The 72,089-nt window shown below is 42.1% G+C and overlaps 1 protein-coding gene across 1 annotated transcript; it reads right to left on the bottom strand.

The window, feature by feature from the left end:
• Positions 1 to 29,257: 29,257 nt before the first annotated feature.
• On the bottom strand, positions 29,258 to 65,745 carry LOC126473424 (ion transport peptide). The gene is made up of 3 exons (XM_050100462.1): positions 65,560 to 65,745; positions 32,331 to 32,614; positions 29,258 to 30,774 (listed from the first exon to the last, which is right to left on the bottom strand). The coding sequence occupies exons 2-3, from the start codon at positions 32,612 to 32,614 to the stop codon at positions 30,666 to 30,668; spliced, it is 393 nt and encodes a 130-aa protein (XP_049956419.1). The 5' UTR covers positions 65,560 to 65,745; the 3' UTR covers positions 29,258 to 30,665.
• Between the last annotated feature and the right edge of the window lie 6,344 nt (positions 65,746 to 72,089).

Here is a 72,089-nt window from a genome sequence, read left to right as displayed (position 1 = left end):
GGTCTATTCCATACTTTCATATACTGGTAAAAACTCAAAAACTGTAATAAATGGATGTAGCTCTTTCTTTTCCTGGACCCTTCATTTTCGTAATAGTTTATGGCTAAATAATTAAAATTAAAGGCAGACGGAACACATCTGATAATCTTTTCTTGATATTGATCTGGAACGTTTTATTGTACACCAGTCAACTTTCATGTTTTCTTGTTTTCCTCCAATAGACAAATTGTAGAACACTGTTCAACTGTTCTGTAAGCTACCGGATACTTTATACAGCATAGAATTAATTGGTACAGAGTACAGCAGGGCATGTTGCAGATATTCTTCCACAGTATCAAACGTACCATCCATTCTGTAGTTATAAATCGTAGTATCCAGTGTGGTAATACCAAGTTCTTTAGCTAAGGAAGATGGGGAAACTTTCTTGTACACCTATATCAGGGCACTTAAGTAAATAAGATGGATCCAGTACCTCTATTCACTCATGGTCTTTTTATTATACATGCGTATTTGCTATAGATCTTTATTTTACAATAGGAGCTTATCCACGTTAAATTGTTTATTCCAGTTGTCTTATCGTTGTTGACAACCACATTCTTGTTTTCCATGTTAATCTTCTTGCACATATAAGCCTCTATTTCCATATGATTTTGCTTAAAAAGTGTGGTTACATTGTGACTAAATGTGGTGGTCTCAATATAATGCATTTATCAAGAGCGAAACGTTTTGCTCAGCTTAATACTGATGGAATAGCTGCATTTAATGACCATTGTTTTGTTGAAGTAGTGCGCTTAAAGTTCTATACAGAAATTCTGATAGAATATGGGGAAGGGCCAGTGGCGTTTATTTCAGGTGACAAAACAGTGAAGTTTTGGTGACATTACAGAGCCTGTGTTGTGACTGGTTGAGAGAAACAAATCGAGCAGCCACCGTCTTGATCTATGTCTACATCGATACTCCGCAAGCTACCTTGCAGTGTGTGGTGAAGGGTACTTTGTGTACCAGAGACACTTCCCCCATTTTCTGTTCCAGTCGCAAATGGTTCATGGGAAGAATGATTGACGGTAAGACTCCATGTGGGCTCGAATCTATAATTTAATAATTTTATCTCCACGGTCTTTTCATCAGTTGTACATGGCAGGAAGCAATATATGTGTTGATTCCTCTAGGAACATACACTGTATGAACTTTAACAGCAAACCATACCATGATACAGAAAGCTTATCTTGCAACTTCTAGTGCTGGAGTTGCTTGATCATCTGCAAGTCACTTCCATGCTTTTAAATGAACCTATAAAAGAAACATGCTATTGTTGTTTGGCTTTTCTCTATTTCCTCTATCAGTCCTATCTGATACAGATACCATACTGACGAGCAGTGTTCCAGTATTGATCGAACGAGGATTTTATAAGCTGCCTCCTTTGTTGACAGGCTACATTTGCTGAGAAAATCTCAGTCAGGCGTCTACCTTTCCTGCGATTATATTTATGTGGTCATTCCACTTAAAATCACTCTATATACGTACTCCTAGATGTTTTATGGAAGTAACTTATCAATGATTAGATTGACTATTGACATTATCAGCCTCAGTGAAAGTGCAGGAGAATTATGGGGTCTATTGAATGGGATGAACTGTCTACTAAGCAGAGAATTATAATTGAGAGTAAAAAACCAAATAAAGACGAGTATAGGGCTGTGGGTATTCTGTCCAAATGGGAATATTTTTTCCCTATGTAAACAAACTGACCACTTGGGTGTGCACTTGTAGAGAAACAAAATGGTCACCAGATGCTTTTATCCTTATGTAAACAAACCGCTTACTCTTACTTTTGTTTACAGAAGTGTTACGTAATCACCAAATGCTTTTAGCCTACTCTTAAAAACCTTGATTTATGGTCCAGAGTGTCGGGCTCACTTAACCCACTCGTGTAATACATCATTCCTATTGGTCCTCCTCCCCACCACTACCATCGTCACCTCTCTTCGGGTACCCAGCAATAACAAATTCAGATGATATTCGCAATTTCCAGCAGAGTATCGTGTCTAATGGTATTTTGTGCAACATATGACATTATTTACGGTTTTGGGGCTGTTCGACACAATTCTGTCATTTTTTTCTTACTTTCCAAGACGATGCACATAAATATGGGACCTTAGAAGTTTGACAACTACCACTACTGTGAATCCGCTGCAACGATACCAACGTATGACACTTTAGTGCCAATTTGTTACAATTTTGCCAGTTTTCTCCCACTTTTTAAGAAGGTACATGTAATTACAAGAATATAATTGTTTAACGATGCAATATTTAAAAAAATTACACAGGCTCTCCGATAATATAGTGTTTAACAATTAGCATAATGCAACAGAGACACCTCTGCTACATTTTTCCACGATAAGTAATATCCCCGCGTTATTAGCGTGTGACATTTCTACCAGGTCGCGTAAGATTACTATGGAATTGTAAATAACTGCAGGAAATACGAGTAGACATGTATATACACACATAACACATTGCTAAAATAGGCCGGCCGGTGTGGCCAAGCGGTTAAAGGCGCTACAGTCTGGAACAGCGTGGCCGCTACGGTCGCAGGTTCGAATCCTGCCTCGGGCATGGATGTTTGTGATGTCCTTAGGTTAGTTAGGTTTAAGTAGTTCTAAGTTCTAGGGGACAGATGACCTTAGAAGTTAAGTCCCATAGTGCTCAGAGCCATTTGAACCATTTTGCTAAAATAGTAGCGACAGTACATACTTCCTCGCTTTAACAGTTACTGCATATGTGATCACACTGTACCGTCCTGGGAGTAGTAGGAATGAATAAGAGCAATAATTACTTTTATCTTTAAAACATACAAAAAATGCGACAGAATCTCTCCCACAATGTATTCAAAGTGCGCCTGTCCGCACGTTTCCAAGCGCAGCCTATTTAGAGAGACAAGACGTCCCCACATTCTGCCTTCATCGACTGAGGGCTAGCTTGCCACTGTAGCACACGTCGATGTATGGCAGTGGCACCACACATGGATAAACAGATTAAGAGCAGAAGCTCAATAGTGACTGGAGGGGATTTTCTCTGCCCGGGGACTAGGTGTTTGTGTTGTCCTGATCATTTCATCATCATCATCATCTTCATTCGTGATAGTGGCTAGATTGTATTGGGCAAAAATTTGGACTGTGTAAAAATTGGGAATTTGTACGGGCGCCGATGACAACATCATCATCGTCATACTGTCTTGACAGGACGCAGAGCCCTCTGCCCCATACCTTACCAAAGCAAAGCTCAGTCTTGCAGCCAAGCCTCTATGAGATTCTTCCGTGCATATCGTGATTAATAGAGTGACGATGGTTTTGACCGCTTCTATGTGTAATTCTCTTGAAAAAATTATCTTTTCTCCGCACATCTAATGTGCAGTATATATTACACAGATAAATAGAGCTGCAGAACAATTGTATCACTTTATCTTGGCAGAGCGCATTCGATACCAATTGGCTAAAATCTGTATGCTAACCCACAGATGTGTAATACAGATGTAATCCATTCAAAGGCCTTAGCAACACATTGGTATTCAATTTACACCAAATACAACATCAGTTCTACGTGACACAAAGCCTTTATAGATTTTTATAGGTGTACGACTTCAAATGTTTACTAATCCACTTCCTGTTACGGCTTGGCAATTGTAGTGTTTTTCCCTCATTCCAACTGAATAGTCATTGACAAATGTATCAAACAAGAACTGAGATTAGAATTATAGTAGGTGGCTCTCTTTGTTTTTAAGTTTTACCACTCATCTACATCTACATCATACTCCGCAAGCCACCTAATGGTGTGTGGAGGAGGGTACTTTCGGTACTACTATCTGATCGCTCCAACCCTGTTCCACCCGCGAATAGTGCGTGGGAAGAATGATTGTCGGTAAGCCTCTGTATTGGCTATAATTTCTCGATTTTTCTTTTCGTGGTCAGTGCGCGGGATGTATGTGGCGGAAGTAAGAGGGACACTCCAAAAGAAATGCACACTATTTTTGTAAAAATACAGTTTTCATTCTACATGTGTGAATGCCTACCCCCATGAACCATGGACCTTGCCGTTGGTGGGGAGGCTTGCGTGCATCAGTGATACAGATGGCCGTACCGTAGGTGCAACCACAACAGAGGGGTATCTGTTGAGAGGCCAGACAAACGTGTGGTTCCTGAAGAGGGGCAGCAGCCTTTTCAGTAGTTGCAGGGGCAACAGTCTGGATGATTGACTGATCTGGCCTTGCAACACTAACCAAAGCGGCCTTGCTGTGCTGGTACTGCGAACGGGTGAAAGCAAGGGGAAACTACAGCCGTAATTTTTCCCGAGGGCATGCGGCTTTACTGTGTGGTTAAATGATGATGGCGTCCTCTTGGGTAAAATATTCCGGAGGTAAAATAGTCCCCCATTCGGATCTCCGGGCGGGGACTACTCATGAGGACGTCGTTATCAGGAGAAAGAAAGCTGGTGTTCTACGGATCGGAGCGTGGAATGTCAGATCCCTTTATCGGGCAGGTAGGTTAGAAAATTTAAAAAGGGAAATGGATAGGTTGAAGTTAGATATAGTGGGAATTAGTGAAGTTCGGTGGCAGAACAAGACTTTTGGTCAGGTGAATACAGGGTTATAAATACAAAATCAAATAGGGGTAATGCAGGAGTAGGTTTAATAATGAATAAAAAAATAGGAATGCGGGTAAGCTACTACAAACAGCATAGTGAACGCATTATTGTGGCCAAGATAGACACGAAGCCCATGCCTACTACAGTAGTACAAGTTTATTAGCCAACTAGCTCTGCAGATGATGAAGAAATTGATGAAATGTATGATGAGATAAAAGAAATTATTCAGGTAGTGAAGGGAGACGAAAATTTAATAGTCATGGGTGACTGGAATTCGAGAGTAGGAAAAGGGAGAGAAGGAAACATAGTGGGTGAATATGGATTGGGGGAGAGAAATGAAAGAGAAAGCCGTCTGGCAGAATTTTGCACAGGGCATAACTTAATCATAGCTAACACTTGGTTCAAGAATCATAAAAGAAGGTTGTATACATGGAAGAATCCTGGAGATACTAGCGGGTATCAGATAGATTACATAATGGTAAGACAGAGCATGAAAGGGAAGCAGTGGTTGGGAAAGGAGTGAGACAGGGTTGTAGCCTGTCCCCGATGTTATTCAATCTGTATATTGAGCAAGCAGTAAAGGAAACAAAAGAAAAATTCGGAGTAGGTATTAAAGTCCATGGAGAAGAAATAAAAGCGTTTGGGTTCGCCGATGACATTGTAATTCTATCAGAGACTGCAAAGGACTTGGAAGAGCAGTTGAATGGAATGGACAGTGTCTTGAAAGGAGGATATAAGATGAACATCAACAAAAGCAAAACGAAGATAGTGGAAAGTAGTCGAATTAAGTCGGGTGATGCTGAGGGAATTAGATTAGGAAATGAGACACTCAAAGTACTAAAGGAGTTTTGCTATTTGGGGAGCAAAGTAACTGATGATGGTCGAAGTAGAGAGGATATAAAATGTAGACGCAATGGCAAGAAAAGCGTTTTTGAAGAAGAGAAATTTGTTAACATCGAGTATAGATTTAAGTGTCAGAAAGTCGTTTCTGAAAGTATTTGTATGGAGTATAGCCATGTATGGAAATGAAACATGGACGATAAATAGTTTGGACAAGAAGAGAATAGAAGGTTTCGAAATGTGGTGCTACAGAAGAATGCTGAAGATTAGATGGGTAGATCACATAACTAATGAGGAGGTATTGAATAGAATTGGGGAGAAGAGGAGTTGGTGGCACAACTTGACAAGAAGAAGAGACCGGTTGGTAGGACACGTTCTGAGGCATCAAGGCATCACAAATTTAGCATTGGAGGGCAGTGTGGAGGGTAAAAATCGTAGAGAGAGACCAAGAGATGAATAAACTAAGCAGATTCAGAAGGATGTAGGTTGCAGTAAGTACTGGGAGATGAAGAAGCTTGCACAGGATAGAGTAGCACGGAGAGCTGCATCAAACCAATCTCAGGACTTAAGAGAACAACAACAACATGTGTGAGAGTTTTACAGTGTGTAGATACATCCTTCCCGCTTGTTTTCAAACTTAGTTCAACCTGTTCCCGTGAGTGGCGCCATCACAGCATGTCTTCAAGATGGCTGCTACACTTTCGTCAGAAGCAACGTGCTGTCATAGAATTCCTGTGCTGTGAAAACGAGACAGTGGGAAACATCCACAAGAGGTTGAAAAAGGTGTATGGTGATGTTGCTGTCGATCGCAGTACAGTTAGTCGGTGCGCAAGCAGGTTATGTGATGAAAGCGGGCACGTCAATATTGAGGATTGTCCTCGCAGCGGCAGGCTTCGTGCTGCACACACTCCATAGAATGTGCAGAGAGTTAACGAATTGGTGACTGCTGACGGACGCATCACATTGAACGAATTGTCACGCTACATTGGGATAGGGGAAGGAAGTGTTTGCAGAATACTTAAAGTGTTGGCGTTAAAAAAGGTGTGTGCCAGGTGGGTTCCCAGGATGTTGACAGTGGTTCACAAAGAAACAAGAAAAACGGTATGCAGCGAACTTTTGAAACAGTACGAGAATGGTGGAGATGAATTTCTTGGAAGAATTGTGACAGGTGATGAAACATGGCTCCATCATTTTTCACCAGAGACGAAGATGCAATGAATGGAGTGGCATCATGCAAATTCACCCAATTTAAAAAAAAATTCAAAACCACACCTTCTGCTGGAAAAGTTATGGCTACAGTGTTTCTCGATTCCGAAGGGCTCTTGCTTGTGGACATCATGCCAGGTGGAACCACCAAAAATTCTGATGCATATTTTTCGACACTGAAGAAACTTCAAGCTCGACTGAGTCGTGTTCGACCACGTCGGCAAAAGCAGGATATTTTGCTGTTGCACGACATTGCACGGCCACATGTCAGTCAAAAAACCATGGAAGCGATCAGAAAACTCGGATGGACAACACTGACACATCTGCCTTACAGTCCTGACCTGGCTCTAAGACTCTCTTCGTGGAACAAGGTTTGAAGCTGATGACTCCCTTGTGCACGCTGCCAAGCAGTGGCTCCAACAGGTTGGTCCAGAATTTTACCGTGCGGGTATACAGGCGTAAGGCAATTGAGAGGGATGGAAATTATGTGGAGAAATGAAAATATTGTTCCTAAAGGATGTATCTACACACTGTAAAACTTTCAAATATGTAGAATAAAAGTGTGCATTTCTATTGGAGTGAGCCTCGTAATATGTTGTTTGACACATTCTCGAAAGTGCTGTCCCGAAATTTCAATAGTAAATCTCTGCTCCGTAATGCACAACGTCTCTCTTGTAACGTGTGCCAGTGGAGTTTGTTTAGCATCTCCCTGAAGCTCTCTCGCCAGCTAAACGATTCCGTGACGAAACACGCTGCTCCCCGTTGGATCTTCTCTATCTCCTCTATCAGCCCTACCTGATAGGGATCCCAGATTGATGAACAATACTCAAGAAACGGGCGAACAAGCACCTTATAAGCCACTTCCTTCGTGGATGAGTTACATTTCCTTAAGAGTCTTCCGATGAATCTTAGTCTTGTGTCTGCTTTTCCCACTATGTGTTTTATATGATCATTCCACTTAAGGTCGCTCTGGATAGTTATACCTAGCTATTTTACTGCAGAAGCTATCTCCAGCTGTTTGTCATCAATAGTATAGCTGTACAGTAGTGGATTTCTTTTCCTGTTTATGCGCAATATGCTACATTTATTTACGTTCAGGGTCAACTGCCAGAGTCTGCACTATTCATCAATTCTCTGCAGGTCGTTCTGCAAATTGTTACTATCTTATGGCTTTGCTACTTCTGTATAAACATTTGCGTCATCTGCGAATAGCGTTAAAGAGCATCCGACGCTTTCTACTAGTTCATTTAGATTTATTGTGAACAGCAACGGTCCTATCACACTTGCATGTTGTACTCCGGATATTACCTTTACACCTGTCGATTTAGTTCCGTTAAGAGCGACGTGTTGAGTTCTATCTGCAAGAAAGTCTGGAGTCCAATCGCAAGTCTGCTCCGATGCTCCGTAAGCTCGTATTTTAACGGAAATGCGGGACGGTGTCAGACGCCCTACTGAAATTGAGGAACACTGCAGCAGCCTAAGCGCCGTTGCCCACTGCCCTGTGGATCTCATGGAGGAACAGAGCGAGCTGAGTTTCGCAGGAACTCTATTTGCGGAATCCGTGTTGATTTTTATAGAGGAGCTGTTCATTTTCCAAGAACGTCTTAATTCTTGAGCACAATACATGATCCATAATTCTACAGCAGACTGACGTCAACGATTAGGTCTATAATTTTGTGGATCCGTCTTATGGCCTTTCTTAGTAACGGGAATGACTTGGGCATTTTTCCAGTCGTTAGGTACCTTTCGTTGCTCAAGCGATCGACGATAAATTACTGCTAGAAGGGGAGCATGTTCTTTTCGCATAATCTTTATAGAATCTTAAAGGTATCTCTTCCGGTCCTGAAGCCTTTCCACTACTAAACGATTGTAGCTGCTTTTCAGTTCCGCGGTCAGTTATCTCAATATCTGCCATTTCGACGTTCGCACGACGATTGAAAGGAGGGGCTGTGTTACGATCTTCCGCGGTGAAACAACTTCGGGAGACCGAATTCAGTATTCGGTCTTCTCTCTGTTATCTTCCGTTTCGGTGCCGGTGTGGTCACTGAGAGAATAGATAGATGATTTTGACCCACTTACTGATTTTACATACGACCAAAATCTCTTAGGGTTTTTACTCAGTTCGGTTGACAACGTCTTACTTTCTAAATCATTGACCGCTTCTCTCATTGCTCTCCTTACGCTCATTTTCGCTTCCTTCAGCTTTTGGTTGTCAGCTAAGTTTTTACTTCTTTTGAATCTGAGATGAAGTGCTCTTTGTTTACGTAGCACTTTTCTAACACGGCTATTAAACCATGGTGAATCCTTCCCATCCCTTAAAACCTTACTCGGAAAATACTTGTCTAGAGCATATTGAACGATGCCTATGATTTATTACCATTTGTTCTCCACATCTTCGTCCTCATCACAGAATATTTGATGCTGACTGCTGAGATATCCTGAAATTTGTGTCCTATTACCCTTGCTGAGCAAATATATCTTTCTCTTTTCTTAACATTCCTTGTAGGAGCCATCGTCATAGAAGCTGTCACAGCCTTATGATCACTGATACCTTCCTCTACGTTAACTGATTCAATAAGTGCAGGTCTGCTTGTTGCTAAGAGATCCAAACGTTACCCTCATGAGTTGATTCTCTAACCACCTGCTCAAGGTAATTTTCGGACAAAACATCCAGAACAATGCCACATGATTCCCTGTCTCTGGCACCAGTTTGGATGGCATAACACTCCCAGTCTATACCTACTGCAGCGATCAGAGATACAGACGCTTTCCCCCTAAGAGTAAAATGTTACTAAAGTATCCTCAGCATGACACATGTTCTTCTGTACCTCTATAGCAGCGATTTTTGTGTTGGCTGTAATACATTTAAACGAGAAATGATTGCTTTGCACATGACTTTGTGGTAGATCACTGCATGCAGTCAGGGATGCTCTGGCTTCGAACACTGCCATGTGTAATTCATCTTCTCTCAACACACCTTAAATGCAGTGTGTATTAAACAAGGTTCCCCAGTATAGAGCTCCACAATACTTTGAAGATGCAGGCCCCCAATTACTCTAGTATGATATTTGTTTAATCCATATGTATTAATGGAGGCATTAAAATCTGCCCCAAAATCCATGGTATGTATATACAAATGGATCGAAAAGTGGATTTAACAACAAGATATGTAATGATTTAGGACAGTGTTCATTTTTCTCAATTGCTATTCGAGAGTGGAGTGGCTTTAATATAAGATTTAGGGTAGAGGTAGCATTTTTTCTCTTCCAACTACCGCAGGGATCTGGAAGTAATTTATTTAATAAGAATGTGTCTTAGGTTGTTAGATACATCACCTCATTTTCTTAAGATAAGTGGAATAACAGTACAGTGATTATGGAACAGTTTATGGTGCCTTTTTATAAAGGCTTTTGGAGTAGCAATATGTACAGTCCATTTTCAAGCAAATATGTTTTTTGTAATATTCTCGACAGCAAATCTTACTAAAAACAGGTCATCTACACACGCCATGTCAGCCTCATTTTAAAGTGCTGTAGCATGGTACCACCGTTCCTCATATTTTTGCAGTCAACAGGTGTTCTGCAAACACACTGTACTTCGATACCTAGTATTTCCTGAACTCGAAATGTGATTTGCCTATTGCATCCCCAACCTCCAATTTCATGATTTTGAAATTTGACATGCTTATTGTCACCAGCATTTTTCTTCATGCAATTCCTACATCATCTTGAGTTGGCAATCATCCAACAGTGTCTCTATCGTCATTTTCTCCAGGGTGATAATCTCATTCCACAGTTATGATTTCTGCATGAGTGCGAAGAACCACCTTATATTAGAAAAATTCATTTACACTTGATTGTAGATCCTAAGGTCAGGAACGTCTGACAGAAGGTTTAGGGTAGGGGTCTATATCTTCTCCAACATGAACAGTGCAAATATACGCAGTGCTATTTATTTTAGAAACAAACTCAGCATTTACACACTAAGTTGTAGTGTTAAGACGTCTAGATGACATGCAGCTGGGATTTGTAGCTGCTCGCCTGCTATACAGAAATCGATGTGTCATTTCCTCAGGTATCCACAGCTTTTTTACCCAGACCATACTAGTGTATATATAGAAAGACCAGTTGTAAAACACCTGAGAACCACATTACTATGTGTATCAGAGAGTGAATTAAGAGCAACATCCATACTCCACCAATGTGGAGACTGTAGTTGTTAGAAACACATGTAATTCCTTGTAGCAGATATTTCATGAGAAATGTGTACAGGTAAGTAATATATCACCCACATCATACTCATCAGATTTTCAGCAGTAAAACCCTCTCGTAGTGACCAACACAAAGGAGTCTGTCTACCAATTTTCTACGATTGTACAATTGCATGTGTACCACTATTTGTTGAATTTGCTATTAGCCTAACCGACTAAGGGTCACAGGCTGATAATTAAAACCCAAAAAATCGGCTAAATAAGTGTTTCTTGTAAGCCATTTCTTCTTTAGTGGATGAATTGCACTTCCACATATGATCATTCTACATTAGCTTAGTTTGAAATGTTACCCCTAGATAATATATCGTTGATACTGTTCCCATCAACACTGTACTCGAACAGTAATGGACCATTTCGCCCATTCATATGCAATAGCTACATTTCCATTCATCCAGGTCCCTTTAGAAATCATCCACTGTCCCTATAATTCGCTTCAACTTTTAGAGTTGCTATCCTCTTACAGACATACGCATCATCCACGACCTTTTTTTCTATTCAATACACCTTGATACAGCTTAGCAGAGTGTACAAGTTGCAACTGGCGTGCTTTTACCAACGTTGTAAAGCACATTTGTTAATGGATAATTCGAAATAGTGTAAAACAGGTGGGTTTTTTCGAAGGTAGCATTAAGATCATGGTATAATCGTACTAAGAGTAGACCTGTTTATGTATAACTTGTTTTAATACACTCATCTCTCATGTCCAAAGCAGGACGTAGACTAGTGTGTGTGTACTGCCATACGACACAGTAATAGTACTGTGTTTTATTACAAGCACATTTATATCATGTGGGAAAACTACTAAAGAAAGACTGCAAACAGTATGCTTGCCATTGTGTGCATACTGTCTCTCATTGCCCAGTGGTGCCATATACATTTTTGAACTGCTATAGAACATTCAGTTTACAGTTGTGATTCTATGGATGTGTTTTTATACCTGAAATCTTTAATAGGAAGTGGTTTATGTCTATTCTACACATTGGTTCTTGTTATTAAGACCTATGGAATACATTGTTTCTGGGAGTAAATCATAATTCGCCAGTATGTATACCTGACAGTATTACGGTGAAAAATATGTTAAATTTAGTGGCTTGGCTTCCCTGTACTTCTGGAACTACTGTAGTCATTGACGTGAAACTTTTACACGACATTAAACTGTATATTTCGAGTCAACAGAGCTACAATGATTGCATTTCAGCCACTGATTTTGGAAATACAATTTTTTAATTACTCAGTTAAAAATTTGTGTACTTTTTTGGTACTTTATCCTAAATGAAGGATATAAGGTGAACATCAACAAAAGCAAAACGAGGATAGTGGAATGTAGTCGAATTAAGTCGGGTGATGCTGAGGGAATTAGATTAGGAAATGAAACACTTAACGTAGTAAACGAGTTTTGCTATTTGGGGAGCAAAATAACTGATGATGGTCGAAGTAGAGAGGATATAAAATGTAGACTGGCAATGGCAAGGAAAGCGTTTCTGAAGAAGGGAAAATTGTTAACATCGAGTACAGATTTAAGTGTCAGGAAGTCATTTCTGAAAGTATTTGTATGGAGTGTAGCCATGTATGGAAGTGAAATATGGACGATAAATAGTTTGGACAAGAAGAGAATAGAAGCTTTCGAAATGTGGTGCTACAGAAGAATGCTGAAGATTAGATGGGTAGATCACATAACTAATGAGGAAGTATTGAATAGGATTGGGGAGAAGAGAAGTTTGTGGCACAACTTGACCAGAAGAAGGGATCGGTTGGTAGGACATGTTCTGAGGCATCAAGGGATCACCAATTTAGTATTGGAGGGCAGCTTGGAGGGTAAAAATCGTAGAGGGAGACCAAGAGATGAATACACTAAGCAGATTCAGAAGGATGTAGGTTGCAGTAGGTAATGGGAGATGAAGAAGCTTGCACAGGATAGAGTAGCATGGAGAGCTGCATCAAACCAATCTCAGGACTGAAGACCACAACAACATCACATCCTAAATGATTTTAATTATACATAACATTATGTTCTTCTTTTAGTTCAGTAGACTCAGGATATGTATGCTATTACTCCCTGATAATCTGAGTACCCAATTCGAAATGGTTTCTGAGATTTAGGGAAAAATTCAACAGAAAATGTAAATTTTCAGGAACGCCTTTCAAAGTTTCAAAAGACTGTAACTCACTTACTACACTCATGCTCATAAGTTAAGGATAATGCTGATACATGGTGAAACAACGCTCTGGTGGACGGTTTGCGGGCTTAAATCACCTCAGGGTATGACCATGCGCAGAGATATGTTGGTGGATGCAAGACTACGGTGCAGCGAGTATGTGTGCAGTCGTTTTCAGACGTGCTAATGGTGACTGTGTGTAGAAAATGGCTCAAAGAACATATTGATGTAGAATACTAGGGCGACTGGAGGCTGGTCAAACACAGCAGGTCATAGCACGGGCCCTCCGTGTTCCACAAAGTGTGATCTCAAGATTATGGCAACGATTCCAGTAGACAGTAAACGTGTCCAGGCGCTACAGTACGGGACGTCCACAATGTACAACACCACAAGAAGACCGATATCTCACCATCAGTGCCCGCAGACGGCCATGGAGTACTGCAGGTAGCCTTGCTCAGGACTTTACCGCAGCCACTGGAACAGTTGTCTCCAGTCACACAGTCTACAGACGACTGAACAGACATGGTTTATTCGCCCAGAGACCTGCAAGGTGCATACCTCTGAGACCTGATCGCAGGAGAGCCAGTAAAGCCTGGTGTCAGGAACACAGTACATGGTCATTGGAACAGTGGTCCCAGGTTATGTTCGCGGACGAGTCCAGGTATTGTCTGAACAGTGATTCTCGCCGGGTTGTCATGTGGCGTGAACCAGGAACCAGATGCCAACCACCTAATGTCTTCGAAAGGGACCTGTATGGAGGTCGTTGTTTGATGGTGTGGGGTGGGATTATGATTGGTGCATGTACACCCCTGCATGTCTTTGACAGAGGAACTGTAACAGGTCAGGTGTACCGGGACGTCATTTTGCACCAATATGTCCGCCTTTTCAGGGGTTCAGTGGGTCCCATCTTCCTTCTGATGGATGATAACGCACGGCCCCACCGAGCTGCTATCTTGGAGGAGTACCTTGAAACTGAAGATATCAGGCGAATGGAGCGGCCTGCCTGTTCTCCAGACCTAAACCCCATCGAGCACGTCTGGGATGCTCTTGGTCGCCGCATCGCTGCACGTCGTCAAACCCCTACGACACTTCAGGAGCTCCGACAGGCACTGGTGCAAGAATGAGAGGCTATATCCCAGCAGCTGCTCGACCACCTGCTTCAGAGTATGCCAACCCATTGTGCGGCCTGTGTACGTGCATGGTGATCATATCCCATATTGACGTCGGGGTAAATGCGCAGTAAACAGTGGTATTTTGTAGCACATGTGTTTCGGGACGGTTTTCTCAACTTATCGCCCATACCGTGGACGTACAGATCTGTGTCGCGCGTGTTCCCTTTCTGTCTATGCTATTAGCGCCAGTTTTGTGTAGTGCAACGTTGTGTGGCACTCAATTATCCTTAATTTATGAGCAGTAGTGTATATGCTTAATTTTTTATTTTTAGTCACTCAGAAGCACTCTGCACCATACTATATACCATCCTCTTGATCTTTTTACACGTTTTTCTTCTTTCCTTCTTTCTGGACTCCTTAGTGGCCAACTTTGCTGCATACTCTGCTTTATCAATGCGAACCTTGTCCATCCGTTCAAATTCACTGATGCAGTTTGCTCCAGGATTAATTTCCATATGCTGTAGCACTTTCACCCTACCGATGTTGCCATCATTAAAAGCAACAACAGCATCACTGCCCCCCCCCCCCCCCACTTTAGTGTCTTCATTTAAACAAAAACATTTTTGGTAAGCGAGTCCATATAAGATTATTGAAAGACTCATTGGGATTTTGAGTCTGACCATGCAGACACTTCTTCAGTAATTCAGGATTTGCCAGGTCTCTGTAAAGAGGTTTTATTATATCCATGGCTGCTGCTGGGATGGAATGTTTATGGCTATATGAACTATTTGAGTATTGGACATTGCGGTACTTGCACCATGAATCATGTCCAGGAGGACAAAGGTGGTGTACTGGTTTTTCATCTATTGAGAGTCTGTGGAAGAAGGTAGCCCATACTACCTGCTTCATTTTCAACAAATCCTCAGTATTATTTCTAATGGCCATTCCAAAATACTGCTGTAGTTCATCAATCATTTCATCTGTCAGCCTGCCTCTTATGGTTTTACCATCAGAAAGTTTCTTGTCTCTCAAAATTTATTTCAACTTCCTCAACCTGGTATCCATCCTCTTCTGGACATGACCACCACATTCCGGTTTTGTGATAATCTTCTCACCATAAGGCTGAGCGGCTACTACACTGTTATATGCTTTTGAGTCTCCATCACCTAAGAACTTAGTGTAACATACTTCCCTTTCATTCACAAATCGACTAAAAATTTCAATAGCTGCAAAGCCTCCGTACCACCACTTATTTCTTCATCATTTCTGTCACAGATATTCCCTTCTTCATTCCCTGAGTTACGCTTATAACAATGTTTGGTTAAAATCTGGAAATCTTTCCAGTACCCACACTAGCAACAGAATTCTTAGAACTGTAGCCGCGCTTCTGCCAAGTGCCATCAAAAGTTACTGGTACGTCAATCATACCATCATTTATTTCAACAGCTTCGTTTGCAGCACCCTTCATTGATTCAAATGCAACGGATTCCACAGCAGCTCCAATAAATCCTGCACACTTGTCGATTTTACGAGGTGGGTGTGGCATATTCATCACGGCACACATTGTTTCTGCTGCAGTGTGTCCTTTGCCAATAGCTCCCAGTCCGTAAAACCACCTAACATTTACTTCAAAATAATTATCTTTACATTTATCAGGATTCCAAAATGAATGAGTATATTTACAACTGGCACAATTAGTGATAAGTTTCCCAGTTAGTCCATTTCATACCTCACTGTCTTCATGTAATCTAACTGGCTCTCCACATATTTTACAACACACACATTTACCTAACACCATTTTAGGATCCGTAAATCTATCAGAATGTAACCTAACCTACCATTTACATCACTTTCGTTTAGGGAAAATTGTGTATGACAACGTTTTATTTTGATCTTCGAAGCAGTAATGGATGTTTCTCTAGATACTGACGAGTTTGCCTGTATTTCATTGTCTGTAACTTCATACGCCGCATGTTATACACAGTATTTCCCTTTATTCGAAAATCTATTACCATGAAACCCACATTTCTTAAAAACACTTTGTTTTGGCGTCGTACTTTACTTTTTGAGAGATTTACCAATCTATTCATCACTTTTCCTCGGAAAAATTTTAGCAATTCGACATACATTACGTGTTTGTACTATGAAACTATATGATACTGTTTTTGACAGTGCTACCAATACAAACACGTAATTTAACCTTTATAACACAGCAATCCACATCCTTCTATATAAAAAGTTACCGATTTTATTAGATCTTGAAATAATGCACGTAAAGATTTTAACATTTTCAACTGGTGTAGATTATATTCAAAAAATAAAATGAAATATTTACCAAGTGAGTTTATTCGGAACTTTGCAAATTGCAAATTTTATAATGAGATAAAAATCCGAAAATGTGAAAAAAAATTCCGTTCTAACTCTCCTTAATATAATACTTCAATATCGCTAGCATTTAATACATTTATAGATATACACATATGTGATATCATCTCCACGTTACACTTAGCACTTACATTGAAAAGCTCATCCAATTTTTGTTACAAATTCCGATCACTTCTAGCATATACAGTGTTTCATTCTAAGTGTATCTAAAAGACATTGTAACATGACATATAGGTGTAGGCAACGAATTGTAATTGCTATGTTACATGTGTTAACGAAATCAAATATTTTTTCTGTGCATTACATCTTGATACATCATAGCAGAGTGTACATGTTGCATCTGACGAGCTATTCCCGACATTGAAAAAGACGTGTGTTAACAAATGATTCGAAAATGTGTAATACAGATCTTTTTTTGAAAAAGAAAATTGAAAGATCATGACGTAATCATAGTAACTATTGCCCTCTCAAAGTACAACTTGTCTCAGTATAGAATCTTGATGTATCACTCTAACAGAAATGCAGCTACATCCTTTGGAGAGCATTTCCTGCTAAATGTACCATAGCATTTCTGACTGTGTATCTCTAATGAAGAATATCCAAAAGATCTACTTATCTCTCATGTCCAAAGTATAATGTAAGCTAGTGTGAGTATTGCCTTACATTGCAGTAGTAGTACTGTGTTTTATTATCTAAACATTTAGAAGATGTGGGAAATCTGCTAAAGAGGGATGCACTATGCTTGCCATTATATGCATACTATTACTCGCTACCTCAGTGGTGCCGTAAGTATTTGTTTCTGCTGCTATATAACAATCAAGTTAGAGCTGTAGTGTTTTTATTTTATTTTTTTAATTCCAGAAATCTTTACTGGGGCGTTGTTTAAATCTCAATAGTTATTTTTCTTAGGACCTATGGAATAACATCGCTTGTAGGAGTCATAATTCTGCACTATCTGTGTTTGTGTTTGGTAGTACTGTGCTGAAAAATACGTTTCTCCTGCTTTAATATCACACTTTCGTACATTTAGATAGCTCTCCACAGAGTCTAACGCGGAATTTCCATTCCGTTTGTGTAAATTGTAGGTCAACCCTTTCAGAGCCACTAGTTACAGTTGCTTACATTTGTTGCAACAGAAATATTTTTCCTCAACGGTAACCTCACGTACACCTCTGCGAATGTTCAGTTTTTACATCATGTGCAACTACCCCCACCTATTAGGCATAATTGTAAAAATATCAACAAGTGAATGTAGCAGTGCGCAGGAGCTTGTGACTGCCGGAATTTACAGAAGTTTTTGGTTCATTATAACTCATTGTATAATTGAATATTATTATTATTATTTTGAATGGTAATTATTGAATTATCAGTATATTTATTACAACAGTGAATATTTCAAAATTAATTATTTTTCCATAAAAATAAGCTTACTGTGCAAAGTATATATTGAAAACGGGCACAAATCTTGAATCTAAAATCATTAAAAAAATCACCTAAAAGCATTAGAACAAAAAATTTTTTTCTGCAAAAAAAGAAAAATTCGGGGCCTGAAACGGTTAAAAACGTTGCCCTTTAGCAGAAATGCTTCTATTAGATGTGTAGCAGGACGCATTTCTGGTGATAACTTCATTCTGTCCTAGGCCTATCATTTGCCATATAAATATTCTTATGTATACTTACAATTGCAGTTCGCCTATGTGAAAAGGCCTTATCATTGTTCTGTGGTTAGCACAGAGGACCTGAATTGACGACGACGACGGTTCAAATCTGCTTCAGACCATCTGATTTAGGCTTTCCATGACAGCTCTAATCGCTCCAGGCAAGTGCTGGAATGGTTCCTTTCAAAGAGCATAGCCGATTTCCTTCCCCATCGCTGAAACAACCTGAGCTTGTGCTCCATCTCTAATGACCTCATTGTCAACGGGACGTTAAGGCCTGATCTTCTTTTCTTATCGCTGTTTACAGTACATTGACATACCACAGGTAGTCTTCTTCTTGCATACACAGAAGCCGTGTTTCCCTGTTAAGTAGTCAAACATAGCTACTCTGTTAAAAGTCTTGTGTTATATCAAAGCCCATAAGCTGATAGTTATCTAGTCGAAGCCATTGCAGTATCCAGGCAGGTGGTCCATTTTAACATCAGCCAATTTCCTATTTATACAGATTTCTTATACTTCCTGAGAATGGTTTCCGCTGCCTGCATACCAATTTCTCCTAATATGCCTCTTGACAGCGCAGTTTTTCTGCTGTATGTGAGAAATCATAGTTTAGTTATGGCACAATGTCTCTCTAATGTCTATTCTTCCTCTCCCCCTCCCCCCCCCCCCCACCCCCACCACCATTAAAGTACGGGGGACCGGGGGATGGACAAAATCATGTGACTACCTGTCATATATACCAAATTTATTTATTGATAAGGAGGAACCACTGGTTTTGAGAACAGCTGCAGTTCTTCGTGGAATAGATTCGTAGAACTTCAGAATAGTTTCCAACGGAATGCTCTCCTATCCTTTTGTCAGAACATCCGCCAATTGTTTCGATGATGTTGTAGCTGGAAATCTGCTCCTCACTCTCTGCTCTAAAACTCCCCACATCGGTTCAGTGATGTTAAGGTCAGGAGATTGCGCTGGCCAGGGAATATGTTTGATGATATTCCGATGCACCACAAACCACGCATGAACCTTTTTGGCAGTGTGTATGGGCACAAACTCGTCTTGGCATATAGCAGTATTTGGCACCAATGTGCTTGTCGTAGTGAGCACATCATTGTCGAGAATGTTGAGATATTCATTCGCTGTAATCCGACAAATGAAATGGGGCCAGCAGAATACCATGGTATCACCGCCCAACTCATAACAGAAGTTCCCCCATGATGGACTGTAGGAAACACTCAGGCCGTATCAGAGGCTTTTTTTGGGTTTCTCCATACATACACCCAGCTGTTTGTAGGAAACCGTATCATATTCTGTCCAGTCATCAAGTGTCCAGGTTTTATGGTCGTGGCACGTCTTCTTTCGTAGCTTTGCTTCGGCCTCCAATATTAAGGCTTTTGAAATTGCAGACTTTCACGAATGTTAGCCTTGTGAAGCTCCCGCCGTAGTGTTATTGTCGACACAGTGTTACTCAAGAGAGTGTTTAGTTGTGCAGTCATTTTTGCCACGGTAGTTTTATGTTGTCTGGTCACAATCCTTTTTAATGCTCGTTGGCCTCTGTCAGTTCACTTCGGATTTCGCCGACTATTCCTCTTCATCAATGCTGTTTTACCATGTTTTGTATGTGCCATCATTTCCGGGGATACTGGCGATCGTGAAGTGTTAAACAGTTCAACTATTTTTGTCACAGCTAGTCCCACTAATGGCGCACCAATAAGTTGCCCTGTTTGAAAGTCTGAGAGATTGCTTGCTTATCTTAAAAATGGTTCAAATGGCTCTGAGGACTATGGGACTTAACATCTGAGGTCATCAGTCCCCTAGAACTTAGAACTACTTAAACCTAACTAACCTAACGGCGTCACACACATCCATGCCCGAGGCAGGAGTCGAACCTGCGACCGTAGCGGTCGCGTGGCTCCAGATAGTAGCGCCTAGAACCGCTGCTTATCTTAACCGTCACTGAACAAAGTATGTAATACACTAAAAGATAACCTCTACGACTTGGCACGTGAGCTGTACACTCCAGCTGTATCATAGTATTTATCTATATGCAGTGATACCTGCTTGTAACAAGATGTATTGTATTGTGTTGTGTTCATATTATTGTGTCTACCCTGTACATATATGTGATGTCATTATTGCTGTGCGTTACTGCCTCCCACCATTGACGGGTATTCCATTAAAACTACAATCTTCTACAACATATACAGCTCCAGCTTCCATCCCTGTGATTTTGAAATGCAATTTGCTTTTGAGCAATAGTCAGTACGCCAGTAGACCAGTGGAATCGAATGTGTAACATAGATTTCCACATAGTTTACAAGTAAATAATTAAAACTATGATCAGATAGAGCATAGTTTATTTTCGTGTCCCTGATTGTCTAGAACGTGTGTTAAGTATAGCAACTGTGTCTCTATATAGAAAGTATGAACTGAATACACGTTTCTCAGGAAAGTATAGTAATACGTGTGATAGAAAATTGTACATGCATTGCATCTTTTAAAACAATAATAATAATTCATTAATTTTTTCATGTGTATAATCTTTTAATATACGCTCCTTTTTCTTCCTCTTTCATCAAAGCTGTTTGTCATACGACAATATTTGTGGAATAATAGTTTTTTATTTATGTTAAATTTAGCATGTTTGTAATCTTGCATGACTGCAGCTATGAAATCGTCCAACTCGGGACCTACATACAGGAAATACCTCTCGCTGTGTCGTTGAATACATTTTACTCATTTTCACTGACATCTACATGTACATACGTAATCCGCAAGCCACCATACGGTGCGTGCCGGACGGTACATCGTAACACTGCTAGTCATTTTCCTCTCTGTTGTACATGCCGAGGGAAAAACGACTGTTTATGTGCCTCTGCACGACCCCTTATTTCTCTTATCTTATGTTCATGGCCCTTGTGCAAACTATACGTCGGCGGTAGTAGGATCGCCTTCCCTCCGGGAATTCCAACTGAACCACCTCCGTAACACTTGCGTGTTGATACTACCTGCTGATAACAAATCTAGCTCTCATCTGTGAATTGCTTCCATGTCTGCCTTGAATCAGACCTGTGAGAGTCCCAAACAGTTGAGCAATACTCAAGAATGGCTTGCACTGGTGCTTTCTCTGTGGTCTCCTTTACACATGAACCACGCTTTCCTAAAACCCTCCCAGTAAACTGAAGTCGATCGTTTTCCTTCCCCACTACAGTCCTTACATGCTGGGTCCATTTCTTATTGCTCTGCAGTGTTACGGCAAGATATTTAATCGACTTGACTGTTTCAAGTAACACATTAATAATGCTGTGTTTGAACGTTATGGGATTGGTTTTAGTACTCATCTGCATTAATTGACATTTTTCCGAATTTAGAACTAGCTGTCGTTCATCACACCACTTAGAAGTTTCTTCTAAGTCATCTTGCATTTTCCTACAGTCACTCAACCACGACACCATGCCGTACATCATCAGCAAACAGCTCACCCCGTCTGTCAAACCATTTATGTATATAAAAAATAATACCGGTTCATACACACTTCCTTGGGCACTCATGACAATACCCTTGTGTCTGATGAACACTCGCCGTCGAGGACAACGCAGTGGGTTCTGTTAAGAAGTCTCAAGCCACTCACATACCTATTCGAATGCTCCTACCTTCGTTAACAGTTTGCAGTAGGGCAATGTGTCAAATGATTTTCGGAAATCTAGGAATATGGAATCTGCCTGTAGTCGTTCATCCATAGTTCGCAGTACATCAGGTAAAAGAAAAGACTCGCGGAGATTCACACGAGCGATGGTTTCTAAAACCGTGCTGATATGTGGACAGAAGTATTCCCGTATCAAGAAACCTTATTATATTAAGAATTGTACAGCAAACCGCTGTTAAGGACATTGGTCTGCAATTTTGGGTCTGTTGTTTTAAGCTGCTTATATATATATGAGGTAACAGCGCATTTTCTAGTCGCTCTAGACTTTGTGCTGGGCGAGAGATTCGTGATAAATTCAACATAACTAAGGAGGCAATGCTGTAGAACATTCTTTATAAAACTGAATTGGAATTCCAACCGACCCTTGCGACTTATTTGGTTTCAACTGTTGCAGTTGCTTCTCTACGTGTTGGATGCCTATTACTAAGCCATCTATACAGGAGTCTGTGCGATAGTCAGATAACAGTATATTTGTACGATCCTCCTGCATGAACAATTTATTAAACGCGAAATTTAAAACTTCTGTTTTCCTTTTGGTATCTTGTATTGCCACAGCAGAGTGGTCAACGACTGATTGGATAGAAGCCTTCGACCCGCTTAGCGATTTTATGTAGAGCCAGAATCTTCCTGGGTTCTCGGCTAGATCCTATGCTAAGGTATGACGGTCGTAGTTGTTTCATGCTTCGCGCATGAATCGTTTATGGACGCACGAATCTCTACTGACTTTTGCCTGTCTTAATTCGTGTTCTCTTTTGAACCGAATGCTTCCTCAGTATTTTCCGAATTTTATTATTAAACTACAGTGGATCTTTTCCGTCCTTAACCCACTTACTTGGCACATACTTCTTCAAAGCGTGATTTACAATCCGTTTAAAGTTTGCTCACAATTTCTCTATTTCCATCATGCTGGGACTAAATGATGCCCTTTCACTGTCTAAGTGGGAAGCTAACAGCTGCTTCGATGTTGTTTATAGCAAAAATACCCTCCTAATCTTCTTGACTGATTTATTGACTTTACTAACCATCATTGCTATGACGACGACCTGAACACAATTCCTATACCTATACTGACATCGTTGATAAGGTGAGGCCTGTTTGTAGCTACAGGATCTAAAATATTTCCATTTATGTGTGGGCTGTTGAACTAGCTGCTCAAGACAGATTTTGGAAAACATATTCAAAAGTACTTCACAAGACTCCATGTCCTTACTGCCTGCAATGAATCCATAAACACATCATTCCATAATCGGTAGATTAAATTTGCATCCAACTTATTTTGCATGATCTGGCTATTTCCGTGCTACTGTGTGTAGGATTTCTATGAACGACTCTAAAACTGTCATGGCGGAATCCGGATGGCCGGTAAAAAGTTCAACAATTAACTTGATTTCACCTAGACCTGTTATACGCTTCCAGTTAACTCCACAGTCACACACAGGGTCGACCACATTAGAGACAATATTTTCGTCGACTGTAATGAACAGTCCACCTCCTATGGCATCGAATATGTCTTTCCAATATACGTTCCATGACTCACTAAATATTTCAGAGTTTTCTGCTTCGGGTTTCAGCCAGATCTCAATCCCGAAAATGATGTGAGCGCGGCAAAGTCCCTGGAGAGCGCTAAATTCAGCAGCTTTGTTACGAATACTTCGACAATTTACTAATAAAATTTTGGCAGTTTAAGTGTCTTTACTCTGAACGCAGTCTGATTTCGCTGTCTTCGTATCGAATGGCGAAAGTTCATCGGAGTACCTCAAACTACTGCCTAGCCTAAAGAAAATAAACCATGTACACTCCGCAAGTACATTGTTACCCAAGTAGCTGCTTCCTTTTTATAGCGCACCCGTGATCTACTAGTGTAGTTCACTATAGAAATCTTAAACATTATCTGTCTCTAAGAATGAAATTAACAAAAACTGCATTGAGTTTTAAAATTTAAACAATCAGATAAGTTGAAGAAAGTATAGATTTAAATACAGAAATGAGGACTAAAACCAAGAATGATTTTGAAAAAGATTTCTACAAATAGGTGAATAATTCAGTATTTGGAAAGACGATGGATAACTTACGAAACAGAGTAGATATTAAATTAGTTTCAGATGGAGAAAAATGTGATAAACTTGTATTAAAGCCAAACTTTAAAAGGAGAGCGATATTTAATGAAAATCTTGTTGCTATCTGTACGAATAAGGCAAAAATCAAATTTATAAACCCATCTATTTAAGCATGAGTATACTTGATTTAACTAAAGAAATGATGTATGATTTTCACTGTAGAACTATGAAACCAAAATATGGAGAAAATATTTGGTTGTGTTGCAAAAATGAAATTGCAGATATGTACCAAAACAGCAGAGGAAAATATGCCTGCTGACTATTAGGACTGTCACACTTTACCTCTGATTGTTGCGGTAGTGAAAATTAAATGAAGGGAAAGTCGTATGACGGAATTTTAATGTCAGTTCCTGCTTTATACTTTCGTCGATGATCAATCTGACAGAATCAGTAAAAAGTACTACAACTGTCAAATCGTAATGCGACGTGAATTTCGTAAATATCTGAAGTCACATACCTCTGGAAAGATGTAAAGGCATTATGTTATGTAGGACTGATGTATTCAGCGTGAATGGAGTACCAATGCACTAGTAAGGCGCTGGAATGGATACATCTGTATTACGCAACTGTGGGTTAGCACACACGTTTTAGCCAATTCGTATCGAGTGTGCCCCATTAAGATAAAGTGATATAATTGCTCGGCAGATCACAATTGTTTGTGATAGGTGCTCTGAAATATCTATCTGTTTAATATGTATTGCACTTTAGGTGTGTTGAGAAAAGGTGATTTTTCAAGAGAATTATTAAAGAAAGTGGTCGTAGCCATCATTACTTGTTTAATCATCAAGGGTCACAAAGAGGCTTGGCTGCAGGACTGGGATTTGGATTGTCAAGGGGTGGGATGTAGGGGTCTGTGTCCAGTTAAGACAATGCAAAGCCTATACTCGTTATCTGTTTATCCATATGTGGCGCCAGTGCCAGATTTCGACATGTGCTGCAGTGGCAAACTGGCCCTCAGTCCATGATGGTAACTTGTTGTGGTATTTCTCTATGTGGATGCATTTGGCGTGGTGCAGACATGCGTACTTGAAATACTTTGTGGGAGAGGTCCTTCCACAATTTTTGCTTGTTTCAAATAAAGAAGTTATTGTTGCCTTCCTTGCTTCCCACTGTGCCCCATGTGGCACAGTGATCATTTATACATTATCTGGTAAAACATGTGCTATCGATTTTACTTTAGTCATGAGTAATGTGTGTGTACTATGTCTCTGCTCGCGTTTCCCTCAGCTGTTTACAATTCCCAGTAATATTATAGTCTGACACTACTCTCAGCCAACCTGTAGTGACATCACACTCTAACAATGCATTGATAATTTCCTTGCAGTGAAAAGAAACATAGCAGGAGCGCATTTTTTGCATTGCATTAATTATTAAACATTAAACTATTCAGATATCAGTGTAGCAGGTTTCAACATTGCACAGTGGCGGTACTTGTTAAATAATAATGATCTCATCTTTTATGTGTGTCTTCTTAAAAAAGTGGTAGAAAATTGACAAATTCGTAACAAATTGCTCCAAAACTGTAAATAGCATAATACATTTACGTACTTCTGCAGAATACCTTTGGGCCTGATACTCTGCTGGAAATTGTAAATATCGCCTGAATTTGCTGCTGCTGCCGTTGATTGAGTGACATAAAAAGCACGAATGGTAGATTGATCCTATGTTACTGGGTAACCAAATAATGTTGGTGGTGGGGTGGCCCATTAATAATGCACTATGTTAGTGAGGAATGGACGGCCGCCATTTTAGGTAGTAAATTACGAGTTAGAACAGAAAAACCTCATTGCAGCTTGTTTAACATGTACAAATATCTCTTATTGTTTTGAAGTGAATCATCAGATGCTAGTTTATTTGCGTACTTTACTGCAATAATCGGGATTGCTGTAGTAAATGAAGTATTCCTCTGCAACAGTAGGCAGCAATATGTTGTATAATGTAGATTATTGTACACTGGGAAATGTATTTTTGCTGAACATTCTGATACATTCACTCATTAATGTTATTTGTAGCTAGTAGCAGAAATCTGCAATTTGTGTGGTCACTGTACAAGAGACAAAAACAATAACCATGTAGACTTTGCGTTCTTGCCTGAATATCTTATGCAAGCAAGATTAACAAACTGCCTGATGGAGACAACTGTTTCATTACAGAATGTAAAATACCCCCCTCCCCCTTTTTTTAAGCAGCTACGTACCTGAGGGAGAATCAGTAGTTTTTCTAACAAAATGGCGTTCTATTAATTGTATGAGGTTTGTGTGTAGCTTCTGCAAGCAGTAGAGTAAAATACTTTAATGACCATAATTTTTTATGTATTATGTCAAATTAGTATCAGATAGCTACTTTCGAATTTTAATTCATACTGTGGTCCATTTCACACCCCAGAAGGTTATCCTTCAGTATACTGAATAATGTGTGAACATATACTACTGTAAAAATGTTCATGAATTCCTATGTTTTCTGTCTTCAGCCAAATGTAATAACCTCATCCCAGATTAGTAAGCATAGCCCCTGATGATCATATCACTTTCATTGACTTTCACAGTTGCTAAGTATTCATTTGGTCTACTAGAACACATCTAAAAGCCTCATTATTTGCTGCCATTCATCAGTCCATCAAATCATCCTCCACAGTTCCACTGACCAATGACGGTGTTGTCTGTAGCACTGTAAGCGATATTCTGCATTCATGTTCATGATAAGCGCCTGTTGTGCAGTTTGTGCAGTAGTTCAAGCATGAAAATGGTATCTGAATGTCTGCCAGCAAATCATTGTATCACTGACCTCTTAAAGTAATATGTCACGATGTACTCTCTAATGCATTGCACTAATGTACTATTATTGTGTGCTTCATACAGTATGCCTTAGATTTTGATAGATCTTGCCAGTTGTAGTTCCCATGTCTGTCAGAGTGACTGCATTAAGTGCATCATTGATCTTTGCACTTGACATTACATCACAAACAGACTAGCTTTGTGAGTGTAGCTTCCGTGAAATCTCTCTAACATAGGACATTGACATGTAGACCCCTACAGTCACTGGAACTGAGCGTTCCTTCTCCTTACAGATATTTCTGGGACACAAAATTTAGTTTTCCTGAACTGGATGCCCATGATAAAGGTTTCTCAGTCCAACAGTTATAAAACTGATCAGTGTTTTAGGTTGCTTGGTATAGTGTGGCTGCATTGTCAGAAAATACCAATCTATAGTCTCGTAGTAGGTCTCAGAAGTTAGTTAGAAACAGTAGGATGTCATGAATGACTGAGTGTATTATTTTCAAAACTGATACATGTATCGCTATTGAAATGTGCAGTGCAGTGTCCACTAGAGTATAACTAACCCACCTATATTAGACTCCTTGCTTTAGAGTTTGTTAGACTGTATTAGTTTGTCTATTTCTGCTCCCTAGACTTGCTGTTACACCTGAAAATAAGAGGAAGTGATTCCCAGCTACACTTTCATTTATTCTTGAGAATTTTATTTTATTTTGCAAGTTCTGTTTTTGTGGAGATATTTTGAAATTTGTACTTAAGTTACAACACTTAATTACAAATCATTCTTAGCATTCAGTAGATTTATCTCTTGGATCTCATGCACTAATCGTTCTTTCTTGTCTGCTCTATTATAATTCAAACTCAACTAAATTTACAGTAAACACAATTCATATTGCTGTATGAATCCAACTTGTAATCCACAGTATCTTTAGCAAAATTGTTCTTCTTATAAATTCTCTCCATGCATTCTGTTTCTCAAGTGTATTCCTGTCATGATGCAATTGCTCAAATTGTTTTATACCAAAAGATACTGATACTACTGAATATAACTATTTGTGTCTAAATCACTTTGTGCACTTAGATCCAAACCCCAGTCTATTACACTATGTCCTGTTCATGATTAAAATGCCTTTGTCAGGAGTAAGTCCAACTGTGACACCAGTAGCTTTGAGTACCTCAGTCCAATGACCAATCAGCGCCTTGAGTGAAACTGATATCTACAAAATCTTGTGTCTGTACTCTCTAGTCGTTTAGAAAAATCAGTAACACTTTCCGTCATGTGTATACACGGTCAGAATGCATGTATGTGAAATTATTTGTCCTAGCACCTTGTTGTTTTTAATACTGTCATATTTTTGCATAGGCCTCTATGCTCTCACCCAAGAAGGGAGTACCTATCGTTGTTAAAACATAGTTCTTTATATTAATTTGAATCCCTGTATTGTGGGAGTAATAGCATACTCTAATACGAAAGTTCCTCTGTCCTCTGACTTACCTTGATAACATTCATTGCTGGTGTGGGGAATGGTCATTAGCCATAAAAATAGCGAAATGTGTAATGAAAATAAAAAAAAAAATATGTTGCCAGATAACTGTCATTCTAGAAAACTGTCACCAGAACTGATTCTTTCGTTTCAATTTCTGGAATGAAATCATGTGTGTATATGAAAAATATATAGCTTCTTCATTCTTTGCTTTATATAAACTTAGAATCTTGTACGGAATTTGAACCAGCTACATGGCATGTTAGAACAGTTGTCTTGTGGGAAAATCTTGGCCTCACTATAAATGCTTAATAGGTGAAACTACACTCTTTGCAGTATTGATGCAAATGATACCTTGTTTGCAGCTGATTATCTAAAATGAACTTAATAACAAATCTTTGAACCAGTTTTGCTAATATCTAGTGTGACATTTTCATTGCTGTCTTTAGACATCCTATAGTTTTTAACATTTCAGAGACGTAGTAAGTATTTCACCTTAAAACATTCACTAATTACATAACAGCAGTACATGATTAAATAAAGGTACTTATGACAGTTGCTGAAAATGTGTTCCATGTTTTTGTGTTATTATTGAACTGGCTGAATTGCTCAATGACAAAATTATCAGTCATGGTATTTTTAGAACACTTATTATATTTGAAAACTGCAAGTAACAATAACTTTGTAAGTGATATTTTACAGCATTAGCATTGCATTATAACCCCTGAAATTTGTAGTTGAAATTCTCCACATCAGACTTTTAAGAAATTGCTCTGGTACAATTTTACTTTCCCAGTCTAATTATCCATTACCCTAGAGCCACTACAGCGCTGTACTTAGTTTTCCTGCACTATAGTCTGAGAGAACCAGTTATGGTTTGGGGAAGGGTAAAGTGTAGAGAAATAAAATTGAAATTAGCTTGAAAATATATATTTCTGGATTCAGTTAATTTTCCCAGACCAAAAATTGACACATGTATTGTTTAGAAAATAGGCTCCAAAATAATTTCCAATTTTCCTTTTAGGTTTAAACAGACATGGTACATAACAAAAGCTTCAACGTAGTATGAAACATATAGGCACACTTTCTGTGGCTCACAAAGATGTTCAGATAAAAGAAGTTGACAGTCAATTGTACAATAAGTTTACAAGGTTATATAAAAATATACACTAAACCCGTACTCTCTTCAAATCATAAAAAATTGTAATAAGTTAACATATACACAAAAGAATCTCTTTCCACATAAAATATGAACGAGTTGTAAAACTAAACTACTTCTGAAATAATTTAAGACACAATGCTAATCTAAAATAAGTATAAACACTCAAGACACACCTACTTGCACACAGGTAAACAAATGCTCCTCATATTCTTACTGACAGTGCTTTGCACTATGTTTGCAAATGTGTCAGAGCAGGAACTAGGCTATACTGCAGAGGTAATGTATACAAGGCAAGGTCTCTTCCTCATTGACACATAAGAATACTGATTATGGAATGATAGTGTGAAATACAAAAAACCAGTTTCCTGGACATATATTTCATTTTTACAAATCTTTTTAATACTGCCACAACACATCAGCTTTTAGCTAATAATTAACAAATCACATGATTTGCAGTATGTAGATGGTTTCATTAAATAATTTAATAAATGCATGATGAATAATACATTATAAGGATTGTGACTACTAAGTGAATGAAGTTCTATATTAAAAATAAATACATTAATACTTTTCAGCATCGTCATGGCATAATGCTTCACAAGATGCCACCAAAACTTCACTGATAGTGCGATGTCAAAGTTGCTCACGTGGTGAACAAAATAAAGACATTATTTAAAATCATATTCAATATTAATTTTCCAACATGAGATGACCATATTAATTCAATATATATGTTAAGCTTTATCACCATTTCTTCTTCGTTCCTGAGTGATATTTCTATAAATTTGTTGAAAAATTTTGGAAATTTTATAACCAGATGATGCTACAACAATATCGAGAAAAACGATAGGTGTGTTACTGTGTGCATTTGCAAATCATTCAGAAACAACTAATAAATAAGTGATTTGAATTATATATGAAAATATGACAGTCTGCATGATGAAATGAAAGTATGATGAAATCTCGTCCAGAACTCTCCATTATGAGCCCACGGATAGTGTACTCACAAAGTAATTAAAACATTAATGATGGCTCAGAGGCCAGTGCATCAACATAAAATCAATCAAACAAAAACAGATCTAACTCTTCCAACATATATTTTCAAAGACTAGAATGTTTCCGTAATTTATCTCCCAGCCTGCAGGGAGCTCTTGTGCAGTCTACTTCTTCCCCAGTATTTCCACCATTTGGTTAAATTTTTCTTCTTCATCAATCAGAAGTAGTGCCTGAAGACAACCTTTGAAGTATGGGCTCTTGAAACAGTCAGATCTGAAAAAGGTAAATCAAGACTTATTTTAGACCAAATTCAGATATTTTTCAGTCAAGTGCAATTTTGCTCATGTGTCAAAACGTTTTATTAGATTCCATGTGTGAGAATTTCAGAAAATTTTCGCTTTGAGATTTTAATTGTATTTTTCAGTGTTATTTAATTTCTGAACCATGTAACTGAATATTTGACATGATTTTATTTCAGGATGATATTAATTATTGTTTCACTTTTCCATTACTGACACCACATTATAGTCTTGATGATGATAAGGTTTATTTTTTAACACACTATCTCATAATGTTAGTGCTGGTTCATAGTACCTCGTAATGTTAGTGCTGGTTCTGTAGATATAAATTAGTAAAAGGTATAGATTTGTAGTGTTTATAGAAGCCTTCAGTATTACTATATAGTTAGTAAGTTATTTAATGAATTTTGATTTTAACTACATTATTTTCAGAAAAAACTATTATTCTAGTTAAAGATTGTTTTAAGTAATTACTATTTAATGTTATTTTTGTAGTTAGAAAACGAAAAAAGGAAAAACAAAACAAAACAAAAAATAAAATACCTAAACCCCTGGCTCTGCCCCATGTATTTGTTTTATCCAAGACTGTATCTTATCCATGTCATCTTGGAGAAGTAGAACATCGATGCATCCTTTGAAGTAGTCAGATGTGAAACAGTCTTTCCTGTAATAATCAGACAAGTTAAGAAACACATATAATTTCAATGCTTTTTTTTTTGCATTTGTGTGTTTTAATTTTGTATTCTGAAGTGCAGTTAAGTATTGATTGTAATTGGAAAAAATATTATTTACACTAAACGAAATTTATTTTTCAACAGATCTCAAATTATTAATTATTTATTGACTGTATGAAAAGATACAATTTCTGTAAAGTTTCATTAAAATATATACTATGAAACAATTAATAACAGAATACTCTGTAAAGAGAAGCATATATAATTTTTAATACAAAATGAAATATATAAATTACAATCAAGAATTTATAGATGTAAGAACTTTATAAACAGAAGCCGGGAGCAATTTCAGAAAAAGATCATCTGCCTTCGAAAACAGTGAAAACAATGTTTGTTGACTTGAAACAAAAGGCACTACATCAGATTCATCAACATTTTCTTTTTAAAACTGAACTATAAATAACTCACTATTAGTATTTGAATTATATATGAGGCATCAGTTACCTGCAGTATAAATGTTAATTTCATATTTCGCCCTATCAGACAGACAACTAGTGTAGGTTATGATAAAGTTTATGCATATTACGTGGAAAGGTCAAAGAAAAGGCATGCCTCATCATCATTGTTATTATTATTTTTAATTTGGACCACGTTTTTTCCTTTTGTGATGACCCCATATTTTGTTCATTACTAAGCAGAAATAAAAACCAGTACTAATTGCATTTCCTGTCATTTATAAGAAACGATTTCAATGCTGACAGAGCAGTCTGAATTTTCTGCTGGATAATTTAGATCGATTTTGCGTGTGTATTTTCTTACAACCAGTTCGAGGCATTCTTGCGTCAGTTCAACCTACCTGCACAGAGAGTGGAGCTGAGGTTCGCGGAATAGGTTGTAGCAATCTTCGCAGATGCGGTCGAGGCGTGCAAAGATGCTCTTGTCGTAAACTCCTTTACACTGGATGTCGAAGAAGGACCTTTTGGCAAGGTGGTGTGGATCCAACGGGCTGGAAGCCGCCGTGGAAACGAGGCTAGCTACGACGAGGACGCAGAGGACGACCCCTGATAACCGCCACTGGAGATGTCGGCATGGAGCCTCTCCCTGCTGCTTCTGCTGCTGCTGCTGCTTCTGGTGGTGCATCTGCAACAATGATATTCCCATGGTCAGTGCTTTTGTTGCTAGACGAAATGCAACAGGTGCCTGGCGTTGGCGACACATAGTGCTGAGCAAAACCAACCACGGATGATTATTTACGACAAACTGCGGGGAAAGGCACTATATTATGGGTGGAATTTCGTAGTGGCCGACGTCAGATACCGTTCTTGAAAAACTATTGTTCAAAAATATTAACTGTCTATGACACCAGCGGTGGGATCAAAGCAAGGACACTTAGAAAGCAACGATAATGTGGATTACTGCACAATTAGTACTTGCTCGATCGCGTGTCTATACACTGTGGTATGGTGAACTCTTGAAAAGAGCTGCAGGGAAATGAAACAACAACAAAGGATACAAAATAGTCATCGGCGTATTTCGGTATAACGGATAGAATCTGCAACGTAGATTCATTCTGCTACCTCATAACTTTCGCAGCCACTCCTTGAACGAATACAGCTGCGAGGCTCTTGTCACGGATTTGGAAATACAAATATCGAACAGATGTTTTTTTCGCACAAGCTGTAGCGATTTTTCCTATTCAGTCACAACAAGAAATCAGAGACGACGAGAGAATCAGTTTGCACACGTCGGTGAATTGCGCGGCGATCCCGGACCGTGATCCTCGGCTACAGCTCTTATCGAGACACTCTGCGACTGGCACGACGACGCGCAGACGAAACGAGCGGAGCTCCTCGCGAGAGGCATGGCGCCCGGCGTGAGATGTTCCCGAGCCCGCGGAACTGCGTGTGCGTTTGCGGAGCGGCGAGCGGAGGCGGCCGGAGACCGCGCCGAGCTGCGCTGACGCACGTGGTGGGACTGGCGCGCCGCTGCGGAGTGCCTGCCCGAGCCCCCGAGCCGGCCGTGGCCCTGTTGGCCGACCGTCGGCTGAGCCCGCAGCGCCGTCATTCCGCCTCGTTAGCCAGAGGATGTGCGCTCGTTAGGGCCGGCCCGACACGGTGCCTCGCGAGTGCCTTCAGCGCCCACTGCCGGGCCAGCGCACCAGATTCCCGACACTTGACGATACCTCAGAAAGGAGCTCACAGTTCCGAGTACTTCTTTCGTGTCTCGGCAGCAGATTAGGTCAAGGCGTACGATTTCCGCTGTTCACATAGCACAGAGAACTTGCCCGCCCAAAGACAATACAGGGCAGTTCAAAAATAATAAAACGATTACAAACAGCTGTAACTACTTAGTGCATTACGATGCATCGATAACAATTACAGAACATGTAAAAGAAAATTCGTTGTTTTTGTGGATACACTACTGGCCATTAAAATTGCTACACCAAGAAGAAATGCAGATGATAAACGGGTATTCATTGGACAAATATATTTCACTAAAACTGACATGTGATTACATTTTCACGCAATTTGGGTGCATAGATCCTGAAAAATCAGTACCCAGAACAACCACCTCTGACCGTAACAACGGCCTTGATACGCCTGGGCATTGAGTCAAACAGAGCTTGGATGGCGTGTACAGGTACAGCTGCCTATGCAGCTCCAACACGACACCACATTTCATCATGGGTAGTGACTGGCGTATTGTGACGAGCCAGTTGCTCGGCCACCATTGACCAGACGTTTTCAGTTGGTGAGAGATCTGGAGAATGTGCTGGCCAGGGCAGCAGTCGAGCATTTTCTGTATCCAGAAAGGCCCGTACAGGACCTGCAACATGGGTCGTGCATTATCCTGCTGAAATGTAGGGTTTCGCAGGGATCGAATGAAGGGTAGAGCCACGGGCCGTAACACATCTGAAATGTAACGTCCACTGTTCAAAGTGCCGTCAATGCGAACAAGAGGTGGCCGAGACGTGTAACCAATGGCACCCCGTACCATCACGCCGGGTGATACGCCAGTATGGCGATGACGAATACACGCTTCCAATGTGCGTTCACCGCGATGTCGCCAAACACGGATGCGACCATCATGATGCTGTAAACAGAGCCTGGATTCATCCGAAAAAATGACGTTTTGCCATTCGTGCACCCAGGTTCGTCGTTGAGTACTCCATCGCAGGCGCTCCTGTCTGTGATGCAGCGTCAAGGGTAACCGCAGCCATGGTCTCCGAGCTCATAATCCATGCTGCTGCAAACGTCGTCGAACTGTTCGTGCGGATGGTTGTTGTCTTGCAAACGTCCCCATCTGTTAACTCAGGGATCGAGACGTGGCTGCACGATCCGTTACAGCCATGCGGATAAGATGCCTGTCATCTCGACTGCTAGTGATAAGAACCCGTTAGGATCCAGCACGGCGTTCCGTATTACCCTCCTGAACCCACCGGTTCCATATGCTGCTAAGTCATTGGATCTCCACCAACGCGAGCAACAGTGTCGCGATACGATAAACCGCAATCGCTATAGGCTACAATCCGACCTTTATCAAAGTCGGAAACGTGATGGTACGCATTTCTCCTCGTTACACGAGGCAACACAACGTTTCACCAGGCAACGCCGGTCAACTGCTGTTTGTGTATGAGAAATCGGTTGGAAACTTTCCTCATGTCAGCTCGTTCTAGATGTCGCCACCGGCGCCAACCTCGTGTGAATGCTCTGAAAAGCTAATCATTTGCATATCACAGCATCTTCTTTCTGTCGGTTAAATTTCGCGACTGTAGCACGTCATCTTCGTGGTGTAGCAATTTTAATGGTCAGTAGTGTACTTTATACACGGAGGTGACAAAAGTCATAGGATAGCGATATGCACATATAGAGGTGGCGATTGTATCGTACACAAGGTATAGAAGGGCAGTGCGTTGGCGGAGATATCATTTATATTTAGGTGATTCATGTGTAAATGTTTGCGACGTCATTACAGCCGCACGACGGGAATTAACAGACTTTGAACGCGGAATGGGAGTTGGAGCTAGACGCATGGGACATTCCATTACGGAAATCGTTAGGAGATTCAGTGTTGTGTTACCCACAGTGTCAGGAGAGAGCCGCGAATACCAAATTTAGCATATTACTTCTCACCAAGGACAACGCACTTACCGACCGAGAGCAGCGTCTTTTGCGCAGAGTTGTTAGTGCTGACAGGCAAGCAACACTGCGTGAAATAACCGCAGAAATCAATGCGAGAAGTACGAAGAACGTTTCCGTTAGGACAGTGCGTCGAAGTTTGTTATTAATGAGCTGTGGCAGCAGATGATCGACGCGAGTGCCTTTGCTAACAGCACGACATCGCCTGCAGCGCCTCTCCTAGGTTCGTGACCGCATCGATTCGACCCTAGACGACTGGAAAACCGTGGCCTGGTCAGATGAGTCCCAATTTCGCTTGATAAGAGCTGATGGTAGGGTTCGACTGTGTCATAGTCCCCACGAAGTCATGGATCCAAGTTGTCAACAAGGCACTGTGCAAACTTTTTCATAATGTGGGACCACAGTCATAATATATTTCTTTAAAGTCAGTACCGCCATTAGACTGTTGTTTATTTACAGTGTTACATTTACACTTACACAATCATGATTTCGGCTTCAAAGTGCCATTATCAAGTGTTTTAAGTGTTATAAATTGCCTAAGATGGCATACTGTCGTATGCCTAAGAGGCTATACATCTGGCAGAGCTTACTGCTTTGCGCCGGCCGGTGTGGCCGTGCGGTTCTAGGCGCTTCAGTCTGGAACCGCGTGACCGCTAGGTCGCAGGTTCGAATCCTGCCTCGGGCATGGATGTGTGTGATGTCCTTAGGTTAGTTAGGTTTCATTAGTTCTAAGTTCTAGGCGACTGATGACCTCAGAAGTTAAGTCGCATAGTGCTCAGAGCTATTTGAACCATTACTGCTTTGCTTCATTACTGAGTACACCATCTTGAGTCAAGATGGCGTGCGCAGAATGAAACAACAGTCTAACGGCGGTACTGACTTTAAAGAAACTGTGCAAACTGGTGGTGGCTGCATGGTGGTGTGGGCTGTGTTTACAGGGAATGGGCTGTTCCTCTGGTCCAACTGAAGCGGTCACTGACTGGAAATGGTTATGTTCAGTTACTTGGAGACCATTTGCAGCCATTCGTGGCCTCCATTTTCCCAAACTACGATGCAATTTTTATGGATAACAATGCGCCATGTTACTAGGACAAAATTGTTCGCAATTGGTTTGAAGGACATTCTGGACAATTCGAGCGAATCATTAGGCCACCCATATCGCCAGACATGAATTCCAATGAACAATTATGTGACATAATCGAGAGGTCAGTCCGTGCACAAAATCCTCCACCGGCAACACTTTCGCGATTACGGACGGCTATAGAGGCAGCATGGCTCACTACTTCAGCAGGGGCTCCCAACGACTTGTTGAGTTCATGCCACGTCGATTTGCTGCACTGTGCCGGGGAAAAGGAGGCTCAACACGGTTGGGAGGTATCCCATGACTTTTGTCATCCCAGTGTATGTCAAGAACGAGGTCCCCTCGGCCCATGAAAACAACACATGACCTCTAGTATTGTAAGAGAAAATCAATAGATCTAATGAGTAGCATACTGAGTACGTTCTTCTTCAATATCCGCGTCTTGGGGAGTTAATGAAATTCGATCGTCGACTCATATCTAATGAGGATGACAGCCTTATGAAGAGTTCGTTTCGTCAACTACGGTTGAGTTGTTTGGGGGAGGAGACCAAACAGCGAGGTCATCGGTCTCATCGGATTATTGAAGGACGGGGAAGGAAGTCGGCCGTGCCCTTTCAAAGGAACCAACCCGGCATTTGCCTGGAGCGATTTAGGGAAATCACGGAAAACCCAAATCAGGATGGCCGGACGTGGGATTGAACCGCCGTCCTCCCGAATGCGAGTCCAGTGTGCTAACCACTGTGCCACCTCGCTCGGTGTCAACTAAGGAATGACCACTTTGAGTAGTTTATTTGTGACATCATTACATACTACGCGAGGAATTTATCCGTGATATCTTTCCAGCGTCACTTTATGTTTAATGTGGTTATCTTGCAACCGAGACGCAGATCCGGCCATCCGCTCGGCTGCTTACGCGTACAACCGGACGCGCAGGTTGGTCTTTCTTGGCCTTTTTTCCGGCTTGCTTCTTTCTGCACGGTCGCCGCGACCACCGGGCAGCTGGCCGAGCACCTGGCCGGCCCGGCCACCCGTGCAAAACGCCCCAGGCGAGCGGCTTACTTTCAAAGGGCGAGCGCCGGGGCTTAATTGTAGCTGTGCGCTCGCTCCGCAAAAATCGCCGCTCGTAATCACGGGCCTCCGACGTTGGCCGCACATGAGAGGCGATCGCCGGCATAATTACAGATCGGCGGAGCCGATGCGATGACTTCATTCGATGCTCGTTTGAGTGGACGGCACTGTGAGTGTGTACGTGTGTGTGTGTGTCTAGCAACTCAGACTGCCTGGCGCTCCTTTACAAAGCCCACCCTACGTGCTTGTTCACACTAATTATATTCCGGTTCCCTTTTGCGGGTACTAGAATATTATCTTCCCGTTCCTGTTCCACCACTTATCCGCGCTGCAAGCCTTCTCTGTCGACTTGCTTATTTAAGCTGGTAATGGTTACCACAGGTTTTATTCCGCACCCTACCTCCCTTCCCTGGCGTCGCCTTTTCTTCCACTCTGCTTCTCTTCGCTTTCGCTGTTAATTACGGGCGGACAGGTTCCCCGGCCGTCCATCACGCTAGTTAGCGGTCTGATACCTGCAGGTGTGTGAGTGCAACCTAAGGAGAAGGCTGCCTGCAGTTAATAGCACCGGAGCTGCCGACAAGTTCTTCCAAATGATCGCCACAAAAACCTTGCCCACATGACAACACAACGCGGAAGGAATTGCGATTACGATGTATTTGTATGTGGAATTATGACTGATTAGTGAAACTGACGGCATTAGAGCGAACAGTTGCTTATTGCCAGACAATGTCCTAAGAATATTGTTTGCACAAAAAATGTTCGCATTATGTTTCTTGATTTATTTTGTTTGACCTCCTCCTTCATTTCTTCAAGGTTTCCGTTCCCTGGAGTATTTTTCGACAATAAAATTTAGATATGATTTTAATGTCCTAAGAGAGGAGAGAAAGAAGCTGAGCATATCTTAGTTACATTTTGAAATTTGTGATCCTGTCCTCGCCCCGTAATACTTCACCACATCAGATACCCATCTGACGGGTTAAACTTTATATCTATTCGGTGTCCAGTTGAGAGTTCAAACGCACGGTCTTTCCATATTACTAATGTTTGTCCGTAACGAAAGATCACGCTAGGCGCTCATCCTTATTATAAGGCTGATAATGTTCATAAATGCCCATAAGTTTTCAGGAGACGGTTGTTGCTGTTTTTATGGGCCTGTAATGCTGTATGACAAATCACTTGCTTCAGTGGATTGGAAATAACCGCCAAACAGTTGCAAAATACAGGTATATTAAACCTTGACGATGATTTCGACAATTTTAAAACTATCTTCTTCAAAAGGTATTGTATGTAGAATCGCGTATTATATATATCCGATGTGGGAGTCGTTTATTCTGCCCATTTAATCACCATTTAAAAACGTGCTTTTAATCTAGCAGCTCTCTACTGTGCGAGTTTGTCTTACAACTTTTTATATTCCACACATTCGATTATGGATCCAACAAAATGTGGTGTCCATCGTCAAATGTGCGGTATTTTGAAAAGTTGTAAGACATAGCCCCGCAGTAGAGAGATACTACTTTTAAATTATTTTAAATGGTGATTAAGTGGATGGCATTCACATGTACTAGACCCAGTCAACTACTCCCCCCACATCGGATATAGATAATATGTGATTCTACGTGCAATACCTTCTGAAGAAGACAGTTTTAAACTGTCGAAACCGTGGTCAAGGTTCAATAAACCTGTATTTTGCAACTGGTTGGCAGCTATTCCCAATCCATTGAAGCTCTTGCATGCTTGCTGAAGCGCAGCTATGTTTAAAATATGACAAACCACTCGCTTTTTGTGATTTGAAATAAAAGCAAGTTCTGATTTGTGTGAGCCAGACACGAATATTGCGTAATCACTGCACCACTGCTCGACCAGAGGGAAAGGCACGCATTATGAAACACATCATTAGCCCCTGGTGCACGGTAGACAGCACGGCCTTCGTCGAGGAAGAGGGAGGACGTTGCAGCGAGTAAGGTAGACGTAGATGAGAGTAGGCAAGCAAAGGGCCTGTGGGCTGGGCAACTGGCTCGTAACAGACCAGACAGCGCGGCGCGGGGACCACATCTGTATTCCTCTCACGTCCGGCTCGCATTTAAAATGTGGTCCAGAGGCCCGGAACAGGTTCCGAGGCGGCCGCCGTTGGTGGTCCGCCAGTCGATACGTTTCGCACTTAATTAACTAACGGCTCTCCTTCCTCCCGCTTCTCCGTCCTTTGTCCGAGGCGGCCGGACGCGAGAACAGGGCGAGCTGATAGTAACGACTCTTCTCTTTCTCATAGATTCTTCATTATTCTTTATTAGGCATTGCCTGCCGGTGACTGGCTCCGACTCCATAGGGGAAGCCACATGCTGTGGTTCTCTCTCTCGTTCACCCTTAGCTTGGAAGTTTGGTGGCGTATTTATGGCGTTGTACCTGTTACTAAGTCCAGTTTTCCAGCTGCGTTCCCTACCATGGACAGTACTAACTTGAGGTAACTTGATCTCCAAGTACGGACAATATGTGAGGGCTATTCGGAAAGTAAGGTCCGATGGGGCATGAGATGGAAACCACCGATGAAGCTTTGCACAGATGTGTTTGGCTGTTTCTCTAGTATACCCGTCGATCACGTCACGTCGCTCTTTTGAGTTCGAAGCGACCAGTGACCATTTAAAGATGCCTAAAAAATAGTGCCTCCCGCCACGTATAAAGGCCTGGTGAGAGATTTCACCTGATGTCACGCAGCCCACGTAACTTCTCGGACTCACTCTGCAGGGGCAATGAAGATGCGCCTGCAGCGTTTTCGATGAGAAGTGTTTCATCAGCTACCATACAACCCGGACTTGACTTCCTCTGAGTTTCATCTCTGCTCACATGAACCGCTGGCTGTGAAGACAACAATTTAGCGCGGAAAGAAGTTGCAGATTAGCGTAGAGAAGTGGCGGAAAGCACAGACGACTGCCTCTGTGACGAGGGTATTGGAAAGTTTGTACAGTGCTACGACAAATGTCTCAATGGGAGCGGTGACTGTGTGGAGGAGTAGCTGGAAGGTGTCGCTAACTGTTACAGATAAAACATTTTTGATTGTGACCGTGGTTTCCATCTCGCGACCGATCGGACAGTAATTTCCGAATAGCCCTCGTAAGTTATAAGTTCTTTTCTAGACAGAGGATGAAATATGCAATAAAAATGTAGCTCTCCGTGCTGTTTCATGCGCCAGATTCAGGTGGTAAAAGCCTGATGGTGATGCCGTTGTCGAAGATACTTTTTCCTGTCCCTCTGATTCGCCATAATAATGGCGTGTAACGAGTGCCTCCAGTCGGGTAGACAGCTCGCCTGGTGCAAGTCTTTCGACTTCGGCGAGTTGCGCGTCGATTGGGATGAAATGATGATGATGATTAGGATAACACAACACTCAGTCCCTGAGCGGAGAAAATCCCCGACCCAGCCGGGAATCGAACCCGGGCCCTTAGGATTGACAGTCCGTCGCGCCGACCACTCAGCTACTGGGGGCGGACTGTGATTCGGTGATTTATGCCTACATCGTTAGACATGTAATTTGAATTGTGCTGTATTCGATCAAGAGAGGTGAACCCGCTTTGGAACAATAGGTTCGTAAAAGTTAAGAGTAACGCTTTGTACTCCTGGAGCAGTCAGCTTGCTCCACGGCTTTTCTTAGTCCACTGCTGTGTGAGATACCTTCACCGATCCTTGTCAGGTTTGAACGAACCCTTTGTCTCCAGTGATATTTCGGTCTATAGTGTGCTGAACCCTTACAGCGAGATCCAAGATAGTCTACAGTGTAGCAACAGAGCAAATATGACTCGGTCATTTTCTTGAACTATTCCGGAATGTAGTGTGAGGATGCGCGATTGCTGGCTCATTACTTAGGGCTAGGGTACTTCCGCAGTTGCCTCGCCACGGTAACAGGATTGTTAAGCGTGCGCGGCTGTGCGCTGCCCAGATGTTGCCGCCACGATCGACTGCTCACCGCGAAATGAGAATGAGCGCCGGACCGTGGACGCTCGCAAAAACCGGCCCCGGCAGCCGCCTGCCGGCGGCGGTCCAGGTGTAATTCTGGCCGGCCACCTGCCGCGTGCCTGCCTGCCTACCTCTTCTGGGAACCAGGCGTCGCACGTATCCACCGGCGTATTTTTTAAAGGGGCCTCGGCCGGCGGACGGCGTAGGTAGGGGCAAGACCGTAAAACCGGTGTAACGTGGAAGCGTGACAGCATAATCTCACGTTTCAGGAACTGTCTTGTCCATCTCGGAGGTACGCTACGCAGTCGTTACTACTGCTGCGATGGAAAACGCTCGAGTGACTCGATCAGTGATAAAAGTCCCGTGGAAACGTGTAGGTTACGCACCGGGGTACACAGTCAGCCATTATCTACGCGCTCCATCCGCGGATGAAACAGAAAAAGGGAAGACTAATAACGGCACGAAGCACACTCCATCAGTCACTGTACAGCGACTTACGAATATTTGGGTAGATGTAGAACTTGTCGCGGATTTGTTTTTTAGTTAATTAATTTATTTATTTTATAGGGAGAAGAGAGTTAGGGTTAATGTCCCGTCGACGATATGTGGAGAAGGAAATAGGTGGTGTCTTTTTCAAAAGAACAATCCCGCTATTCGTCTTAATGGTTTTACGGAACACAAGGAAAATAGCCTGGATGTCCAGAGGGATATCTGAGCCGCGCGTCTTCCAAATGACAGTCCTGCGTCTAAATTATGGTAGCGCCTCACTGCCGAGCGGTTCTAGGCGCTAAGTCTGGAACCGCGCGACCGCTACGGTCGCAGGTTCGAATCCTGGCTCGGACATGGATGTGTGTGATGTCCTTAGATTAGTTAGGTTTGAGTAGTTCTAAGTTCTAGGGGACTGATGACCTCAGAAGCTAAGTCCCATAGTATTCAGAGCCATTTTGAACCAGAATGAGATTTATTGAAAGAAATACCAAGAAATGAAGTTCACCCAGAAATAAAGTAGGTTACAAAATACTTGTTCGTCCGCTTTTTTCTCCTCAGTCTACAATTTATACCAGATACAAAATAAAGAATATCGAAATAAAAGTAGGAATTTTCCCCGAAGGATCGTTTAGTAAGCGAGGAAGCGTCACGGGGATGATCATCCACCTCCAGTGGGAGGCGCATCAAGAGAGGAGTTGTCTATTGCATTGTGTTTTACTATCAAAGCTCAGAGAGCGTTTATTGCTAGAAGAAATAGCTGGGAAGCCCCAAGAGACGGATTGAGCCGACTAAATGGAAAGATTTTTTCCCTACCCTTTTGTGTCCACAGGTACCTTTCCTTCGCGAAGTATGAAAGCTAAGTGTATCTGACTGGAAAAGGTGTGCGTGTGTAGTGTAGTGTCATGTTCGTGTTGAAAATGATGAGAGAAGGGAGAGCGTGAAACACGCTGCCGGCACACAGCCTACTCCTCCCGAAGAGCACAAAGGGCGCCGGAAGGATCACCATCGACAGTGTAGCATCCCCTCACTTCACGAGATACTGCGGAAAAGTTTGGCATTGAATCCAGGACACGTGGCGCAAAGACTGGTGATCAGGGACTCGACGCCACCATCCCTTCTGTCCCTTCTACCGTAAAGGCAAAGGTGAAAATGTCAACAGCGCGTTGTGTAACTGGATATACGATAGGGCTTAACTTCGATGATCTGATGGGAATCAGTGTATCCACCTCGGCACGACCGTTGGTCTTTTCCTATAAGAGTCTGGCAACATATTGCTGTTTCTAAATATAACTCGCGAAAAAAACATTAAAGTAAAATTGGAGGCACCATTCGCGAAACGAGGCAGGACCCTCCGCCATGCAACTTGCGGTGGATTGCTGAGTCTAGAAGCAAATGTAAACAGACAGTCTTAACTCCCTCCACTCAACGCGCGGGAATCGAATAGTACAGGAAATTCTATAATACTGGTACGACGTAACCTCCGCCAACCATTGTGAAGTGGCTTGTAGATCATATACGTAGATATATTCCTGCAGAATATCGGTCCTTTGTTAAATCATCGCCATCACTTACTCGATATACCAGGAAACAGCTCATTTAATTGCGAACAACGCTGTACTCGGTGCAGATATACGATCGTAGCAGGTTCTTAAAACCATCGGATCTTAACGCGTTAAACAGAAAAAATAACTCATCGCGACTGTACAGATCGCAGCGCGAAGGTGTAACGGCGCCTCGGTTTGTGGGACATCCCCGCAGAGAGAGAGCGCGAGCGATGTGCCCTTCCTACAGGCGACTGTAGGCAGGTCCGGGTAACGGCTGCGGGATCGCGGCGCGGCGCAAAGTGAGTCAGCGTTGTGTAATTTCGCACGCGTTTACATGCACAGCTATTCCGGCGGCAGCACGGCGGTGCGAGGGTTTTTGTGCCGCGGCAGCTGCGAGGCCACGGCGGTGAGTCACGGGACGCGGGTTCCGTCGCTTCGTTTCTCAGCCGCGAGGTACTGCAGCCACTTGCACCTCAAGGTTCGGCGGTCGCCGAGCCGCGCCGGAGTCCGCAAGCTGGGTTACGCCTTCCAGCCCCACAAGATGAGTCGCGCGTCGATTTCTATTTCCGAGCTGCGTAATATCTCTGTACAAAGTATCACTGGTCTCTTCGCGGCTTCGACGTTTCGAGACTGTCAACATAGACACCACGTCTGTCTCAGCTTATCCAACTTGCCTATAAGACTTACTAAGATGCGACGGAGGAAGAAAACCAGCTCTACGACTAGCGCCAATACATCGCTCACAAGCCTTAAAATGACTTTCTACTGATCATCGTGTAAAGCAAAGTCCCTTTGTCGAATACCCAGAAACGCCACATCGAGCAAGGACATACTGATGTATCCTCGCTATATTCTCACGTACTTCTCGTATTTAATTTTACTACTACACGATAATATTTACATAACTAAAATCTGCTCGTCAGGATTGACGTCGGGCATCTAAAAAGTTCAAAGACGAGCAGCTCGTTTTGTATTATCACGAAATAAGGGCGAGAGCGCCATGCGAATTGAGGTGGCATGAAACAAAAGAGTTTTCCGCTGCAGCAGGATCATCTCATGAAATTTCAACCACTAACTTTCTCCTCAGATTGTGAAAATATTTTGTTAGTGCCCACCTACATAGGGATAAATGACCATAACAATAAGATACGAGAAATCACAGCTCGCATGGAAAGATTTAAATTCTTTTTTTTGCCGTGGGTTGTTAGAGTGTCGAATGCTAGCCTGAAGGTGGTTTGATGAACCCACTGCCAGGAACTTAACTGCAAATTGCAGAGTAATGATGTAGATGCAGATGGCGATGTTGATGCAGATTGCTTAAATCAGAATAAACCTCACATCAAAAACAGTAAAACAAACCATTGCTGACAGCTACTAGTTCAACTTCAATACAGGATACGAAATTTTCTACTTATACGGTGGTTAATGCTGTTCGACTGTGAGCATCAGTCTCGAAATCGTATCATGATTTATGGTTCCATGCGAGAAGGGGGAAGGGAAACAGAAATCTCTGTCGATAGTTCAGATAACAAGAGACTAGACAAATACGGCACACACAAAGCATTTTAAAAGGCGATGAAAGTTGCTTTTTGTGTACGTAAAGATAACATTGAAGATCTCCGTAGGAGATGTTGACATTTTGTCCACGTTATGGACGCTCAAAAATATATTACCAAGAAAGATTCCCCTGTGTTGACGTATATTCGATACCATGATACTGGTAGTGCCTGCAAGGGAAAATGGTGTTGTCTTTCACTGAAGTTTTAAAATGGCTATGAAGTTTCTACCATACAAGCTGAGAAACCCGGCGTTGCCCGGTCAGAATATATGGCATGGAATTATGTTCACGAAGAATAATGAAAGCCAAGAATAAGCGAAGTAATTGATTAAAACGCGCTAAATTATGAAAAGGATTAAACTAAAGAAGAATAAGCGAAATGTTTATTCGAAAGCATTGTAGTTTTTTTTTTTTAATTTGTGGTAAGTTACTATGGGACCAAACTGCTGAGGTCATCGGTCCCTGAGCTTACATACTACTTAATCTAACCTACGCTAAGGACAACACACACATATGCCCGAGGGAGGACTCGAACCTCCGACGGGGGGAGCCCCGCGAACAACGGCAAGGCGCCCAAGACCACGCGGCCACCCCGCGCGGCAGCGTTGTAGTGTACCGTTCGATTATTCATTTGTAAGTTACGAGTATTTTTATCGTTGTGTCTATAAGGATTTTTTTCTTTGTGTCTCTGTTGATTAAAAACTGATCTATTTGATATAACGCCCCGTTATCAAAGTCTGAATAACGATACACCGCAAGCATCATATTACGTCGGACCAGTGAAGCAATAAACACTTTTTCACATGTACGGCAATTTTCGTAAATCACAGAGTATATAGCTTTTCCTGAGAGTATTTATTGCTCCATATTTCGCGGTTTTTTGTTCGCCACGCACACGCACTGCCACGTACCGCGACCAAACTCCCTTGGTAACGGCATGAGACCAACGGCTATCTACCATCGCAACCACGAGTGGGTGACAGTGGGTGGTCATGGAGAAAAGTCTGTGTCTATGTACGCGCACAAGCCTTTCGTATGTAGATATAGACCGACATTACTCCGAGCACTTTGGCAGGTGCCATAACTCTATTTCGCTCAGTGGAAGAGGAGTCAAAATAAGAGAATACCTGTCTCGGCTTATCCGTAAATACACGATCGTTTCTGAGAAAACGACGACCAGAGTTTTAGAGGTAATTTGTGTACCTTTTAGCGGATAAATCATTCAGTCGAAGTGAAGGCGCAGCGGCTAGCGTCGCGGCTTCACGCTTTTACGCCCCGTGTTCGAAACCCGATTGTTACTTTATTTTTGTTTTTCATTTATCTACCCGTTCCGTAGAAGATCACTACACGAATGTTTTCCCGTGTGTACTAAAATAATGTTGTCTTTATTTTTCTACCAATTGTGTTAAAAAGAAAAAAACAAAAAAATGAAAGAGAAACTTGTTTGAAATTGTTTTCGTAGAAATTCCTGTAGCGTAACTTGATTCATAATCAACTACAAACGCCATTTTTGGTAAAGTGATCCGTTATGTGTGGTTTGCCGCGAAATCACTGCCAACGCGTGAAATCTTGAGCAGTGTTAACTATGTGTCTTTCCCGAGGACATTCATACGAAGAAATGTCACTGTGGCAAATCTAACTTCGCGTGATACGATGTATCGACTGTTTCTATTAGCCAAGGGAATGCACCAGACTTCCTGAAGAGTAAACATAGTAATTCAATAATGTAATCAATATAAGAGATGATATAAGAATGGAATATCAGAAAATGGGAATTTGAAAAGAGTGTAATCCCTGAACACATATGTTGTATAGTAAATATTGTGAAACCAGTTAGTAATTTTACAGTTAATATAGGGAGCAATCTTTCCGTTAACTTGATAAGAAACATTTGTATAGTAATCTTCTGCGGACATCGTAGATAAACGAAAAACAAAAATAAAAGTAATAATCGTATTTCGAACACGGGGCGCAAAATTGAAGGTCCGCGACGACAGCCATTTCAGCTGAGATTAGAGCGCGCTAAAGGCACCTAAATTACATCGAAAAGTTTGACCGTCGTTTTCTCAGAAAGTCGAGGTCTTGTTCGCTTATTTTGACTGCTCTTCCACTTAGCGAAGTTTCTGAGAATTCGTGATACGGTACTTGCCGTGTTCTCCTTGTCAGGCAACGAATCTAGTAAAGTAAGTTAGATAAGCCGAACCCAAGTCCAAAAACGATGTCACATTCGTAAAAAAATGAGTAGCGAGCAATCGGAAGCAGCGCACAGTGATATCAGAAATATCAGAAAATGGGAATTTGAAAAGAGTTTAATCCCTGAACACATATGTTTTATAGTAAATATTGTGAAACCCAGTGTGGGTGAATGTGAAACTGAGACGGCGGATCAGAATGTCATAAGAGGTTTGGTGCGGTGGAAGCAGGAAACGCATTATTACGGCAGTATGCGGGCGCGGGCCTTGACTTTTGCGGGTGTAGTTCCGGCGTGTGGTGACGAGGCGGGGCGAGATTAGCAGAGGCCGCAGCCTCGCCGCCACTTCCGCTCTGGCAAACATCCTCGCCACACCTCGTCTCGGCCGCGGCTCACCTCGAGCCGCCGGCGGGCCTCCAGCGTCCAGTTCCGGCGGCGCTGGCCTCCAGCGGCCGTCTTGCCGCCACAGTCGCTACTGTTTGGAGGAGGCAGAAGGCGGAGAGAAATGGTGGGCAAGGTACAGCAGGCAAGTTTGAGAAAGAACTTATCCGCCGTTTGGAACATCTGTCTCGAAATAAGAAAACCGTCATGAAAGTATTTGTTTCATTGTGGCTCATAGGAGGATGTGGAACACGGACAGTTGGAAAACAAGAGAGAAGACGGCTACAAACTCTGGAGATTTTGTGTTAAAAAAGATGTTAAATATCAACTAGAGAGATAGACTTACCAATGTTCAGAAGAATACAAGAAACCAAAGATGTGATACATGCGGCAGATTATGCGTGATGTAGCGTGTCCTGCGTATGCGGAAATGAAGAAGAAGGCAGACAGAAGTGTGGAATTGCGTGCTACTGCAAACTAGCCCATGGGTTGAACGCTGTAGAAGGAGAAGAAAACAGTGTTGCACTTTGGCAAACCGAACGTCTTGTAAATCAAGTGATCAGTGTTACGTGGAGACAGTGTAGTACTAATTCTGATCAATACACACATTTTTGTGTGTCCGTGATTTATCTTCGTGGATGGAACCTTAGGGGCGTTTAGCTGTATTTAATTAATATACCGTTATTGGATGATCCTTTCAGCTCCTTTATTGATGGTATCTAATTCTCATGATCGATTTAGAAATTGTACAATTTTTTATTTAGACGTACTATAAGGAAAATGTACAAGAATATGGAATATAAACTCATTAGAATGCACCAGCATACAAAATTTCATGAAAAATATACGTACGCAAAATATTTACGATATGAAATACCTGATAATTATTTTTTAAAATATTTTGGCCTGTGACACAAAACAAAAAATCGGTATTTATGCGGTAAATACTTACAAGTCATAGGTGGCATATGGCGAGTAAAGCGTTCATGCCATGCGCTGTCGTACTAAATCAAGAGTGCAAAAACCAAAGAATTATATTGACAAACCAGGTGGCGCCTGTCTTTTCCCACTCCTTGCGCTATATGTGTGCGTCTTCTATACATCAAAGCAGAACCTGACAAATCTTAAAATGGCGGAAGAATTACAATTACATACTTTTTAAAACATTCCTAAGATTCTGTTCCATTAGGCTTGTATTTATAGTTATATTTTTAAAATATCCAAATAATAATTTATTTCCTTCATCTCGTAAGTTCCAATAGTTAGTCTTCCGTTGCTATCAATATAGAGTGCAAGCCATAAAATTAGTAAAAAACATGTATACGAAACGAGTAACGGCTTAGTTTGTAATGAAATTACATTGTTCCATTTTGGAAAAAGAATTCCATACTTGCTTCAATACCTAGACTGATAAAAAATTAAAAGGATTGACCATACATCAAAATTATGTGCCCCTTTGCGTACTTTCACTCGCCGACAACCTCGTTTCGTTATCTTGAACCATTCACGAAATGACTCACCTTGTGTAACGGCCCTATATAATGAACTTTGTACCTAGCAATAGATAAGTTTCAATTGTCAGCATATTATCTAAGAAAGCGTGGAAAAGAGAGCAAAGTCGCAAATAAAACCTTTGTTGGTAAATAAAATCCGAACAGAGTTCTGGGTTGCACAGCTGACCGATCGCAACCATTTAATTATATGGGTTTTTCGTCCGCTAATGATGACTGATTGTGTTGTTATTACAGTGATAAGCAAGCTTGTGATGTGGACTAGTTGGTTACAAGCTGGCAAACGGTGACGAAGTGACAGACGCGCCGGTGGGAGACGCGAAGCCCGCGGACGTCCGTAATGCTAGACGACCGCATGCTGGCTCGGATGTCGCGATCGGCTTTCTGCAAGTGAGACGGCTGGCCGAGGCGGCGAGTCGGTTTCCCGTGTTGCACTCCTGGCTGCGCCGCGACTCGCCGTATTTTTGCTAACGTGGAGAGCCGTCGCGACACACATCTCTTCCTCGTTGGAAGTCAAAGGAAATTATTTCAGAGAGAACGATAGCAGACTTTTAACTTTGAAGCTATCGGCACTGCATTTGTTGAAGGATGTAACAGACTCGGCTGGTGTAAAGGCAGTGCGCCATGTCACTGTACTATCACGTGAAACTTACTGGATGTCACTTCATACCCGCAACCGCCGCTTTCCAAGGGTGCTGTGAGGTACATACATCTTCACACATCATATTTATTGCTTGTTTTGTGACATTTTCATTAATTCTTCACTATGGCTGCATATACCGTCATGTATCGGTACTCATGCAGCACAGCTGATTAAATCTGAACCAACTGGTAGAAAGTTACCTTTGTCTGGGACAATATCTGGAGTTCACGAAGTCGTACATTGCAGACGCAAGTTGCGAGTTTGCAGTAGGTTGAGATGTGGACACGTCGATATGTGTGTCTGGGTAATGTTACAGTTAATTATTGTTTAATGTAGGAAGATCAGTGTTAGATTATTTAGCCGTGTCAGGAAATATGGCTCAATCGAAGTTTCAGTGTGAAAGAGTGTGGCGTACAGATGATATTCAGAGTTTTATAACTCCACTGTTAGTGTTCGTGTAATAAACCAGAAAAACTAAACGCGAAGTTTATTACCTGTAACTGATTGCTCAACATGATAGCTTTCATTGGCCACGTCATCGTCGATCCTAACTGAGACAATTTCATAAAGAAAGTAAAGCAAAACAGACACTATAATCCGTTGTCTGAGAAAGGACAAGACTGGTTGGAACAGGAGAAGCGAATTAGTGTAACATGGCAGTTTTAGTGGAATTGTTGCAGTGTGGTCCATGTTCTTGTTGTTCCAGATTTATTTTAAGTTACACAACATTATACAACGTAGTATTCAGGGATACTTGAGTTCAAAAAATCTGTCACCCTAAGCTTGATTCGCTACCACTACCTTGAATGAAAGCTTTTCTATCAGTCAGCACAAATACGACGATGCGGATATATTCGCTTTCAAATGATTAAAAGAATAGTGTTTTTGTCTCTATTAACGCTTCCTTCGTTATGCAGACACGTTATTTCTTGATGTTGTTATAAATTTAGGAACGATTCTTTAGTGACTGAGGGAAACCGTTCGTGATCATCTAACTAAACGTTCTGCTATTGTAGCTGACTCACCACTATGAATAAACATTTGACTATTGTCGGAGGGCGTACGTTGAGCCATTTCGGAATGTTTACTCCATGTATATTCTCAGCAACACGCGAATATTACCATCTTTATTTCACACCACGAACCTCTCAAAATCGTTTGGAGCACAAGTTAGAATATTAAGGTATTCCGAATACTATCCATATGTAGCAATTTCCCAAGCATGAATCAAATCACATTTTTAAAGGCAGATGACAGCAAAGTGTGACACTTGAAGTTTGCAAATACTAAAGTATTTTAATTTACATGCGACACCACTCAAGACTTAATTTATTTGGAGAGGAGAGCCCCGAAGGCTCGAGCACATGCACGCCGACGCTATGTGGGTGGCCTACGTAATTTCTTGCAGGCGCCGCGCCTCTCCTAGCAACCTGTACCACTTAATACATACGACAAACGTATTAGGCAATAATTGTTCACTGTCCACCTAACTTGACATGCTGTCTGACAGAAATAACGTTACCGCTACCATGTGCTAATAAAATGAAAATTATTAAACTGCTCGGAGTCTTTTATTACGCTGTAAGATAGTTCCGTAATTTCCGCCTCTCTTGGTTGACAAAAGGCGGACCTACAATATTTATGTACATTAAAAATGACCACGAAACGGTTAATCACACAAAAGATACGATTTTATGTAGTGTACAAGTAGAGTTCATTTCTCATACTGCGGAAGCAGCAAACTCGTTGCGGAGCAAGCAAGCGAAATAAAATTTCAGCTGTTCAAGGCTAACGCGAACTACGTAGCTACCAGGAATGACCTCTGTTTACCTAAGGTCGCACGAATTACTACGTCGAGTAACATTTTATTTGTTGACTCTTTTATATAAGAAATGTGCGTGCAGTGGCTAAGTTTGTCAGACATTTATGCACGCAGTATACATTACCTCTTGAAAGAATCTGAGTGTTTATGCTTCTCCGCAACATTTGTGGGTGAATGGTTCAAATGGCTCTGAGCACTATGGGACTCAACTGCTGTGGTCATAAGTCCCCTAGAACTTAGAACTACTTAAACCTAACTAACCTAAGGACAGCACACAACACCCAGCCATCACGAGGCAGAGAAAATCCCTGACCCCGCCGGGAATCGAACCCGGGAACCCGGGCGTGGGAAGCGAGAACGCTACCGCACGACCACGAGATGCGGGCAACATTTGTGGGGCAACACTGTATGGGGTCTAGGCTGAAGATTGTCTGGCTGAGCAGGAATTTCATTTTGACGTTAGAACACTCAAGAATAAGGATTTTTTTTTGGTGGGGGGGGGGGGGGGCGGGGGGAAATAGAGGCTCGCTACATAATAGTTTTCGACAGATCGAAGAATTACTAATTTCCATCCGTTGCTGATATACGAATGAAGGACATTATTTGCTAACCGGGGCGGTAGCCAAGTGGTGTAAGGACTGCATTCTGATCACAGGAAAATTCCGTGGACGTGGGCTCATCACGTATTTTTTACAATATTTTTTATTCTTAGTCAGTAGTATGAAAACTGTCACGAAAAAAGTATGTCTTTGTTATTTTCGGTAAATTAAATTTTGTTGTAACGAGCAGAGAGAGAAACGGGAAGATAGAGAAACTAGCAACATTAGCGTAACGCTCTTCTTCGCCCTTTCATTTTCAGGCTCCTTGAGCAAGGATTTACATTTTGTGGCAAAAGAATACAGAAAAAACACAAAAACACAGAATCTTCTTTGAGAACAAATCCGTGTCGTCAAAGGTCGTAGGCACGTACACAATTTATTTTTCTTCTTCGTTCACATTAAAATTTACTTTTTTTTCCTAGGAACGAAAAATATTGAAAGAAGTGCGAGAGGAACACACGGGAGTTGATTGTAATCTGACATTCGATAGTGCTTGTGTCATTCGTATGGCCATAGTGTCGGTAGTTGTTTTACAATTATTAAAGATATTTGAAATTCGTCTTTCAGTTACTAAAGGATGCGTATTTATTTTACCATAAACGTTTCATTGTATTCATTTAAAACATCATCAGTGGCCTGGAATGACACATATTTATAATTTTAGCGTGTTTGTTACAAAATATATAGAAGAGTGATTTTGCTTACAGAATACCAAGAAAAAGAGTAAAAATCACACTTAAGTTATTTTGTGACGAAATTTTTTTTAAATCTATAAGCAAACCAAAATAGTAACTATGTTTTATTCCAGACCACTGTCTACGTTTTAAATGGATAAAACGAAATGTGTATCTTAAAGATAAATACACATTTGTAGTAACTGTGAAGACTGATTTCAGATACCTGTAATAATCGACATTGTATGTCTGTGGTACAAATATTGAAGTCAGGATGTATCTCGTTGCCTAGGTGAGTGGAACACTGGCCGTAGAATGGGCGCAAGCAAAATTAATCCGCTAACGACAGAAAGTAGCCCGCGAAGCAACCAGAGTGGCACTAATGCCCCGGAGTTCAGAAAGCGGCGCACGTATCTGGCCGCGTCCCAGCAGAGGCCGGTGATCGGCGATTACACGCGCGCCGCCGCCCAAGGCTGGGTTGGGATGCGCGCGGGCGCAAACGCAAACGCGACGCCGTGGCAACAGGTGTGACGGCAGCTGGCAGCTGGCTAGCCTCGCGGGGCACTGTGCCCGCGCTCTCGGGCTACGTGACGCACGCCGTCGCAGAAATACGGCTCTGTGCTGTCAAACAGCCGAGGCAGCAGCTAAGACCGCCCTTCATTGCGCTGGTCTGGCTCTGGTAAACACTGGCCGTTACCCGGGACTCATAACACGTCTCTTCGTCTGTTCACCGTAACAAATATTCCAAACACAGATAGTGGCGGCACGCTGGTCAATATACCGGACGCCTTCGCATTCGGGATGCGCATGAGGTACAAACCTCACCCCATTCATCCTAGTTTAGATTTCTCTCGGATTTGTTTTTAATAATTTCTTGGTAAATAAATAAAATTATCTTCAACTCGGAGGTAGAGTTGAACAGCACAGCTCTTTGCTGTGCTTTATTCGCAGTTTTAAGTTTAACCCTGATGTAAACAAACGCTCGCTCACCAAGCTCAGCGTGTAGACGGCGGGTGCAGTTCTTCTACACTAGATCGAGGCCCACGAGAAAGACAGGCCGTGGCGCGTACGTCACAGCACGTGACACTGCAGGTCTTACGAGGGCTAGCAGCTGTCTGCAGCGGGGAGCGAGCAACTATTTCAGACCAGATTAATAATTCTTGACTGCGCGTTTAAATGCAAGCAGTATCCACATCACACGACAAAGTTAAGATCTTTAGTGGGTACCTTTTCAATTTCATACTGATTTCCTGTAAGCCTAGGGCTCGCGAAGTATAGCGGACAAGACGACTAGCGTGACGTCACAAGTTCGTTTCAGGTACCATATTTCTCGTGGGCCCCGCGCTAGATGATGTGATATCACTGTAACTAGGCCCTACTTGCATTAGTTATTTCTTTGTTATTCTAGCGCGAATGACGTAATGAGGCACAAAAAAGCATTATAATCGTCACTGTTTTCGCCAATCATTGTCTTAAATGTGTCAAATCTCGTTGGACAGTTGCTTTCCCTGTCCCACCTGTCCTGCTCATACGGTCTTGTTCACACGCGCTATGAAAATGTGTGAGGTGCTTTCGTGTTCTGCAGTGACACATAAGTGCGGAAAATTGTTAAAGAGCGGCGAGAAACAGATTGTACTTAACGTCTTCGAGAAGTTTATAGGTCGCTACTAATACTGCAGACCTCAGAAAAATCATATGGGCTTAACGATCTGTGTTGAGAGTTCGAGGTGCGAGGAAGAAAAAACAGAACACAAAGTGTCTGCTCCTTGAAAGACGAAAATCGAGTTTGTTAGCAATATGAGACGATTTTGTGAAAAGTACAGGGGGTTACAGCGTAAACCGACCGTAATAGTACGCAGCTGCACTCGACAGTGCGTCATTTACCCTCTTTGTGAAGGAGACTTTAATGAGGTAATAATTACAGTCACACTTTTATAAACTACTACGGCAATATGCAACTTTAGAGAATTCGGTATTCCATCGGCACTTGGAAATAGTGTTATTGCATCATATTGTTGGAGAGGATTAAAACGAAGTGGAAAAGTAATCTACTTGTGTAATTCACATAAAATTGACATATCTCGGTACAAAGTTATCTTGTTGTTTCTGTCATGTACTGCTCGGAACTATTAAGTCATTACGTATACCAACAAGAAGCTTTTGCTTTGAGCTAAATTCGTTCTCTATTTTTTGGCCGATTTCTGTTAAGTGGTGGAAGCATAGGAACGCGGTAAATTCTACAGTAAGTGAAGATCACTATGTCACGACTCGCTGCTGAACCATTAAAAACTGGTAATGTCCCTCCAAAAACGGCTTTATTGCTCAATGTATCTCTTGATCAGCTCATCTGAAGACTAGATTAACTGACAAAAGAAGTTTCACAAATTCGCTTAGCTCTTGATAATAAGCTTTCCTTTGATAAGTTTATCGAGAAAGCCGATATCTGGCACTGTCATTTATGTTAACATACATATCTTTCGATGGTTCTAATCTTTTTTGCGCATTTACAACGATTACACGCTTTCACACGTGTTCTGCAGGAATCATGACGGTTTATCTATTATTGTTTTATCTTATCAGAGGCTACTCTTCGTGATAGGTTTCTCATGATGAATTTGTTCGCACGGTGAATGGGACGCTGCTTACGATATCACTACAACTGTTCGCCACACGTACTGTAAGTGATCTGATTTTATGACTTCCTGATCCTTCGTGATAGTCAAAGACCTTTCCAACCAATATGTAAAGAGTCGCACGATGAAAAATTTCAGTCGGAAACGTAGCATTAGACATAGTACACAAATGCTCAAACGCTCATTTAGTGCGACTGTTCAAAACTTTAACGAAATCATTTGTTCGCTGAAGTAGTCATAAAATACAAGAATATGCAGTTTTCCTGTACTTCTTTAGAGAAACCTTATGTGTCATAACACAGTTTCCGTAGATGACTTGCCCAGTCCGCCAAGAATCTGTGGAGACTGCTTTGCGGGTATTCCCTGACAGTCAAGTGCCAACATAATGCACTGCTGTAAGACCGCCAAAGCACGCTCTGGCTGCACGAGGCAGACCAGTGCTGCCTACCAATAGAGAGACCGCAGTAGCCCGTCTCGTATGGACCTCACGTCATTCCAGTTCTGATTTCCCCAACAATACAACTTTTTTAGCAAAACCTCTCAAGAAACGCTTTATGCCACCTGGTATTATATCTTCTCTGCGGTAGAGGTAGGTTTTTTCTGTCTGCAGTTTCTTGTGTCTATCAGTTGTAGAGATTACTACGGAGCCATGGACTTGCAAAGTCCTTCTTACGGCGAGCAACATCTTCGGTACACCAGTTGTAGTGCAACTTCGGTCGAATGCAGAACTTGTTTTTTTACGCACCTGTGACCAATTCGTTTTCTGCCCCTTGTTCTTTCGAGCTTGTACACTTATTCTAATGACATCGATGGTGACAGTATGTTTGACTCTAACCGTCATCTGCGACAACCCGACGGACGTAACGACTAGTAATGATATCTTAGAGCCGTTCAGAGTAAGCTCTTGAAAAGGTGGTTACTATTTACGCATTGAAAGCATGACTAACATTACTTGCCTCGTAAAGAGATAGAAACACTGTTACACATCACATCTTAAGGCTTCTTCTTTTTATTCTTCTCAATCTCAGTCTTTTTATTCTTTTCATACAAAAAACTTAGCCGAAACTTTGACGTCGCTCTAAGTAAGTAAATTGTATGGCATGGTTGGCTGGTAGAACTCTAGGGGTAGATTCAGCGGAGGAATTGGAAATGTTTTCTTTCTTCGCACACATTGGTACCTTCCCTTGGCAGAGTGTGGGTGCTGTATAGTGAGCGTACATATTGAGTGTAGGTGACAGTAATGGATGTGTGGACCATTCGGTAGTTTTGGTATACTACATAAATGACGTAGTAAATGATAGAATTGCCAGTAGTACTGGCAGCATTGGTAGGAAAAGAAACATAAATGAATGCGTGAGAGAGGAACTGGGAGCCGACGAGGTCTCTTTGTTTTTGTTTGTTTATTTATTTTACACATAATTAGAACCACACACACATTGTTCAGTGTTAGTGCATTGTATATTTTATACCCTTACAAAATATAAATTGCGTTTCATAATTAAAAAATAGCCCCTCACGTAGCTTCGGAGTTTCTATCTAACGAAAACAGTTACTTTTGATGTAAGTACAGTTTATACGCACAAACACAAACTATTGTAAATAACTGTTATTTTTTGTTGAGGATGGCTCTGAGCACTATGGGACTTAACATCTGAGGTCATCAGGAAATTTCGTTTTCAAGCGCCATATGAGAAACCTGTGTTTTGTATATTTTAACAACAACGCCCTTCTATTTCACGTTACAAATCAACAACTTTAGAATAAATCCTGAATTAAATAATGACATTTTCAATTTTGCTATAAACACTCTATTTTTAAATAACAGATGGGAGGATAACTATGTAGAACAAAAATGTTCCGTAGGTTATGTGGCTCTGTATATATCCTCGCTCACTTTCTAGACATGTCACCGCTTCCGCTCATACGCAAGCAAAGTTATCGAAATGAGGTAACGCCCAATAGGTATGCAACACGCCTAACGTACAATTGACGCGTTTACGATCTTAACTGACCAAAGCTACTAGGGAAACGACTACAGTCTACGCTTACTTAGGTAGCCTACAGTAGATTTACAGCCCTAGTACAGTGTAGTGTCATTTTTATGTTGTGAGGGGAGGGTTGGTGAAACCCGGTATTGGCTCCTCAGTGGTGCCGCCAATCTTAACATCCTCGTCCGACGGTCGGACCACCATCACATGTCATCACTCTTTGAGACACTGTGGGCAGGTTTGGAATTTATCCCGGGACATTGCCATGTATCCTTGCTAGCATAATGCTACCGATGAAAATTTTTTGCTCTACCAAGGGTCGGACGAGTACCATAGATACGAGTGCCACCGTACAAGCGTGTGTTAGCGACCTTTTCTTTCATTTTGTTGGTTGTTGTTCTCGTTATCTGATCTGGGTGGACGTAACATGACACCATTCAAGTTCATCGTTAGATGCTTAACTCAGCTTTTTTCTTGCTGAACGCAGCCAGCCAGCCCTCTGACCGAACACGATGAGTTACCGTGCCGGCTGCGACGTCGGCTATAGAAGCGCGTAGAATCGCATATTTTTGTTGCGTTGAGGGAGATGAGAGATGGACAAACCGTTTTTTTTTCCCTTGGACTGAACTATACACAAAATATTATCTCGCATTCCGAACAAATTTCCGCCGTTTGGGTATGAATATCAGGAAGAAACGTTGTACATTGTCAGTTTGTTGAGCGGCTACGTGATAAGGCAGGACTTTCACTGGGACTGAGAGCGAAGCAGTGCCTCAGAGGTTTTCTAATTCAGAGAAGTGAAGAAGCGGGGGAGCGCGCTTTCTCTGCGCGTGGACGGGCGCCAGCGGGCCGGCGCGGCGTTAGCAGACAGCCTGGCGACGGCCGCTCACGCCGCCTACCTGTTGCTCCGCCACACCACCTCGCCTCACCTCTCGTCTCTCGGGCGCGCTCGGCCTTATCCTACAACGATGGGCCGGACGCGTGAACGTTTCCACTCCTATCTGCCAACCGCGCTCTCCTCAGTTGACATTTATTTCCGATGGGAATTAGGCCTAGTGGACACCTGGAAAAATCGTAGACGATTGAATACGTCCATCTAAATCTACAAATATACTCCGCAGGTCACTATATAGTGGATGGTGGAGGGTACATAATAACAGTGTCACAAGTTCTGTCTGCTATTCGTCCACAGCTCGTGGTCGTGCAGTAGCGTCTTCGCTTCCCGCACCCGGGTTCCCGGGTTCGATTCCCGGCGAGGTCAGGGATTTTCTCTGCCTCGTGATGACTGGGTGTTGTGTGCTGTCCTTAGGTTAGTTAGGTTTAAGTAGTTCTAAGTTCTAGGGGACTGATGACCATAGATGTTGTTTCCCATAGTGCTCAGACCCATTTTTCTGTCTGCTATTCCATTCTCGTAGTGGTCGGGGAAATGTGACTCTCTATATGCATTTGTACGCGCCCTGACCTTTCCTATTTTATTCTCATCGTCCCTATCCGAAAGAAACGTTGGTGGTAGCATAATGATCAAGCAATCTTATTCAAATACTCTTTCTCTAAATTCACCTAACACGGTTTCGCGAGAACTACGTCGTATTTCTTCAAAGGATCCCATTTAAGTTCCCAAGATATTATTGTTACACTTTCGTATGAGCTATGAATTTTTTTCGATGTCTGTTGCCATTCCTCCTTGGTAAAGTCTCAAAAAAGTGCGACAATACTCGAAAATTTATCGTAGTAGCGACTCGTAGGTGATTTCCTTTTGAAATCCATTGCAACCCTTCCAGCATGTGTAATTCTTCCACTCGCATTCCCTGATGCTGATTTCACGTAATCGTCTCATTTCAAGTCACTTCTTAGCATTACTATACGAGATGACGATTTTAAGACGTTCACGAATAACAGAGTTCGGTCTCGTCAGCCTTCAGTAAAATGATCACGTAATTACGCATTCAAATTCACAGTCTTGGCCGGCCGCGGTGGTCTCGCGGTTCTAGGCGCGCAGTCCGGAACCGTGCGACTGCTACGGTCGCAGGTTCGAATCCTGCCTCGGGCATGGATGTGTGTGATGTCCTTAGGTTAGTTAGGTTTAAGTAGTTCTAAGTTCTAGGGGACTGATGACCACAGCTGTTAAGTCCCATAGTGCTCAGAGCCATTCACAGTCTTGTTCAAGACTGTGCCGAGAAATACATTTATCTCTTCTAGTGAAACAGCTATCTTTGAGAAGAGAATTGATTTGTTGTTGTTGTTGAGTCACATTCTGTATTTTGTCCGCTGCATATACATTTCTTGTAATTACAATTTAACGAATGAGGTTGTTCGTGAATTCCTATCCTCATTACGATAAACCTTTCATTTCCATGCTGCAGACTTCGCTAACTGCAGGTTCACTGGAAATTGTTTGACTGCGTAGAAGAAGAGATGCTTCTTGTTCAGTTTCATAAGTAAACTCCCTTTTGTCCTCCGTGTCGTGTAAAACCCACTATGCAATATCGACATCTACATCTGCATCTTACTCTGCATAACACGTAACGGAGTATGGCGGAGAGTAGTCCTGGTACCGGTGACTGATCCCCCATTCCCTGTTCCACTTACGAATGGCACGTGGGAGGAATGATTGTGGGTAAGCCTCTGTATTACCTCTAATTTCTCGAATTTTCTTGTCGCAGTAATTTCGCGAGATGTGTGTGGGAGGAAATAATATTTGCCGGGAAGTGTTCTCTCGAAGTTTCAATAATAAACCTCTACGTGATGCACAACGTCTTTCTAACGTCTGCCATTGGCGTTTGCTGAGCGACTCTGTAACCCCTCGCGCAACTAAACGATCCCGTGGCGAAACGCGTCGCTCGTAGTTGGGTCTTATCTCTCTCTCTCTCTCTCTCTCTCTCTCTTTCTCTCTCTGTCCTACCTGGTAAAGATCCCAGATAGATGAACAATACTCAAGAAGCGGCCCAACAAGCGCTTTTGACATCAGTTCCTTCGGTGATGAGTGACACTGTGACCTTTCATCAATATTCTTCCCATGAATCTCAGTCAGGCATCTGTTTTTCCTACCTTTGTTTTATGTGGTCACTCCACTTAACGCCGCTGTGGACAGTAACTCCTAGATATTTTGCGGCAGATAGTGTTTTCAGCAATTTTCCATCAATAGTGTAGGAAATTAAACGTCTTGTGTCCGTCATCTCCACACCAGCAGAAAGCATGCTTTCGTAGCTTGTTATTACGCAGAGCAGACTACCGGAGTCGATACTTTTCATGTTTCATTTTCTGTAGGCGGTCTGATATACACTCGCTTGTATGCATAGCAGTGCTACTCTTTTCGTCGAAAATCGTACTCACCAACAGTGTAGTTGAATTATCCGACCGTTGGTACCGAGGAGATGGCATAACGTTAAGACAGTGAAGTCGAATTCGTGAGGGCGCCAATTCGAATATCCGTCCGTGTATGCAGATTTATATTTTCTGCGACTTTCCTAAATCGCTTAGGCAAATGCTGGGATAGCTGCTTTGAAAGACCACGGTCCATTTCGTTCCCTATTCTCCCCCCAACCCGAGCTTTTGCTTCTCATTCGTATATTCTGCTCTTTCTATGTGAAGAGAAATGCAGAGAAATTCCGTGCAGCGCAGTTAATTTCCTTAGAATAGAAACGATCAATTTACCCATTAACGCAGAAAAATCGCATACTCAGCCGAACAGTGGCTCGTTGTGTGTTATTTCTGTTTGTCTTCAGGGGCCAGGTAGGGACGGCGAGCTTACTTCAAATTTACTGACTTTCAATAAGAATACATACATAGTCTTTCTGATTTATCTGAGTGATTTACGAAAATCGCAGAACGCTCATATCTGGATTATCGGAAAGTAATGAGATCCTCAGTTAGAGCGGTGATATCAGCAGTACTTCTTCTGTGACCGTTGACCCTACTCATAGGGCCGGTCGGGTTGGCCGAGCGGTTCTAGGCGCTACAGTCTGGAACCGCGCGACCGCTACGGTCGCAGCATCGAATCCTGCCTCGGGCATGGATATGTGTGATGTCCTTTGGTTAGTTAGGTTTAACTAGTTCTAAGTTCTAAGGGACTGATGACCTCAGAAGTTAAGTCCCATAGTGCTCAGAGCCATTTGAATGCACTCGTAGGCACAGTAATTCAAGAAAGAATTGTGTGACTATGCTATGAAATGTCTCTACAACATTACATTTGCTAAAACGTTATTAGTATTTTTAAATTGTGATATGCATGAGATGTTATGGTTATTATCTTGAGGAGGAGCACATCATAAAGGCAAGAGAGGGAGAGAGAGAGAGAAATATAATTCTATTTGAGAAGAGGGCCGCGTTTCCGTCAATTTCATCCTACATCAAAGATGAGAGGCACGTCAAAAGCAGGCGGGCGTTCTGTCAGCGAATGTCAGGTGACACGTGTGTTCACTTTAATGGCCATTTTTATAGCGCTCATAGCCGACAGGCGCGCTTTGTTCCGCGTCTCTCATGACTCGGCGAGCTCACAACCGACTATCATTTGTAGTCACATTGCTGACCAGCTTTCACTTTATAAAGAAGGAAAACATAGAATCAGTTCTTTTAAAAATCGTTATTCGAACAGCTCTGCATTAAGGCAGAGTATTTTTCTGAAAACCGTAACTCAGGAGCGTGCTACTTTTCCTCTCGTGCTTTTGCGGGCTTGCCAACACAGTCACTAATGACGTGAACGTGAGACAATGCGCATTGCTTAAAAAAAAAAAACCTCTCATTGTCTGCCGGACAGAGTAGACGCCTATGTTCTTTATTTGCTCAGGGAGAAGTAGCAGTTTCGAGTGAGTCGCTTGTTGTGCGGTCCGTATGCGAAAGGCCTCAGAAGAACGGAGAACCAGAGACTACATTATGAGGCGCTGATCTCGATCTCTGCTGACCAGGAAGACCGCATCTGCCCCTTCATGCGCTAAATACCGCAGAAACAATTAGTCGTGAAAAAACAATCTGTGTAACTGATGAAGACAATGGAAAAACTGTACCACTTAATTTAATGACCAGGAGGAGAGGCTGATAATATAAACAGCGACGTTTCTTTAGAATGCCAGTTTCTGGGACAAACGGCATTGTTAGTGTTAGGAAACGAGGAAAAGTGAGTTCTTGCTGGCTTGCTAGAGCTGCTGTTGCAGCAATCGCTACACAGCGTCACAGACCTCATTAGCGCGTTCTCTGCCACAGGTTTAATTAATGGCGGCAGCTTCAGAATGCAAAAGTGGTGGCTAGCCGACAAGCGGATTAACATCGCTGAGCAGAATCTGCATTGTTAGAGTTGCCGTACACGTGTGTCGCTGTTACCAAACCAGAAACATTGCTACCGCTGTAGTCACTTTTCTCCCCTATTCGTCGCAACGCGCAACATTCCCGCCTGGCTGTACATAACGACTCCTTTCTCGACCCTCATAATAAGTAAAGACACGTACAAACACACACAGACACACACATACACACACACACACACACACACACACACACACACACACACACACACACACACACAAAGAGAGAGGGAGAGAGAGAGAGAGAGACGCTTGCTTGTGACCTCGATTTGGTTACAGTCGAGTCTGATCCAGGAGAACAGTGACAACTTTGACAATGATTATTTCGTCACTGCTAGGGCAAAAGGCTGAACACAAAAACAGTGGACGCAAGAGGAGCGGTCGTGTCGGGTGTAGCGCGCAGCGAGCTCGTCACTTACATCACGCGGTTGCCCCCCCACCGCTCTTAAGTGACGGCCGGGCTCTTTAAAAACTGCGGACGGACCTCGACTCAGATGAGCCGCAGCGGCCACCCTTACTCCGTCTCCTCCATTCAGTCTTCCTGTGCTCTCTACAGCATTAACAGATGAGATTACACCTCTAGGAAAACTCATAGCAGGTGAGCACGATAAATCCAACACTCCACTATTCTAACGCCTTGCCAGCGACTGGAGTGTAGCTGATTCGTAGCACCATCCTCACGTCAAGCCAAAGATATAGCAACAGCATGAGCATTTTTTGAGATAGAAATGAAATACTGAAACCTAAATATTGCAGCATCTTCCAGAGATATTGCAGATAAGCCATTATGGTATTTTTATGATACTTAGGTTGGTTGGTTGGTTTGGGGAAGGAGACCAGACAGCGAGGTCATCGGTCTCATCGGATGAGGGAAGGACGGGGAAGGAAGTCGGCCGTGCCCTTTGAAAGGAACCATCCCGGCATTTGCCTGGAGCGATTTAGGGAAATCACGGAAAACCTAAATCAGGATGGCCGGACGCGGGATTGAACCGTCGTCCTCCCGAATGCGAGTCCAGTGATGATACTTAGGTTCCGCTGATACTATGCTTATTTCAGAACTGAACCACTGTTGAATGCTGAATAGCTGAACGACCTAAAGCTGCGAGGCAGTAAAGCGCAAGTACAACTGGATGAAAGGGGGATGCACTGCGATTAGGTGCAGGCGTGACAGGCATTAAATCACTTCATATTTCTTTTGTTTTTCTGGACCGAATCATACGCGTATCACTTCCTTTATTGCTAAACCTTCCTCAGTGGCCAGTAATCTGTTACTTGCTTCCTTCTGTAAAACAAGAAGTTAAAATTGGAGAAACATGAGCACCAGAACTTAAAACACTGCAGTGGTGATAAGCATTAAACCATATTCTATGTCTCTGTCGGCTTTTGTGATTTCTGGGGACAGGCTCTGCAAGTAAATAAAATATTGTAATTACCTAACATTCTCTGAAGGAGAGCGATCTCTATATCAATATGAAACTGAGTAGCGTTGTTTTTCGGAATTACGTATGATAATTATAAACCTTATAACGTACTTGTAACACTTACAGATCTGAAGGTGGCAATATAACTTTGCTGAAACTAGTAACTAAGATACGTATCAACTGCGATCTGGGCAGTAAAACTTATAATTTGGAAGCATTTTTACGTTCAATGAAGTACATTTCTGTTGACAGCCGTACAAATTTGTCTGCTTTTACAGGTAGAGCTTCGTCAGTGGCCCGTACTCAATGGTCTCCTTTATAATAAGAAGTTAAAACTTCGCTAAACATTGGCGCCAAAACTTATGTACCCTGTGAAACGAGAGTGAAGCTAAAATGCTTATGTAAATATTCAAAATTGCATTGATACACCTCTCATTACAGACAACAGTAGATACTTCAGAAATAAAACAAGTGATATGCGTATGACAGTCACTGAAAAAGCGTTTTGTGTAGTCTCAAAAAGGGTTCTCGTGTTAAAAAAAATACACAAAAGAAATAAATAGTACGCGTGTCGACGCACGCTACGCTGACAGTCTTCGCCAATGGCAAATATGAAGTAAGAGTATTACGGTATGTTGATGATCTTTGCTTTTGGACCAGTTACAAATGAATGAAACACAATTTTCGTGCTACTCGCGTTTCGCCTTTATTCTCTGTAAGACATCTTCAGTGACCTGGAATATGACCATATTTCTGTGTATACTATTTAGTGTACATTTTAGGACGAGGGACACATACAACATGTTCAAGAAAATGACATATATCGTCCCAAAATGTAAACTCAATAGTACAAACAAAAATATGTACATACTCTAGGCCACTGAAGGTGCCTTGCAGAGAATAAAGGCGAAACACGCATGACACAAAAACTGTGATTCGTTCGGTTGCAATTTAGACGGTCCAAAAGTAAAAATTATCAAGATATCAAGATACGTAGCTGAGGACAACAGGACTATAAAAGCTGAAGATGAGGTAAGAGACATACAGGTGAGGTGGCACGAGAGAACTCGATCGAGAATGCAGTCCTGCGGGACTTACCGTGGTGTTCTGCACGAGACGGCTCGAAGTACTTAAAGCGGCGGTCGGCGGGCGGGACGGCTTGCGTTAATGCTCGTGTGCGTGTCTGCTCTGCGGCGCGGGCACTCTGTCTCACAATACTGCACTCGTAGTCGCGGAGAAACACACATGCACTCCGTTCGCAGCTCGAGGTTGCTCTATCGGCGACATGCGGACCGGCGGACTGTATATATCTGGGCCGACCAATAGTAGCACGCGCTCTCCCCTGCCCCCGCTTCCCCGCCCCCTCTCCCGGCGACGTCACTAAGCGCGCGGTGTTCAAAGCAAAAACTGGCTCGAGCGGGAAAATCCAGTGACAGCGTCGGCGTGGCGTAGGAGGGGTCCAGGGCGGGGGTGGGGCAGCCGGAGGCTACGGGCGGCGGCGCGTGGCGTGTGGCGCGCTTTCCGTCGCCGGCCGGCGCGGCTCATTGAGGAGAAGAGATCGCAGCCGGCCGGCCGGGTTCCTTGACTCCGCAACCCCGGCGCCGCTTTGCGTCAGCCGCCGCCGGGCACCGCGCGGAAACTTTGGATGTGTGTCAGCGGAGAGGCAGGGGCGCGCGCACCCCCACCTGTTGCCTGCTCTCTCTGTCTGTCGCGGGCACGTCTTCGACTCCTCCAGTCGCCGCGGCACCTTCGCGTTTAAAGCCCGCTTTACACGACCGACTTGCTAGCCAAAATCGACTACTCGAAGTGCGCGCACTTTTCGTGTCTGCTTGTTAATCAGCAACCATCCACAACGAGAATATGTCTATGGCGTCAATGATCTATAGATTGTGCTGAGTGTAGAGTTCTAAATTTCAGAGTACGCTGCACAGTGCACATGCGCGGAAACGGGAAGCTATGGAGGCACCTGCTTCCGTGAGGAATTAACCTATCTGCCGAGCTCACTCCCATTATAGAAATGGATTTTATGCTTTCGTGTCATCGCGACACTTTGTAAAAATTACGCAAGGTCCTGATATTTTTTCCTACTAGTGTTCTCCTACAAGACACGAAACATATGAAAGCAATTATGCATTTACGATTTACAGAAAAAAAACCACGCTATGCCTAATAAGATCGTAAACAGATAAAAGTGTGTCAATGAAAACTATTTCAACAGTGAAAAAGTCATAATTCACTAACGAGAAAAATAATTTTCGATGTTATATGGCACTTAGGTTGTTGTTGTTGTGGTCTTCAGTCCTGATACTGGTTTGATGCAGCTCTTCATGCTACTCTATCCTGTGCAAGCTTTTTCATCTCCCAGTACCTACTGCAACCTACATCCTTCTGAATCTGCTTAGTGTATTCATCTCTTGGTCTCCCTCTACGATTTTTACCCTCCACGCTGCCCTCCAATACTAAATTGGTGATCCCTTGATGCCTCAGAACATGTCCTACCAACCGATCCCTTCTTCTGGTCAAGTTGTGCCACAAACTTCTCTTCTCCCCAATCCTATTCAATACTTCCTCATTAGTTATGTGATCTACCCATCTAATCTTCAGCATTCTTCTGTAGCACCACATTTCGAAAGCTTTTATTCTCTTCTTGTCTAAACTATTTATCGTCCATGTTTCACTTCCATACATGGCTACACTCCATACAAATACTTTCAGAAATGACTTCCTGACACTTAAATCAATACTGGATGTTAACAAATTTCTCTTCTTCAGAAACGCTTTCCTTGCCATTGCCAGCCTACATTTTATATCCTCTTTACTTCGACCATCATCAGTTATTTTGCTCCCCAAATAGCAAAACTCCTTTACTACTTTAAGTGCATCATTTCCTAATCTAATTCCCTCAGCATCACCCGACTTAATTAGACTACATTCCATTATCCTTGTTTTGCTTTTGTTGATGTTCATCTTATATCCTCCTTTCAAGACACTGTCCATTCCATTCAACTGCTCTTCCAAGTCCTTAACTGTCTCTGACAGAATTACAATGTCATCGGCGAACCTCAAAGTTTTTATTTCTTCTCCATGAATTTTAATACCTACTCCGAATTTTTCTTTTGTTTCCTTTACTGCTTGCTCAATATACAGATTGAACAACATCGGGGAGAGGCTACAACCCTGTCTTACTCCCTTCCCAACCACTGCTTCCCTTTCATGTCCCTCGACTCTTATAACTGCCATCTGGTTTCTGTACAAATTGTAAATAGCCTTTCGCTCCCTGTATTTTACCCCTGCCACCTTTAGAATTTGAAAGAGAGTATTCCAGTCAACATTGTCAAAAGCTTTCTCTAAGTCTACAAATGCTAGAAACGTAGGTTTGCCTTTCCTTAATCTTTCTTCTAAAATAAGTCGTAAGGTCAGTATTGCCTCACGTGTTCCAGTGTTTCTACGGAATCCAAACTGATCTTCCCCGAGGTTGGCTTCTACTAGTTTTTCCATTCGTCTGTAAAGAATTCGTGTTAGTATTTTGCAGCTGTGACTTATTAAGCTGATAGTTCGGTAATTTTCACATCTGTCAACACCTGCTTTCTTTGGGATTGGAATTATTATATTCTTCTTGAAGTCTGAGGGTATTTCACCTGTTTCATACATCTTGCTCACCAGATGGTAGAGTTTTGTCAGGACTGGCTCTCCCACGGCCGTCAGTAGTTCCAATGGAATATTGTCTACTCCGGGGGCCTTGTTTCGACTCAGGTCTTTCAGTGCTCTGTCAAACTCTTCACGCAGTATCGTATCTCCCATTTCATCTTCATCTACATCCTCTTCCATTTCCATAATATTGTCCTCAAGTACATCGCCCTTGTATAGACCCTCTATATACTCCTTCCACCTTTCTGCTTTCCCTTCTTTGCTTAGAACTGGGTTTCCATCTGAGCTCTTGATATTCATACAAGTCGTTCTCTTATCTCCAAAGGTCTCTTTAATTTTCCTGTAGGCGGTATCTATCTTACCCCTAGTGAGATAGGCCTCTACATCCTTACATTTGTCCTCTAGCCATCCCTGCTTAGCCATTTTGCACTTCCTGTCGATCTCATTTTTGAGACGTTTGTATTCCTTTTTGCCTGTTTCACTTACTGCATTTTTATATTTTCTCCTTTCATCAATTAAATTCAATATTTCTTCTGTTACCCAAGGATTTCTACTAGCCCTCGTCTTTTTACCTACTTGATCCTCTGCTGCCTTCACTACTTCATCCCTCAAAGCTACCCATTCTTCTTCTACTGTATTTATTTCCCCCATTCCTGTCAATTGCTCCCTTATGCTCTCCCTGAATCTCTGTACAACCTCTGGTTCTTTTAGTTTATCCAGGTCCCATCTCCTTAAATTCCCACCTTTTTGCAGTTTCTTCAGTTTTAATCTACAGGTCATAACCAATAGATTGTGGTCAGAGTCCACATCTGCCCCTGGAAATGTCTTACAATTTAAAACCTGGTTCCTAAATCTCTGTCTTACCATTATATAATCTATCTGATACCTTTTAGTATCTCCAGGGTTCTTCCATGTATACAACCTTCTTTCATGATTCTTAAACCAAGTGTTAGTTATAATTATGTTGTGCTCTGTGCAAAATTCTACCAGGCGGCTTCCTCTTTCATTTCTGTCCCCCAATCCATATTCACCTACTATGTTTCCTTCTCTCCCTTTTCCTACACTCGAATTCCAGTCACCCATGACTATTAAATTTTCGTCTCCCTTCACAATCTGAATAATTTCTTTTATTTCATCATACATTTCTTCAATTTCTTCGTCATCTGCAGAGCTAGTTGGCATATAAACTTGTACTACTGTAGTAGGTGTGGGCTTCGTATCAATCTTGGCCACAATAATGCGTTCACTATGCTGTTTGTAGTAGCTTACCCGCATTCCTATTTTCCTATTCATTATTAAACCTACTCCTGCATTACCCCTATTTGATTTTGTGTTTATAACCCTGTAGTCACCTGACCAGAAGTCTTGTTCCTCCTGCCACCGAACTTCACTAATTCCCACTATATCTAACTTCAACCTATCCATTTCCCTTTTTAAATTTTCTAACCTACCTGCCCGATTAAGGGATCTGACATTCCACGCTCCGATCCGTAGAACGCCAGTTTTCTTTCTCCTGATAACGACGTCCTCTTGAGTAGTCCCCGCCCGGAGATCCGAATGGGGGACTATTTTACCTCCGGAATATTTTACCCAAGAGGACGCCATCGTCATATAATCATACAGTAAAGCTGCATGCCCTCGGGAAAAATTACGGCTGTAGTTTCCCCTTGCTTTCAGCCGTTCGCAGTACCAGCACAGCAAGGCCGTTTTGGTTATTGTTACAAGGCCAGATCGGTCAATCATCCAGACTGTTGCCCTTGCAACTACTGAAAAGGCTGCTGCCCCTCTTCAGGAACCACACGTTTGTCTGGCCTCTCAACAGATACCCCTCCGTTGTGGTTGCACCTACGGTACGGCTATCTGTATCGCTGAGGCACGCAAGCCTCCCCACCAACGGCAAGGTCCATGGTTCATGGAAGGATAATATAAAAAGGCGCTCTTAACTCTGTTATAGCTATTGCTTGATGTCTTTTCGAGTATATGTTTTCTCGAGCAAATAAATGTATATGTTGTCAAATGTTTGGATGACACTTTCCTATTATTTCAGTTCTCAGGAGTTTAATGAATTTGCCACACGACCTTGGACACGAACTTTCATTACGAATCTGCTTTGGTCATTAATAGACTCTCGTATTGCTTGTTCCTGCATTTAGTTATTGTATTTCGATTTTTGAATAAAAAAGGATGTTCCTAATAGCCTCATTTTCACCGTCGAGATGCCGAACTGCACAGCAGACGACACCACACGCAATTTTGACGCTGACATGTAAACAGACTTGACTCGGTACAGGAATAAAACGCCGGGGGCGCTGCAGTCGACTCACTTGTCTCTAGTAGTGAACTGAGACCGGAAAGTCGATCGTGTAAAATGGACTTCGAGCCGCCGTTCACCTCGATGATGGCGTCTGTGAAGAAGACCATCGACTTAGTATAGCTAAAATGTGATTCGCCCGAAGAGCCGACACGTTTCCATTGATCGACAGTCGAACCCCGATGATCGGATACCCACTACAATAGTAATTATTGGCGATGTCGTTGGGTCAACATGTCAACAAGTAGTGTTGGTCTACTGCGGAGCTCCAAGTTTAACAATGTACGATGAACGGTGTGCTCCAAAACACTTGGGCATGCACCAGCATTGTTCTCTTTCCGCAGAAATGCCACAGATCACCACCTATCTTACTTTACAGAGTAGACGAGTCTCCGAACCCCATGTTCCGTGAAGAGTCATGTAAGTCCAACCATTTAGCGCCTAGTGGTAGTTTCTCTGCCCTACCTCTTTCCGCAGATGCTCGCGACAGTAGCACGTGAACATTCGACCAGCTTCGCCGTTTTCGAGATATTCATTCAAGACTCCGCGTAATAATAATCTGCCTTTACTGAAGGTCGCTTATCCGAATGGATTTCCCCATTTGCAGCCCATATCTTCGCTAGGGGGATCCCCCGTCCGTGTCTGCTCTGCTTACATACTTTAGTTGCCACATCATGTACTTGCAAAGCTACAAGGCGGCATTCAATGTCACGGTGGGCAGTGGTCATAATGTTTTGGCTTGGCTATGAATGAATTCTTGTTAATTTTTTAATTTATTACCCTTATCACGAATCCTGCCTCGGGCATGGATGTGTGTGATGTCCTTAGGTTAGTTAGGTTTAAGTAGTTCTAAGTTCTAGGGGACTGATGACCTCAGAAGTTAAGTCCCATAGTGCTCAGAGCCATTTGATCCATTTGGAAACGGTAGACAAATCTTTAATCCTTTGAAGCAAATGAAGCTTTGTATCTCGGTGCTATGCACTTTGTAAAAATATTTTCAGTCTAGGCTTAGTGCCATTGTTCAATACGACGGTTGTCCAGCGACGACAGCGAGAAACTGTTGCATAGACGAGATGGGAGTAAGTCTTCTATAGCGAACGTACACGTGTGCCGTAAGCCGCGACACACGGCAAAACGGACATTATTGTCTCAGAAATAGTGTTCTAATTCTCACGCCATGTATTTGTTGCTCGTTTCTATCGGTAATGTTATTAAAATAGCATTTTCTGTAATCACGCAGTATTTCAAACCAATACAGATTTCACGAATAAAAATTACTCCTTTTTAAAAAAATGTTTATTAAAGTACGAGAAAATAGCACTGCTGCTATGGTTGATTGATATTTCGGTTTTTTATTCGGTTATTAGAAAAAAATAAAAAACAACTGTTATAGCTAAGATCTAATAAATATCGAAGAGTACCGTTATTCAGAACTAAAATACCGGTATCGGTTTTAACCGGCCGGCTCTCCCCATCCCTAGTTAACACACGCAACTAAAGTGAAGCCAAAGCCCGTGGCACACTGCGGCGGCGCCCTGAGCTGCCGCCGTTCACACAGGACGCCAAAAATTATTCGTTGCGGCACAGTTTTAAATATGTCGTCAATTGAGATGGCTCGGGAAGTTTTTTAATGTTAGCATGTAGATTACGGCGCTGGAAGTGAGGGAAG

Source organism: Schistocerca serialis, chromosome 4 (assembly GCF_023864345.2).
Source record: "Schistocerca serialis cubense isolate TAMUIC-IGC-003099 chromosome 4, iqSchSeri2.2, whole genome shotgun sequence".
Taxonomy (NCBI): Eukaryota; Metazoa; Arthropoda; class Insecta; order Orthoptera; family Acrididae; genus Schistocerca; species Schistocerca serialis.
The sequence above is the reverse complement of the archived record's forward strand: the minus strand, read 5'-3'. Positions and strand labels throughout refer to the sequence as shown.

Bases quoted from the DNA above. Each gene is read 5' to 3' on its own strand.
- LOC126473424 (XM_050100462.1), bottom strand. From the start codon at position 32,614: ATGCACCACCAGAAGCAGCAGCAGCAGCAGAAGCAGCAGGGAGAGGCT. The intron at 30,775-32,330 runs GTAGGTTGAACT...TACCTTTTTCAG, and splicing joins CAGCTCCACTCTCTGTGCAG to ATCTGACTGTTTCAAGAGCC.